Below are 60,948 nucleotides of genomic sequence, written 5' to 3'. Positions count from 1 at the left end.
CATATTTATTCCCATTTAACAGAACAGTATATAAGGCATATGAGGCATAAAGGATATAAGTAAGTTACCTGAGGTTACACAGCTAGAGTTGAGCTCTGAGCTCTTCAGTACCATACAATAGTGTAGAATAACTGTATCAAAGATGATCTAGAAGAGGTTACCTCTGCCCTTACCAACCCCAAAGCCTGTGTGATCTCTGGATTCTTTCTGATGTGCCCATATTCTGCCTTGGATAACCCTTTCCTCCTCTACCCTCAAACGCCACAGTATGACATTCTGGAGATAAATGAGCACAAGCTATAAAATGATAAATTGTTAAAGAATCAATCCTTTCTAGACCCTGCTCTTTTATTTTCATTCTGGGAAAGGGTGTCAACTCTGCTCTCTAGAACCTAAGTGCATCCCCTTTCTCTACCCTGGGAGGCTTCCTCTGTTCGTGCCAAATGTGGGCAGAGATGTCAAGCTGTGAAGGAAGGACTCCTTTGCACACTTTCTGGAGTGATGGGTGATGGCTCGGCAGTGAGAACACAGTAATGGCTTCTTTCAGTCAACGTGCTGTGCCTGGGAGAGGTGAGAAGTTGGAGACAACGGGTCTCAGAGAAACAACATGGATCAGGCTGCTCATTTCTCATTACAGGGATTGCATTTCAGTGGCTGCTAATCTGAGGACAGGGTCAGACAGAGATTAATGAGAAACCCTAACCCTCTCTGGAATGTGGGCAGATCCTGGGGCCTCAAGGCCTGGCCACAGAAGAAGCAGTTTCGGGAGCCAGGAGCCCAGATTGTCTAGAGTGGAACATTAGAATCTTGGCAAAGGACAGATGAGCTCTCATCACACAGTCCTTGGTCTGGGGTCTGGTGTGTGATACTCAAGTCAGGTTTAACCCATGGCGATGAGGACGGACGGTGAGGCCAGGAGACTAGGTGCACAAAGGGGCATATTTAAATTTTCGTTTCCGACAGAAATTATGATGGATTGCTTTTAATCTGGAGTGTGATGACCGTGATCTCTCCTACAGAGAAATATATAAAAGATAAGTTTTAATCTTTCGTGTTAACTCCAAATTCTTCCAATGAATAAGAAGGGCTTGGTTCATTTGTCCAACTCTTCACCCATTCGCCGAGCTGACAAGTATCTATTTGGCACCTAATACACTCCAAACACCGTGCCGGGCACTGGGGACACAATGGGGAGGGAAATAGACTTAAATAACTTTCAATTTGGTCAAGGGCAGATGTGAAATGAGCATGTACTCAAATAAACTGTAATCTTAATTGTAATAAAAGCCATGAAGCAAATATACAAGAAAGAGAATAATGGGGGTGGGATGTCTACTCTCTATTTGAGGATCTAGGAAGATTTTTCCTGGTTCATACATCCTGGATTCTTTGGGGTTTCACTCACCAGTGATTTAAGAAATGAGGGCTGTGACAAGATTCTCTCACTGGGGTCCCCATAAAAATCAGGAGATAAAGGTGGATTTCGTAGGGGAAGAAACTTCCATCTTTTCTGTACATTGTCCCACAGCATATGGAAGTCAGATCTGTGTGGTTCACAGCCTCATTTCCAGCACAATGACTAGCTTGTAATAGGTGTTCAACGAATGTCCATTGAGTAAGTGAATAACTGAAACGCTGACATTTCTCTGCTTCTCTCTTTCTCTTTGAGTGGATTAGCACCAAGCTGGAAGTAAGAGGCAGGCCAAACTTTGGGAGTTGGATTCAGCTTGTAAATCCCACACTGGGCCTTTATGCCTGAGAGAATATATGAACAACTGGTAGACAATACCAGAAAAAGGTCCTGAAAGCAGACGTCAAAGACCAGTAGGAAGGAAAGAGAACCATCATTTGAGGCCTAAAGTTTGGGACGAGGCAGTAGGTCTCTGCCAGTCCAGCCTTTTCTTTCAGCCTTAGTAACATTGGTCTAGGCCTTCTCAGGGGGCTGGGACCCGCTCTCCGCCTGCCATCTCTGCCTTTGAAAGTGAAGTGAGACCTGACCAGCTCTGGAGAGACAATGAGTCAGGTTCGGGTGGGTGGAGGGAGGAGGAGTAGAGGGAACACTGAATAAAATACTTTGTCCCTTTTGTGTCCTTTATTAAAGGGAACTTCCCCAATACTCCTCTTTCTACCCTTCCCTCCTCATTTTCTGAGTTTTTCTCCAAAACGTTATGAGTATCTGATGTAGTCAGCAACACATCATATCTATATCTATATCTATATCTATATCTATATCTATATCTATATCTTCTCTGGAATATAGGCTCTGGAAGGCATTGCCTTTACCTTTTTGTTATCATATTCCCAGCCTTCAGTTGAGTGCTATCACATGGTGGATGCTGGGTAAATATATACTGAATGAGTAATACAACACAAATACAACCATCAGGGTGGTTAAAAACATCCAAAACAAAAGAAAACAAAAGAAAAAACAGAAACCTTACCTGTGACCACAAAGATACTAGCATCGAGATTGAACCCATTTCCCATTTGTTTACTTGTATTTTATTTCCCAGTTATCAAGCCTCCTGGTAGATTCCTTTATTCTCACGGTTCTAAAGCTCCCCCAGCCTCTCTGTGTTTTCCACATACACTCCCAACCCCTGAAAGTCTTCCCTATTTTTACAAAGCCAGGAAGGACTGACATAACAATTACATCTGGTGACCCACTTACAATGGGCCACACTTAAAGCCATCCTCTTTAAAGGGGACTGTTTTAAATGGACCACCCTGAATGCTACGTTAGGTTGTGCCTTTGTGCCAATAAGCTCAGAAGTGTTTCATAAATAAAAAGATGATGTTAGGGAAAAGAGTTCTCTCTTTCTTTTTGTCTTCTAATTCACACGGAAAATTTTAGTGTAGAAATCTCCTGCTCAGCTGTGCAACGACAAAGCAATTCAGCCCAGAGAGATGATGCTTTGGGTTTGGAATCGATTATGATAGGTCGATACTGGAGAGCAGGCTTCCATTTGGGGGGAAACTGAAGAAGACTAGATTCTACAGGAAAGATCCTTCTAGATAACGGATCCTCTAAGCTTCACTTCCTGCTTCCTAAAGGGCTTCTGTTGGGTCCCCGAAAGGAGCCTCAAGGTCAAGAGGGAAAAGGGAAGGCAAGCTAATTTTATAGCTGCTCCAAGAATGCAGTTGCTGGATATATCCTGACAGGGGGTTCTGTTGTGCTTTGAAGAATTACGGGAAAATTCAAGCTCAGAATGAGCTTCTGTAATATGAAAATTAAAACTCCACCCCAAGCCTTCACCCGCATCTGAAGCCAAGTCCATTTAGATGTGCAGGAGGGATCTGTTTACTTTGTATGGAAAATCGCTTTCTTTTTATTAGCAAGCTCCAGGGTTTCCTGATGATCTGAAGGGCTGTTGCCTCTCAGAGGGCAGTCATGGGGCATTCTTGGCACCCGCAGGGGCCAGAAGGACTGGAAATCTTATTTTGCAACATTTTCTGCCTGTGTTTTAAAGTCAAGGAAGACAAATGGTTCTGATAAGTTCAGCGATACCTTTGGATTTGAATTGACTTTTTGTCCTGAGCTGACCTGGAGAGGTGGAAAACCAAACCAAATGGAAACAAACAAAAAATAAAAACAAACCCCAAACCAACATAACATGAGCAACTTTTCTCTTTCTCTGCAAGCCCATCGGTTCCAGGAGGAACAGCTCTCCTGTTCCTACTGTCATCAAGAAACCAAACACAAGACTTGGGGTGGGCGTAGGGGAGAGTGAGGGGGTAGGGGATGGTCTTTAGACACATTTTCAGTTCAGTCTTTTCCTTGCTGTTACCCTGCCCGCTCTTGTCTTCCTGATATTGTTCAGTTGTTCACCTCTAACCAGCTGGTCATCCAGATTTCTCCTCATCTCCCCACATCCTATCAAGAGACCTTCCTTAGCAGGTGTGCCTTAAACATTCCAGTTCACAGCGATCTCCCCGCCGCTCGACTGTGAAGATTTTCCAGGGTCCCAAATACTCTACCGCTAGAATTGGGGTTTTTTTTCCCCTTCTATCCCTTTACCCTACCATTAAGTCAAATGAATTCTTCCTTGCAACCTTCTGACTCTCCTAAGCTGAAAGGCTCCCTACCCAGGAGCCCAGATCCTTCAGTTTCAGTAGCCCGTAGGCTCCCTGGCTCAACCAAGGAACGACTCCCCCAGTGGCTCCTCTGCCAGCCCCCTCTGCCTTTTCATGCCATCTAACCCACGTGTCCTTATTCTCTTTCCTTTACCACCCATTCTCTGACACCAGATCCATTCTTCGTTCATGTTCCCTGGCCCCGAGCCCTCCCGGTGCCAATGTGGTCCATTTGTTGAGTGATCCCTGTCAGTCAACTCTGGCTCATTACAAACTGTGTAGGCCCTAACCTCACGCTTCCATATGGCCTCACGATATATTATTGTAATTATATTCTCTGCAGTGGGCAAAATGAAACACATGCTGTGGCAGTGGCTGTGTTTTAAGCTGATTGCCAAGGCAGACTAATAAAAAGTGAGCGAGGTCTCCTGTAGGACTGTTTCCACCTATTGGCTGCTTCTGGGAGTAGGATTTCCTGACAGTTACTACTTCGCAGTCAGATAACATCAAATGCCTGCTTCTGGACCTTGCTCTTAGGTCTTTAGACTGCATAGGTGATGATTTTAAGTGGGGACTGTAAGAAAACTTCAGCAGTGTGTACCAGGAAGTTGGAGGGAAATTGAGGATAAGGGCAGGGGGATAAGTGGAGATGGTTTCATGTAATAATTAGAGCTATCATTTATTGAGGAACTACGTTGGGCCAAGTACTAACTAGTTATTTTGTATATGTTCTCTTAAACATCGCTGGAGACTTTCAATTCAGAGATATTACTAGATCCTACCTTCCAGAGTTTATTTCCTAGTCTGTTGTTGCTCTGCATGTGATCTAGGAGCTGACAAATCTGGCTTCACGTCTTTCCTTTTTTTTTTTTACGTGGGCGCAAATCTTTTTAAGTTTTTTTTCAAGTTTATTTATATCAGAGAGAGACAGAGAGAAAGAGAGAGGGAGAGAATGAGTGGGGGAGGGGCAGAGAGAGAGGGAGACACAGAAGCGGAAGCAGGCTCCGGGCTCCGAGCTGTCAGCACAGCGCCTGACGCACGGACCGTGAGATCACGACCTGAGCCACGCTGGAGGCTTAACCGACTGAGCCACCCAGGCACGCCCCTGTGTGGGCACAAATCTTAATGCTTTAAAATGAGAGAATCAAGTTTTCAACTGTAAAATGTAGGAATGATAATACCTGGTTAATGGGATTGATGTGACAAGTTGCAGGAGTGCCGACAACACTGACTCCATCTTTGGCCCGCCATCTTTTCCATGTAGATCAATGGCCTCTTTGGGAACTATGTGTTCTGGGCCGCTTGGAGATTAACATACATGCCTTACGAATGCCTGCCAAAGCTTGGGGGGCCTCCCAAAGCTCGCTCTGGCCTCCCACGAATCTTTTAGAGATAACTTAGTCTTTCCCCTTTCGGTCGTATAGGTAGCACAAGACCTAATCAAAGCTAGCTGTCAACTAGGCACATGTGAGCCTTCTGATCTCACCACGGCGCCCCTCTGCGTGTCCCTTGGCTCTATAAAATCTGCGGACTGATGTCCAGACTTGGGGACAGTAACTGTGCAGCTGCCATGGACCCCTGCCCCACCCGTAAGCTAGCCCGGCTACAACTCTGTAAACCGTATGGAGTCACCTGCTTTGTTTCCCACTCTCAAGATGCCTTCTCAGTTTGGGGGCTACTTCACTGTCCCTCCTTCACCTTCTGAGGCAAGTAGAGTAGATGTTACGTTTTGGGTGGGATGATAGTGGCTATCCTACAGCAGGTGCTCAAGACACGAGAGCATTGGTTCTAATTTTACCTAAGTAACGTGTATAGCAAAAAAAACAACCCGTTACAAAATAGGCAAAGGAGAGGAGTAGGCGTTTCTCCAAAGAAGATATATGAAAGGCCAACAGGTACAGGAATAGCTGCTCAACATCACTGGGCGTTAGGGAAATGCAAATTGAAACCACAGTGAGACATCCCCTCTTGCCCGTTCGTTACCAGTCATCAAAAAACCAAAGCTAACAAACGCCGGCATGGACGTGGAGAAAAGGGAAACCCTGTGCACTGTTGGTGGGAATGTAAATCGGTTCCTGCACTGCTGTTGAGACTGCAAATTGGTGCAGCCCCTATGGAAGACAGTGTGGAGAATCCTCAAAAAAAAAAAATTAAAAACAGAACTACTCTACGACCCAGCCACTCCACTTCTGGGAATATATCCAAAGGAAATAAAAACACTGACTTGGAAACCCCGTGTCCATCGCATTATTCACAATAGCCAAGACAGGGAAATAATCTGTGTCCATCGATGAATAAATGGGTAAAGTAAAGGAGTTGTACTGTGTGTGTATATATATATATATATATATATATATACACACACGTATATATATATATATATATACACACACGTGTATATATATATTGTGTATAACACTGCTCTGCAATATGTAGGAAAGTTTAGACGGGATCCTAAGAGTTTTCATCACAAGGAGAATTTTTTTCCTTCTTTTCTTCTTTCTTTTCTTTTTATTGTGTCTATATGAGAAGACAGATGTCACCTGGGCCTCCTGTGGTAATCATTTCACAGTATCCATAAACCGAACCATCATGCCGTGCTCTTTAAGCTTTGCAGTGACGTACGTCAATTATTCCTCGATGAAGCTGGAAAACATAATAAAGTTCTTTATTTAAGGTTTTGCGAATGCAAAGTTATCACCTGGATTCATAAAGGTTCCGAGCCCTTTAAAGCAATGGAGCCGCGGGTGCTCACAGAGCTAGTGGGGAAAAATGGAAGGAAAAGTCGGTAACACACAGACACACAGCCGCGCGGACACACACACCCAATCAGGCCCACGGATGGGGTCTTTAGCAGTAAACCGAGGTTCCCTTACAGAACTCCCATAACAAATGAGCATATGGTGAGCATTTGAGAGAGAGAACACATCCTTCCTCGAAGGGAATTTAGGAAGAAAAGGGAAAGAATGTCTTAAAAAGGAGAAGAAATGAGAAAACTAGGGAAGCTCTCTGTGGTTTACCCTTTGTTAAACATTGCAACATAGGAGCTGATGTCTGCGTTTGGACCTCCGAGCTAAGATGCCCTCCTCCGCACGACAACTGGAGAACAACGGGTCTGCGTGCCCTTTAATCCATGACCCCTGGAGATCAAGTTACGTCTTTGAAAGCACTTTTCTTTCTCCGGGCAACTAAATGAATTGAAATTGATGTCCTTAATTGTTTTCTAAATTGCAATTTTTCTCCCCCAGATGTTTTTTATCAGTGTTGAGCCCAATGGGCTCTGTCAGTCACACGGGGAGATGAAGTCATGTGGTAATAAAAGACAAGGGGCTGGGGGAGGAAGGGACATGCCATGCAGTATATTGTCTAATTGAAAAATGCGCCACGTCAATGCCGAGCTTGAAATCTCGGCCTCCCTGAGGGCTACTCCCAACAAACAATGCACACATCTTCTGCACTGGAAAGATTAGGCTTCTCCCCTTTCTCCGTTATTAATTCAGGCCAATGCCAGAGTTTCCTTCCTTTGCCTTTCTCGGGTGACGTCACCCTACTGGAACTGTGGTCGGAGGTAACAAGTTCTCGAGTGAAAACTTCAGCGTGGGAGGGAAGGCATCAGGGCCAGAGGGCGGGGGTTAGGCTGACGGCCTTGAGGGACAGCACTGGACCAAGCTCCAACCTTGTAGCGGGGAGAAGAGAGCCGGGGCTTCTAGCCGTGGATGGTGGGAGAAATCGTTGCTGACGATAACACAACCTGAAACGGAGAGGGATCTTGTGGGAATGCAGCACTAGGGAAAGTCACAGGGTCTCGGGCTCAGAAAGCAGACCACTGAGAGCCGGAAGCACAGACAAAATGGGAAGGGTGCACGTGCTTCTCATCGCAGGAAGGACAGGGCTGTAGACACGGGGCCCATGGCAGCCCTTGAGGGAGACTGGAAGGCAAGGAGAGAGCTGATACAGACAAACCTAAGGAAGTGATGGGGAGACCCCTCCCCCAATTCTCCATTATGGAAAACAGAGAAGCACGGGCCGACCTACAGAAGTGTGGGTCTAGAAGGTCCTTAGAGATCTTTCCTAGTCTTTTACCTATCCTCATTCTGTGTTCCACTTGATCCCAGTGGCATGAAATCAGTCCAGTGTTTGTAGACTCTGTAGGAAATAACTTGTAACCAATGGGGCTTTTACCAGCCCTCACCATCAGGAAGACCCCCCCCCACCCTTGTATCAGAAAAAAAAAAAAAAAGCCTCTTTTCTCTTGTCCTGTCATCACGGAAGAAGGAGGACACCTGGTCATTACAGAAGAAGCCCAATGAATCGCTCATTTAAGTTTTTGCTGGTTTAATTGAGCCGTACCTCGCATTTGCTGGAAACAGACTCCAGGGACTTCTCCAAGTTCTTTGATTGCACTGGAATCTTGATGAATCAACCTCTTCTTTGAAATACGAGGACTATTGCCCAAGGTTTGTAATCCTTTGTAATTTTCTTTGTAGTGATGTTTGGAGTAACTAGATTCGAACTGCATGAGAGTCAGTCACACATAAATACCAAAGCTCTAGGGGGAAAAGTTGCACGGTAGGAAGGTGTAGACGGTCAGGGCTTTGTCTGGGTTCTAACATTTAACCTTAGCCTTAACCTGTTTCTCAGAGTTCTTCTCTGGGCTCAAACCAGCGCCATCATCAGCACCCTACCTCTCATCTTCTTGTCCTTCTTCCTCGTCTTTTCCTCCTATTCTCTTTTCCTTTCGTTCTGACTTCAACTTCCTTTTTCCCTTTTTCTTTTTCTTGCCTCTTTCCTCTCTTCCTCTTTTTTCCCTTTCTTCTGTTCGTCTTCCTCTTCCCTTCTTTTTCTTCTTCTCTGGATATCTTCCTTTTCCTCTTCATTTTCTTTTACGTTTCCTCCTTCACTTTCTTCTTCCCCATCCCTGATCCCTCTTTTTCTTTTTTTCTCCACATTTTGTTTTGACTTTTCAGTCTGTGCCAAGACTTAGGGAAGTGTTTTTCTTATGCCATCTCGTTTCACCTTGGTTTCAGCCCTAGATATTTGTTAAAAAAGTTTTTTTGAAACAGAGCACAGGCAGGGGAGAGGGGCATTGGCAGAGAGACACAGAGAGAGAGAGAGAGCGAGCAGGCTTCGTGCTCAGTTCAGAGCCTGACAAGGGGCTAGATCCCATGACTGTGAGATCATGACCTGAGCCCAAATCAAAAGGTGGACACTCAACCCACTGAGCCATCCATGTGCCCCCTCAATATTTTTAGGATGTTTAGTATCAGAAAAAATAAGTAATTTATCCATTCACATGGCTGGGTCTCTGATTCCAAATCCATGCTTTTAATAAAAGCCTCTCTAGGAAGACAATAATAAATATAGGGGTAGAAAGAGTCAAACAAAATTATAATCATTTAAATGCAGAGCCTGAGAGAAGGAAATGATTTTGTACTTGTGAAAATTTGGAATTAATTGGGGTGAGATAACTATAACATCATGTTATAAGCAATCATTTTTAACGGAAAAATCTATAAAGAAAAATAATAGAGGCAAGACAATAATTTGAAATATAGAAAGATCTTTGTGAGAATAAATACTTATTTATTAGATCTCCCTGAAGATCGTCAAGGAGGAATGAATGTGCTGTTGCAAAGGACTCAACATTCCTCGTGAAATGCATATTGGTATTAGTTAGGATCAGCTATCAAGTACCAGAGGACCAAATTACAGTTGCTTTACATTTTACTAAAAGAAGTCTGGAGGGGCGCCTCGGTGGCTCCGTCGGTTGGGCGTCCAGCTGCGACTCAGGTCAGGATCTCACAGTCCGTGAGTTCGAGCCCCGCGTTGGGCTCTGAGCTGACAGCTCAGAGCCTGGAGCCCGTTTCAGATTCTGTGTCTCCCTCTCTCTCTGCCCCTCCCCTGTTCATGCTCTGTCTCTCTCTGTCTCAAAAATAAATAAACGTTTAAAAAAAAAATAAGTAAACATTAAAATAATTAAAAAAGTTAAAAAGAAGTCTGGAGATCACAGTGGTTCATTTCATTCTCTTTTTTTACTCTACCATCGTCAGCATTTTGGCTTTTGTCCTTACACTTGTACCTCATTATGCTGAAATAGCTGCCGCAGCACCATCTTTTCACCTCGTTACATTTAGGGATGGAGGAAAACAACTTTTTCTGTGTGGGATGGTGTTTTCTTTTTTTAAAGCAATAACCTAGTTACCAGAAGCTTGTCCCACCCGGCTCCCCCAGCAGACTCTCTCTTCCGTTTTATTAGCCAGATCTGGGTCATATGCCAACGTCTGACTGCTGGCAAAGGGAAATGTAATGGCAGGTGGGGCCGGAGAAGGGGCTAAACTTCCCCAAAAGTAGGAAGCCTGGGCTTGCTACCGAAATACATTTGGAGGTTTATTAGTAAGTAAGAGGGGCAGATGGCTGTTGGGTAGATGGTGAACAATGTCTGCTACACCAGTTTATTCATTTCACAGGGGAAAATGCCTTCCTCAGTTTCCCTCAACGGAAGGCAGACACATCTAGGATATTTTGCTTTCAGGCAAAAAAGATGGCGAGGAAACCAGAATCCCATGAAATATTATCATCAGTTTGACTGCTCCTTTCAAACTTTTCGATATTCTGTTAGCATTCTAATCTAAATACTAGAACTTTGAGCAGGAAAGTGGAGGAGAATGGTTCAAAAATAAAGAGCAAGGCAAGCTTTGTTTTTTTGAGAGGGAATGGACAAGTGAGGGGTAGGTGTGTAAGCAAACACGTGTCACTTAAGATGGGTGAGGCTCTCCACGTGGCGCATGAAGAAACAGGGCGAACTCTAGTCATGACGAAGGGATGAAGTGGTCAGGGGCTCCGGAAAGGCCTGAAAGATTCAGAAATAGCATTCTTACTTTTTTGGGTGAGCCTGGCCCAGTGTGTCAAGGTCCGCAAAGACACTCTAATATCCTAGATAGCTAATAATAAGAATGATGATAATAATAATATAGGGGCACCTGGGTGGCTCGGTCGGTTAAGCATCAGACTTTGGCTCAGGTCACCATCTTGTGGCTCGTGGGTTCGAGCCCCGCGTCGGGCCCTGTGCCGACAGCTTGGAGCCTGGAGCCTGCTTCGGATTCTGTGTCTCCCTCTCTCTCTGCCCCTTCCCCACCCATGCTCTCTCTCTCTCGCTCTCTCTCTCTCTCAGAAATAAATAAACATTAAAAAAATTTTTTTGAAATATAGTTCCTATGGTCAGGCATCCTTCTTAGCAGTGTACCTATGTTAAGTCCTTTAGCTGTCACCTGCATTAGAGCAATGATTTATAAGTGGCAGAATGTTGTATGTGTCCCATGGCTCCTTAACTGCAGTATCTCAGGCTTTTTGACATTTAGGGCAGCTGCATGGAGAGCTAGATCCAATGGACGTTTGCCCATTGGCTCATTTCTTCTCTCTCATTTCTTCTTCTTCTTCTTCTTCTTTTTTTTAGTGTTTTTTTTTAAGTTTATTTATTTATTTTGAGAGAGAGAGGGAGAGTGTATGTGCACGTGCATGAGCCCGGGCGGGGGTGGGCAGAGAGAGACAGAGAGAGAGAGAATCCCAAGCAGTCTCCGAGCTGTCAGCACAGAGCCTGACATGGGGCTCGAACCCATAAACCATGAGATCATGACCTGAGCTGAAACCAAGAGTCAGAAGCTTAACAGACTGAACCACCCAGGTGCCCCTCTGTCTCTCATCTCTTGACATTCTTTTCCAGTTTATAGTTTACCAAGGCCGCTGTGATCTTTGGTTAGTGTGGCGCAATGCAGCCTCCTTGGGAGGAAGGTGCAGTTCCTCGGGAATGTCTGTGCTTTTGACTGGTATAGATTCTTCAACTATTTTCCTGTAACTTATTCAATGGCTAATGAACTTGGGTCATTTTCAGAACCACAGCCAAATATCTTAAAGCTGGCAGCCATAAGTTTGCCTCTTTCCTCCCCTGGAATCCATAATTTCATTACATTATTACCAGCTAGAGCATTCACCAGTCTAGCTCAAACATTTTTGGATGTCTTGTCACGAACTGTTCATTGTTAGATTTTTCTAAAGGACCAGCAGCCCTTTTTTGAGGGGCAGGGCCCAGTCCTCCATGACCAGCAGGTTCAAAGCCACTGATGGTCCATCTGGCTGCTGCCATCTTGTCAAGGCCAAGACTAGAATTTAAACCAGGCATTCTAGCTCCAGAGCTCACGTTCTTAACCCTTAGCCTCTGTTATCCCTTTAGAATCTGTGTTTCTCACCACTATATTAGAGTACAGAAGTTGTGGCAAGGTTATAAATTCAAGAGCACAACTAACGGGAAAGACCGATCAAGACTGTGTTATAGGGGTGAGGAGAATAGGTAGCACAGGGTAAGGATAAATTGGAATATTTGGGGAAAGAAATGAGGGATAGTTCTATTTGGAAAGGGAACAATGTGGGAGGAGGAGAAATTTGTTTTTTTTTTTTTTAATTTTTTAAATTTTTTTTCCAACGTTTATTTATTTTTGGGACAGAGAGAGACAGAGCATGAACGGGGGAGGGGCAGAGAGAGAGGGAGACACAGAATCGGAAACAGTCTCCAGGCTCCGAGCCATCAGCCCAGAGCCCGACGCGGGGCTCGAACTCACGGACCGCGAGATCGTGACCTGGCTGAAGTCGGACGCTTAACCGACTGCGCCACCCAGGCGCCCCGGGAGGAGGAGAAATTTGTAGAGAACGAATTAGATGCGTTTTAGATTGGCTGGTAACTGAGCTCCTTATTTTTTTGAATTTTTTAATTAAAATTTCTTTTTAATGTTTATTTATTTTTGAAAGAGAGGGAGAGATAGATCGTGAGCCGGGGAGGGGCAGACAGAGAGGGAGACAGAGAATCCGAAGCGGGCTCCAGGCTCTGAGCTGTCAGCTCAGGGCCCCACGCGGGGCTGGAACTCACGAACCGCGAGATCATGACCTGAGCCGAAGTCCGACGCCTGACCGACTGAACCACCCAGGTGTTGCCTTAACCGAGTTCTTTTAAGTTTCCCATCTGAGGTTAGAGCAGAGTAGGCCGCTGGGGGCTGCCATCCGAAGGGTTCTTTGACTCCTTTCTCACCGTCACTCGACCTCTCTGCCTCCTGGGGACCCTGACAGCGGTACCAGGCTGCTGTACCAGAGTTCCTTGTCCTGACATGGAGAAAGTACTTTCCAATATCCCAGACCAGCTGCAGTGGACGGAGATTGGGAAGAGGGGCCTTCATCTAGGGAGCAAGTCTTGTCTACCCAGGGATGTAGGCCTCAGTGGCCACTTGCGCTTATCAGATGATTGACGCGGCTGGCAGTGAGCCAGCCATCCAAAGTCTTGAGGCCTTACTTCACAATGTAGTAGTTTCTTCTGTCACGTGGAAGGGCGGAATGGACTTCCAGAACCTTGTTTTCCTGGTCTGGTGGTGGACACCATCTTTTTTTTTTTTTTTTTTTTTTTAGTTTTACTTATTTATTTTTGAGAGAGCGAGGTAAAGAGAGAGAGTGAACACAAGTGGGGGAGGGGCAGAGAGACAGGGAGAGGGAGAATCCCAGGCAGGCTCCACGCTGTCAGCACGGAGCCGGGTGCAGGGCTCGAACTCCCAAACCGTGAGATCGTGACCCAAGCCAAAACCAAGAGTCCAACGCTTAACCAACTGAGCCACTCAGGTGCCCCAGTGGACAGAATCTTTGGGACACCAATTCCATGATCTCTGGTTAGCAAAGAAGCACGTCAGAAGATACTTTCCTGCACGTATTCGTCTGAAGGTCAGATGGAGGCGTGGACCCCCGTGACAGGCTTGCCGTGTGTCCCAGCCACCAGCTTCCAGCAGCCTGACAACTGTGTTTTCAAGGAGTGAGGAACCTGTAGCACTTAGGGCATCTTAAGGTACTGCATCTCATGCAAATATTTCTCTTTAAATGTTTTTTAATGCTTATTTATTTTTGAGAGAGAGACAGACAGATGGAGACAGAGGGTGAGTGGGGGGAGGGGCAGAGACAGGGAGACACAGAATCCAGAGCAGCTCCAGGCTCTGAGATGTCAGCACCGAGTCCGATGCGGGGCTCGAACTCACGAACCAGAAGATCGTGACCTGAGCCGAAGTCGGCCGCTTAATCGAGTGAGCCACCCAGGGGCCTCTCAAACCTTTCTCTTCGCAGATAAGAAAACTGAAGCGCAGAGAGATGAGAAGATTTACCAAGCTACGCCCGAGACCTAGGATCCAAGGCTCTTTCCCATACACACTCCTGCCTCAGATCAATGACATTCTGGAAATGCAACGGATAACTATGACTGTGGCAAGTAGTATAGAGAAGGGACATTAGAAACTGTGACAAGGGCAAGCCAGTTTGACTCGGCACATTGCTTGAAACTGAGGCTTCCTGGATGCTAAATTGCAGGAGGTTACATGCATGGACTGAGCCCTGCTTTGGGGGATTAATCTCCTCGCCCACAAGAAAGTGAAGAACTCCGCCGCGCACATTTAAGTGCTACTATTCAGGGAACTTGGAGAGGTCATTTACCAAATAGCTCCTTTACCCTTCCCACCAAGAATTCACTGCTTTAATTGAGGGGAGTGGTTTTTTGGAGAATTGGCCGGCCCGACATAAAGTGGCATTGTAAACGTCAATCGTTTGCTTGCCGTTCTCTGGGGTTTTACTCGTTTTTCTTTTTTTAAATAAAAACTTGTTCTGTAAAGGTAATATGAGTTCCTGGTTAAAAAGTTTTTGTGAAATCCAAAAGAACATGTAAGCGAGAAGAGAATCTCCACCTGAATTCTGACTCTGAGGCTTCTAGATCTCTTTTCTTTTTCTTTTTTTTTTTTTAATTTTTTTTAATGTTTATTTATTTTTGAGACAGAGAGAGAGAGCATGAACGGGAGAGGGTCAGAGAGAGGGAGACACAGAATCTGAAACAGGCTCCAGGCTCTGAGCTGTCAGCACAGAGCCTGACGCGGGCTCAAACTCACTGACCGCAAGATCATGACCTGAGCCGAAGTCAGACGCTTAACTGACTGAGCCACCCAGGCGCCCCTCTAGATCTCTTTTCTAAAGACAAAACCCCCCAGAAGCTTCTTCTGTTTTCCAGTAAGTGTATATTAATAGAAAATGGGCTCTTTTTATACGCACGTTGGCATACCAATCTCACTGTATTGTACCTCTGCTTGTCTTGCTTCATGTTTTTCAAAGATTATTAGCGATCAGCATGTAGAGATTTATCTCATTCCCATCAATTGCTTTAAAAGGTCGATGAATTCTAGGCTACCCTATTACGGTTCCTGTTTTTCTAGAGCCTGCCACGTGGCCAAACCCTAAGAGGTGAGTTTAACCCAGCAGATCGCATGGATTGGTCCCAGAGGGCCTGATGCTTCTAGGCCCCAGAATCCAGGAGCCCCTCTCCACCACGTAAGCATCCGGGGCGACTGTCCCGTAATGGGATCATCTGTCCTGCTCTGATTCTCAGATGACCTTCCTGGTGCGGCTTGGAGAAGGGGGCTGGTGGGGTCTTGAGAAGCTGGCTTGTCTTGCATTTGTCTTCTTGCCTGCTCCGGCCGCGCGGGAGTATGGAAACCGTACTGGGAGATCTCTCCGAGGAGACATTGGGTTTTGCCGGCAGGCAGGCCTCCAGGCCGCTCAGCGGAATGTCTTTGTGTCTGTAGCTGCAGGAGGAGCCAGGAGGCTGTGCTTCCGGGCCAAGGGAAACACCACTCCAGACTCAAGACCACGACTTGGCAGAGACTCTGGGGCCGGCTGAATTTAGGAGAGGGCCCTCTCCTACCTCTTCCATGCCCAAACCACTCTTTCCCGCTAACCCTGAGAGGATGGGGTGACTCAAGCTATCTGGTCTATTCACTTGCCTGGGTGAGATGGATTCCCACCTCATTCTGGTACAGCAGGAAAGGCGAGTGCCTCTTTCCCTCGCTGGGAAGGAAGGAGAAGGCAGCCAGAGTCGAATCAGACCTCTCGAGAGTCAGCAAGAGGCTTGGTCTCTGCTTAGACAAATAATCTCGAGGAGATCTAAATCCCCTGTTCATTGTGAAAACAGACAGTGCCAGAGTAAAACAGAATTAAATTGTTTCTCTTTCATGGCAGCTGAAGTGTAAAAACCATTCTATTCTGACCTTGTGGCAGGAATATCCTGACACCTCATAAATTATCCTAAGGGCTCAGGGCCTGGGGGGTGGGGGTGGGGCTTGGGAAGGCTGCAGGTTCCCGCTGCTGTCAGCCCTGAGCACAGGCCTTCCTTCTTTCTGACAGGCAGGCACCCGTGTTAGGATGTGGAGGAAAGTAGTTTCCTCAAAGTCAGTTTCTTCTGAGTTAGGACAAGTATTTCCCCCTCCTTTTATGTATTTAGAGTTTGTATGGCCACAGGGCCTATTCCACGGGTAGTTTGTGAAGGAGGCAGGAAAAGCATGGTGATGTCTCCCGAGGCTGACAGAACCTCTGAAGTAGTTTTAGAAGCCTCCCATTTTCTAAGGAAGAAAGAGAAAGGGGAAGGAAGGAGAGGACAGAGTGAGAAGGACACAAAAGACGCAGAAATGAATTAAAGGGGAAGGAAAAGGAAGGAGGGAGAAGGAAGGGTGGGTGAGGGCAATGGTTTCCATTCAGATAGGGCCTCCCACCGCCACCCCCACACCCGGTTGGTTGTGGGAACCGAGGCCACCTCCTCACAGGATGGAAGTCACAGTCACTTCCTGGCCCCCTGGCGAGCCTTTTCTAGCTCCTACTTCCATCTGTGCCCTACACACAGTAGGTGCTCTGTAAATGTTTGTGGAGTGGAAAGATCCACAGATTGGTCTCCAGAGAGGGAAACGGATGTATTTTGGGAAACTCCAAGTATGTAGAACAAAGTCATTTGGAGCAAACAATATTCCTGTAGACTGAATCACCATAAGGTTTAAAGAATCTGGGTATTTGTGGGTGTGTCTGGACATATTGTGTGTGGGAGCGTGGGTGGGTGGTCTGGACGGGTGGGTAATAAGTGACAGGAGGGCCCTTGGAAATATAAAGGGCTCCATAACTACTGTAAAAATAAAACTGGGAACAGCATGCCCAGACCTCCAGCCATGCAGTGACCAAACTTGACCTTGGCAGAGATGAATAATATTGTGGAAATGGATTCAAGAATTATTAGTCAATGTTTTCAGTCCCTATGGGCTTTTTTTTTTTTTTCCCAGAGAACTGCTGGGTGGTTTTTGGCAAATGACTGCACAGCCTGTAGGATTCCAGAGCCTTTCGAAGCTCTTTCTAGACTCTGCTATACTGATGTTTTTTTTTCAAAAATTTCTGGTTCTTTTCTTTTCTAATGGGATGTCTTTTCTGGATCCCCCTTTGGGAAAGGAGTGTGATTTCTCATTTGCTTCTGCTTTTAATTCCTTCCTTGCTTTGAAATTATGTCTTAAGCATTGCTCATAAACAGAAAATAGATCCTCTTCCTGATTCCTCTGGCCTGGAGAAGAACAGCTCGTTAAAAACCTGTTTACACCGAGCTGCAAAATAGGTCATAATATATTCTCTTCTTCAACTGCCCCAGGGCACAGATACATACTCACTGGGATGCACAGTGTGTTGGTGAAGAGAAGCAGGGCCAAAGAAGTGTTTTGGGGGCTGCGATCACAGATAACCTGCCAAGAGAATATTCTACACCATCCACACCAGCACTGTGGGTGCCTGACCAGGTTGAGTTGCTGATACATATCTTCATACATATATCTGCGATCACCCTATAGCAAGCTCTCATATTTAATTTCGGTGTTGTTGTTAGAGGAATAGTAATTGGGAGGGTTGGTAACAGATCCTTAAACCCTGCAGGTATTTTGGGTATTGGGTAGTAAACAAGTCCTAGAAATAAAGTCTCTTAGATGCTGGGGATTCCATGCTACAGGTATAGAGTTAAGGAATACCATGTACCTTGATAACCACCTTGAATACTGCATCCCTAGTTTCTTTACATATATTTTTGAGGTTTACCTAATCATTCCCCAACTAATCAGCCTAATTCTTGATTCCACATGACCACCTCACTCTTAAAATTGCCGTGCACATCTGCCTGTATTTATGTTAATTTTATGTATTTTATTTCCCTCCCATTAGACCTTAATCTCCTTGAGGATAGGAATCAGCGCAATCTTTATTCCATATACACGAGTGCCTGGGATTGTTTCGTGAATCCTATGTGTCGTCAATCAATGCACTCTCTGAGGAACGTTTTAATGTGAGGTTGGCTTGTTTTCCTAACTTCTTCTTCCATCCCTTTACTAGTCAGCACATGCTCAAGACATGCCGATGTCAGCCACGGGATGGCATAATTATGAAAAAAAAATACAATTCTAAAATTATATAATACACTTCAAAGTCAAGAGTAAATTACCTATGGATGTTCCATGGCTTTGTAGGTAGCAAGATGGCATTTAAATTGTAGGTATACATTTCTGACCATAAGCAATCATCCATTTGTTAATATAAAGTATCTATTCAGTTACTAAATATTTGGATGCTTTCCTTGAGCTGTTCCCTTTTTTCTCCCTGGGGCATTCTATCGGATCCTTCACCATCAACACCTCCTGAATTTGGAGTCTGGTCCCAAAGTCGAGGGAACTGCACATAGACAATCAAATAAATTTGCTCTGTTTCTAAACAAGGTTCTACACCCCCTGGCACCATTTTCCCAAAAGTACTGACTCTTGAGGTCCCAGGGCTCAGATAATGCAAAATCATCGCTCTAGCTTGTTACTCCAATCTTCTCTCCAGACCTTCTTCCTAGATTGCAGACTTCAGGTCTTTTACTCCCATGGTAATATTGGGCTATGTTAATCCTGGACACATTCATGAAATGCATTTCTACAACCTTCCTCCTCTTCCCTCTGCCTCGTGGCCATGCTTTGAATCCTGGACACCCAGCATTCCTCTCCTGATGTACCGACAGCTGCCTCTCAATGTTCTTCTGCATTAATACCAACCCATCCTAAGATTATTTCCCTCAGAAGCTTCCCCTTATGCAGCTGTCTTCATGAAAAAGGCAAAAAACCTATTGAATAAATTCAGAGATTGATTGCAATGACATAATACTTTGGAAATATACACTCCTTATTTGACCTCTTAGAGTGTAAGATCTTCATTTTAGGGCTCCAAATGCATTCATCCATGCCTCAACCTAGGGAAAGATTATGATTTGTTGCACAAAGAATTCAATGAAGAAAGATAGGAAAGAGTCAGCTTCTAGGACACAAAACAGGTTTTGAACAACGGTCTGGAGAGCCAAGCAGGCATTAATAGGAAAGTTTTCCCGAACTCCCTCACTGCTGTCTTTAACGTTTGAACAACTCAGCCTGGCGGGCTTGTGCTCTGGGACTCCTCCAGGGTTGATAAGACAGCTCTTCTCCCTTGAGGTCTAGGCAGCTCCCAGGCAGCCGGGGGATAATGGATGGGTAGCTAAAAAAAAAAAAAGAAGCCAATCCTCTTTTCTTGGCTCCAGAGATTGGAGGAGGAGAGTAGGGGAGAGAGTAAAGCAGTGAAGGCATCAGACATTTCTCACCTCGTTTGCCCGTAGGGAAGTCAAAGAGAACTCCAAGAAACAGGTTGACACGGGCAGAGGCCAGCTTAGTGGCTGCCCTTAAACCAAGCTGGGTCATGGTCACACCGACCTGATCATGCAGAAAACTCAGGCAGAGAAAGGGTCTGCAGTTGACATTTTCATGAGCCATGGTTGCATAGACAGATTTCAGAAGGAGCTGAGAATCTCCCTATGGAACCTGGCAGAGGGGGTGTCACTGCCCTGGGGGAGGGGCTGAAGTGGTTCCACAGGGAGGATTGCAAGGCACACGTATGTCAAACCAGGGCCTAATGAATGGGACCTCAGTGGGGTCTCTGCCACCGACAGACGTGGAGGTGAGGCAACGTCAGCCAAAGGTTACTGCTGAGCGGAGACCAACGAGATGGCAGATGACCCTGACCACAGACCTTAGCTGTGGAATGCCAGGAAGGTACACAGCACCTTGTTGACAAGGACGGTATCCCAGAGCTGGAAGGAGGGGGCAATGCTTCCAAAGACCCTGCTTTTCCCTATGGCCCTCGAGGTCCCACAGTCACCTCCCTCCTCTTCAACCTCCTCCTTCATTTGTGCATCACTACCTTTAAGCAGGGGGGAGGAAGGCTTTCAAAGAGGTTTGAGATTAAAAAAAGGTTTTTTAAATTAATTTATTTTTATTTTTTGAGAGAGAGAGAGAGAGAGACAGAGAGAGAGAGGGAGCGAGCTGAGGAGAGGGGCAGAGGGAGAGAGAAAGAGTCCCAAGAAGGCTCCACACTCAGAATGGAGCCCAGCAGGGGACTCGATCCCATGACCCTGGGATCATGACCTGAGTCAAAATCAAGAGTTGGACGCTCAACTGGCTGAGCCACCCACGTGGTCTGAGATTGGGAGTTTTTAACAACAAAGACGTCACATACTTCTTAAATAGATGATTTAAGTTATAGGATCAAACTGAATTTTAAGTGTGACTGGATTATTAGTATCATTAGTTTCTCTCACCTACCCTTTGAGGTAGACTAGATGGTTTACCAATGAAGTGCTAAACCTTCTATGACTCTGCTTTTTCTTATTTGCAGTGTGCGAGATAAATATTATGATTCCCGTCACATAATGGCTGACAGTAACTGAATAATTTCCCTTTTCTGGGATATGAATATATTTTTAAAATCTATTTATTTATTTTGAGAGAGAGAAAAGAAAATGCAAGTGGGGGGAGGGGTAGAGAAAGAGGGAGAAAGAGAATCCCAAGCGTTGATAGTGAGAAACCTGGCATGGGGCTTGACCTCATGAACCATGAAATCATGACCTGAGCTGAAATCAAGAGTCGGACCCTTAACTGAGCTACCCGTGTCCCTGGGATATGAATATTTTTAGTGTTTATTTATTTTTGAGAAAGAGAGAGAGAGACAGAGCATGAATGGGGAAGGGGCAGAGAGAGAGGGAGACACAGAATCCAGAGCAGGCTCCAGGCTCTGAGCCATCAGCCCAGAGCCCGACGCGGGCCCGAACTCACAAACCACGAGATTATGACCTGAGCCAAAGCTGGACGCTTAACTGACTGAGCCACCCACGTGGCTGAATATTCAGGTGCCCCTGAATATTTTAATAGGTGAGTCTAAGAGGTCTAGCTTAGTAAATTGGAAGACTCATTTTGGTTTTTCTTTTACGTAGTCTTCGTGCCCAACATGGAGCCTGAACTCGTGACTCAGAGATCAAGACCCGAGCTGAGATCGGGAGTTAGCTACTTAACCATCTGAGCCACCCAGGCACCTCTTCAAAGACTTACGTTTAAAGTTTAGAACAAGAGTTGGCAAACTACAGGCTGAAGACCAAATCCGGCCCACTGTTTGTTTTCGTAAATAAAGTTTAATCAGAACGCAGCCATGTTCATTTGTGTATACATTGTGTCTGCGGCTGCTTTCATATTATGACCGGAGAGTTGAGGGGTTGCCACAGAGCCCACGTGGCCCGCAAAGCCAAACGTGTTTATTGTTTGGTGTTTTACAGAAAAGGGTTGCTGACCCCTGGTGTAGAATGATATGGTTTTGTTGAGCATCTTGTCCAGTCCCCTTTTCACACAGACGAACCCACTGAGATCCTGAGAGGTTAACTGACGTGTCCCACATGAGGCAACAAGTAAGGGGAGGGGTCAAAGTAACAGACCGGGGCATTTTAAACACGGTGAAAGGAGAGTGGGGACACCTCTGCAGGGCCGGGCTCCTTTGAATATTTTGGTCTTAAAAACACCCCCGAGATGACATGATCATTATGAACGAAACTTACTTAATAAACCCTAGAGGAAAATAAAAATGCTCAGCGAAAAGTCCTTTAAGCCTGTGAAATTACCTGGGCTTTGTGACAACAGACAGACTCCGTTCAGGCAGCGTGCCCTTTGGCACACCGAAAGGCCCCGCATTCGGAGACGGTCACACATTCTCATTATATTTTAGGCGACTGGGTCTCAAAGGAGCGTCCAGTGTCTCATGTTGCACGGCTGAGGGATTTGGAAAATGACCCTAAAAACTGAGGGCTGGAATCCCACGTGAAACTGCAGCTGGGAAGGTGTCTGCAGCCCCGATCTGTTCTAAGAGGCTGACAGGGAGGCAAGGGCCGTGTCGCTCCGTGTCTCTCTTCCCAGGCTCTTGAAGACACCAGGCGACCGAGAAGCAGAACGTAGGATGGCTGTTAACTTGCTGTCTTTGCTCTCCTTCCTCAGAAGCCTCTCCACCTGTTCTCTCCTTTCATTTCCTAACTTCGCAGTCACTTTCCACCTCCTGCTGTTAGGAGCTGGCCCTGTCACTCCATGGACGTAGGAAGGGTTTCTCAGCCCTCACCTCATTTGACCCCCTCTGAGACATCTGACATTTTTGCCCACGCCCTTTTCAGCAATGCTCCCTCCTCCCTTGGCTTATGCCCTGCGCATGTGATTTCCCCTGACTCGTTGCCTCTCCCCACGCCCGTTCTTCGTCTGTCCACCGCCCTCAAATGTGGACCGTAGGGTCCCAGTCTCTGTCCTCTGCCTCTTTGTATATATTCACCGGCAAGATGTCATTTACTCTCCTGGTTTCAATTGCCAGAGAACTGGGGGGCGGTGGGGGCGGGGAGGGTGTCATGTCTCAAATCTGTTTCCTGCCCGTATCTCTCTTCTAAACTGTCCCCTTCGTGTCCATCTGTCCACAGAACACAGCCGCCGAATGTCGCTCACGTTGACTTTCTCGATCCCAGAAAGTCCAAAGCTGACACCATGATCGTTCCCCTAAACCTAACACTTTCTCTGATATTCTAAACTTATCACCCATCTGCTCCAAACCCTGCAGTGGCTTCCTGGAGCTACACAGAATAAGGTTACTTAATTCCATGAAGCCCTGCGTGACCTGGCTTCTGGCAGCCTCCTCTTGTACTTGACCTCTACTCTCCCCGTTCTTGCTAGTCCTTTGCTCGTCCCTTCTGGGTGATTTCTCTCTTTCTTTGCTCTAGTTGAAATCCCTTTTCCTTTGTCAAGTCGATGAGCATCGACTGAACTTCCAAGATTCAGTTCAAGTACTGCCTTCTCTATAACCCTCCCACAAGGCAGTGGACACTAGGAAAGGAAGGCCCTGGAATGTGTCATGCAGACATAGCAACTCTGTGATGGCAACCTGCTCCTTGCTGGGCAAGACTTTAGCTGGCTGTAGTCCGTTGTGGAATTTTCCAGTTCCCCCACCCATCTGGGATTATCTTAGCAGCCTCCCTGAAATAGCTGTGGGGCCAAGTGGTAATTCTCGGAGTAATTTAGTCAGATGACTGTCAGTGAAAATACCTCTCGAGAAAACAATGCAATAACTAGAATGAGGATAATCTTAATAGGGGTAGAATATAGCCCTTCACTCAGCATTTAGACTGTTACAGAGATGCAGCACCATGGGATTCAGGAGCAGGGACCCTGGAGTCGAGGTGCCAAAGTTTGAATTCCGGCTCAGCTATTTACTAGTTTTGTGACTCTGGGCAAGTTTCTTAGATTCTGAGTGCCTCAGTTTCCTCACCTGTAAAATGGAGGTGGCGTTGACAGGATCTTCGAGACAGGATTGTGGTGAGAGGCGAATTTATACCGATACGTATGCATGCGTACCTATGCATGCGTACGTGTGCATATTTATTCACACACACGTTACTTAGAACAGTGCTTTGAAGTTAATAAGTGTGCCTATTCCTCTTTTTAGCTTACTAGATGACTAAGGGAGAAACCAAGGTTCAGGAGTCCTGAGGAAGATCCAGCTGGGCAGCTCCCTCTTTCACACCAGTAAATTCAACCAACGAGCTCCCAGATCTTCAATTAAACCACACGCTGAACGACACTCGTGTATGTCTTGTGTTTGCGTAGACCGTTATACTAGGCAAATAACTTTCACTTACTGTTATATTAGGTCGCAGTAAAAACCAGAAAAGAATGAACAGGCTTTTGAACATGCAACCCTTTATGTGCAAATACTTTGATGAATGCCTCCTTCCAGAGTCTGAGCGAGCAATTACGGAAACTTCAAACACCAGGGAACCCCATTAACACGAACCACTGTGTGCCCCGGTACATGCGATTTCCATGGCATTTGACTCCCACAACATCCAGAGCATAAGGAGTAGGAGGTATAGGTACTATTGTCCCCATTTTATGTATCAGAAAACAATCAAACAGAGATAAGAGTCTTCTGTTTTCTGATTCCTGTCCTATGCTCATTCTCGGTGTCTGTTTTTAAAAACATTTTTCAATCGCTTCTGGGCCTTTTGGCTAAGATCAAATATAGTATCTGTTCTTATCAGTTTAAAAACATTTTTCACGCCTGGAATTTAAAACAAAACAACAACAAAAAAAGGCCAGGCTGTGCTGAACCAATTTGCACCCTAGGGACTCTGTCCTGAGGTTCCGTAAAGCCCTTTTGATAGGTCTGTCCAAATTCAAGCAATTCCTTCTGATGATTCTTATACCTCCGCTGTTACTGATGCTGATCAAGGAGCCTAGTGGTACAAAAGGAGAGGCAGGGGATAACAGGAAGTAGAAAATCGTTAAGCAAAGACAATAGGCTTATTACATATTTGCCTGTTGTTCCCTAGCCACTGCTTTGTCGCCTGGTGCTGTCGCGTCTGTCTCCTGCTCCCTGTTTCTAGCACCACCAATGACTCCATTCCATGCTACCGTGATTTCTGGCCTAGAACACCCTCCTCAAAGATATGATCTCCCTACAGCCGTTCTGACAGCCTTCCGATCTGTTCTCCACTTTGTCGCCAGAGTCATCTCTTGGAAATACGTATCTGATCACCGCGCTCCTTTTTGCTTAAATCCCCTCGATGGATTTGCATCGGCCTTGAGACAAAACTAAAATTCCACATCATCTGGCTCTACCTGCTTCTGGCAGACACCGCAGGCCATTAATAACACCCATTCCCCTTCCTCCTGTGACGTAGATGATTTATATATCCCAGCATCCCTTACTCCCTTACTGTTAGGCGTGAGCACGTGACCCAGTTTCGCCAATGGAATGTGAGCAAAAGTGGTAATTGTGCTTTTCGGGCCCAGGCTCCAAGAAGCTCTGGGAGGCATCTTCATGACCCTAACCAGGTGGCTGGGATGGCGATACTCTTGTTGACTTTGAAAGATGACAGAGCCTCTGCCAGTGGATTCCCTAAGATCTCTCATCACAACCTTTAACCTGGAATTGCCTTGGAATGTTATAGGAGAGAGAAATAAACACTGTCTTGAGTCATGGTGGGGTTAGGTCTAGTTGTTGCCGTGGACTGGTCTCCTGTAACCAGTACGTTACATTTCCTGCCCCATCTACCCCCAATATTGCCCACGCCCCACGTTTCCACACCAGCTGAAGAGATATTCTGTCATTTCCTCATATTTTCCATGCTCCCTTCTTCTGTGGCACTTTGAATATGCTATTAATCGTTCCATTGACCCTGTTTGGTCAAATCTTGTTCATTCTTCAGATCTTAGCTCAGGTAATCAGGGCATCTTCTTACTTCATGGAAAACTTTTCTGGACTCCAGCGCCCCTCTTCTAGGCTCATCTCTCCATGTACTCGTCTTTCATAGATCTTGTGATGACTGCAACTCTGCATTTGTTTTTGTGCTTACTTAATTACTTAACGTCTCTTCACTAAAGTGTATATTTCGTGAAGCCCGGGACAGTGTCTGTTTTTTTTTTTTCCTTCAGCATCTGCACGGTAACTTGACATAAAGACCATAATTTTTATTGAATGAGTGAATCAGATTATGAATCCATACTATTAAAGGAAAAAAAAAGCCATGTTAGGTGTAGTATGTAGTTGCAAATTATGATGCAAAACATATTTTTTCTCAATATAAAATGTTATTTTGCCACTTTGTTTTTAAGTGCTTTCAGCAACCGCGGATGTGCTTTGAGATCATCGTCTCGAGGACACGGGGCTTGACGCACCAGCTTTATACTCTGTACCTGCCTCAGCTTCTTCGTCTTGAACATTTCACTTTTCCTCGTAGTCGGTAAGCACACGCAATTCCTGGATTGTTTTTTTAATCTAAGAACCCTCTGGTTGGGGGAAAATGCTAGAGAATAAAATATACACGGCATAAGTGACATTCTAGATAGAACCTTTTGTGTGACGGGAAACAAAAAGGTACGAGCTTGATAAAATCGATCTGGGGGCCTGATTTCTAGTTAGGGTGGCCACACCTACGCGCCATGTCTCATGCGGTATTTGGGACACACTCATTCTAAAAAATTACTTCCTGTTTATCTGAAATCAAATTTAGCTGAGTATCCTATAGTTGTATTTACTATTTATAGTTGTATGTACTCTATCCTATAGTTGTATAGCTCTATTTTCAGTTCTGTCGCTTAACAGAAACTTCACCTAAAATAAGAACTTTACCTGGAGACGACTATGTGAAGCACCATATTTGAAATGCTTAGCATGGCGTCGGGCACTATGTGTTGCCGCTTAGTGGTCAAGAACTATTTATTGTTGTCATTAATGTATGTAATAATAAAAGCTTCTGTTTATTGCAATACGATTCTGTTACATCTAATCATATGAGCTACCATTTATTGTGTGCCCCACTCTAGACAAGGTGTCGTTCTAAGCCCGTCACGTGAAGCGTTCTATTCATTTCTTCCAACGATCCCGTAAAACAGGCATCACGTGATCTCTACCATACAGCTGAGACACAAAGAATATGGATCTCTGCTCCCGGGTGATACCGGGTAATAGCGGTGGAGGCAGCCTCAGAGGCAGCTGACTCCAGGACCTGCTTTCTTAACCTCCACGCCACAATTTCTGCAAGCCGCAAATGAGGCTGGGTCCATTTATGAATGAGCGTTCTTTCATATTTAATAGGACTGCCTTCTCTCAGCCCCTATGGAACCCTGGGGAATTGACTCAGCTGCCCACCTGGTAAATCAAGCAGCCATTTTGCATCCAGGCCTGATTTCATAGAAATCTAAATACAGTTTACTAGGTTTACATGTTAGCACTAAAAGGAAAAAGTTCTCTGCTTACCTTTTAGTTGGGGCAACCCTTTGGTTTTATAGGCTTGTTTGAGCAAGTAATTATTCTGGTAATGCCAAGGCCTCCTTTATTGAGTCATAAATGCATCCTGGACAACTCAGAATAACTAGCAATCCCTTTCCTTCGAGCCTAGCAGGCAAACACGGGTTGGCTAGATGTGAGTTGGCTGGCCTGCCCTGGCAGGTTTCTCTTCTTCTCTGGAAACCTCCTACGAAACCATGTGAAAGGGGGAAAGAGGATCAGATAATTGGGATCTTTAAGATGGTTATTATGAAAAATGTTCTGGAACCAATTCAAATACCAATCAGAAACCACATTGTTCAACTAAATCACTTTCAGATGCCACATGAGATACGAAATACAATGATTTCCAGTTTAAAAATATAATGTTCCTCTAAAAAAACACAGCATTTTATTTTATTATTTAGAAAAAAACCCTGCCTTGGCTGGAATTCAGGCCTGTCACAGATGATGTACAGACAGGCTTTGTGCAGTTCCCTTCGGATCCGGGGCCTATGGACCTCACTGTAATGTATTTAAAAGTTCCTTAAAATGGATGTGACGGCTGTTTTCTTTGTGTATTACAGAAATATACAGAGTTCAGAGGCTCCGTGGCTACACTTCAGGCATGTATGTCATTGAAGGAATGAAAAAAATATGATGGCCAAATGCTGTGTTAAAATCCCATTAGAAACGCTGGGAAGAATTATGGCTCCAGTCTCTTTTATCTGACAGGCGTCAGTTTGGTGACACAACGTTCCTTCTTGCCATTTTCTCCCTCCTTTCTTCCTTCTCGTTCTTTCTTCCTTCCCTTTCTCTCTTTTTCTTTCTCTCTTTCTTTCTTTTCCTTCCTTCCTTCCTTCCTTCCTTCCTTCCTTCCCTCTTCTTTTCCTCCCTCCCCTCCAGGACCCTCCCCTCCCCTTCTCTCCCTTTTCTTTCCTTGCCTTCCCTGTCCTCCCTTCCCCCCTGTATCCTCCCCTTCCCCACTTCCCTCCCCTCCCTTCCTTGTTTACTTCTCCCCTTTTCCTACTTGGTCACGGGATATCTGTGTGTCATCTTTGCCACTGGGAAAGCAAATATCGTCAGGTTTCTGTCACTGTTTGATCTTCTGTACTGTGTCCTGCATCAGGCAGCCTTGGGGGAGACCACTCACCCTTGTCCCGGATAAACTTGTCTATCTGAGGATTCATTAAATCCAGGATTGTTTATCTGAGCCGTCATCACTGTGTCGGGGAGCACGGGGGTTAACGCGCCGTGTGACCTCAGGAGTGATTTCTGTTATGGCAGCTCCCATATGATCTATCAGGCTCTAAGCATGAATTTTAATGGGCTTAGAACCACTTCTCCAGCCTGCAGGCCAGAGGTCGCCGGCGTTCACAGCGAATCTTCCACGAACTGACATGGAATCCGAAGAATTTGTTTGCTCCATCCGGAGAGGTGTGACTTTTTGCCCCTGTTCAGATCCGCAGGCCTTGCTGTGGAACTGGAGGGAAATACCAACCCGTTATGTCACCGAGGGTGGGGTTATTTACGGATTCACGGGGAAAATTCAGCCCCGAAAGAGCTGCTACGAGGCTCGACAGCAGGAGCAGCGGGCACGGGGAGGTCTGCTTCTGGCCCAGCCTCGCCCCCTATACACCTCGCGGCCACGGGCCACTTGCTTTCCGTCTCTCGGTTCCGGTCACTTATCGGTGAAAGGAGAGTTGGCTCTGAAATCCCCTGATTTTGTGAAAGCAGCCCAGTCGGCGACAGAGGGAAAGACAATTCCTGCTCGGCGATACCGTCACCACAGATGCACAACAGCCTTTTCTCCCCCAGAGACTTTGAGGGAAAGTTAAATAATTCCACACGTCAGGGAACTCAGAGTCACTGATAACATATTAGTTCACCATCTAATGTCTTGTTCATCTCCGCATAGGAGCCCAAAAGCCTCTTGAGGACAAAGACGGTGCCGTTCATCTCTCTAGCTCCCCTTCTGTGCCTGTTTGTTGAGTGTGGGAATGAAGGTTCAAAAGTTAGGGAATGCTCGTGAGGATGGATAGCTCACTGGAAGAGAGGTAGCAAACTGAGAGCACGCCGACAGGCAAATCAAAGAGCAAGGCACCGCCAGTGTTCAGTGTCACAAGTAGGCAAAGAGGCTGAACCAAGAGCCCTTCTCTGGGAGCCATCGATGGTCAGTCACTTTTACGTAACAAAGTCACAGTTCTTTACTTGCCTGTGATGTCTAGAGAAGAGGACACTGCACTATCACAGAAGACTGAATCCACTGAATTTTGAAGAAGTCTGTCTTTTCCTAAATGCTACACAATAGTAGACAGGTGTCAGATCTATACTTTGCCCTTTTAGTTCCCATGCCCTCGGGTCCATATTGTACATGTTGACTCCTACTAATACGGGACAGAGCAGTCTAGGAGCCGGCAGAGCGTAGTTTGGGGACTGATGTACGTGCCTCCACAGGCGTACTTCTCGTCACATCCTTAAATCAAATGAAAGGAAGAAATTGAACTGCTTAGTAGTAAAGAATTACTTGCAAAACCAGCGGAAGATTAGAATCAGCAGTAGGTGACAAATGGAAACTGTAGACATTTGATGGTCATTATGTTCCAATGACTGTCTCAGCGGAGCATTCTTTTCTAAAGAATTTTTTAATGCTTAATTTTTGAGAGAGCAGGGGAGGGGCAGAGAGAGAGGAAGCTGAGCTGTCAACACAGAGCCCGACGCGGGGCTGGAACTCACGAACTGTGAGATCACGACCTGAGCCGAAGTTGGACGCTTAACCAACTGAGCCACCCAGGCGCCCCTCAGTAGAGCATTCTATATCTAGAAGAAGGACTGTCTCTATTCGGTAGGACTTAATACTAACCTCAGTTACATATCCAGCTCCAAAACAGAGAAAGAAAGTGCCGGTAGTCAGGACCATTTAGATCATTTAATGTCAGTTTCAAAGACTCACAAATTACATTCTGAGAAGAGAGATTGGAAAAGAGTAAGGAAATCATGAGCCATAAAGAGTATGGATTTCTGTAGGAAAAATTGTACCAAGAAGATTAGATTACTTTTTTGGGAGAATAAATTTATATTAGCGAGAAAAACGAAAAGTACATGTTATTCATTAGAGTTTTTATAGAATGTTTGGTTCAGAAATTGCAAAATTATACTTTTAATTTATTTTGATAGTTTCAATTGGCATAGATTATGTTCCAAAGGCAGCTTGTAGAAGAATCAAGAAAGAAAAACGTCAAGGTGTCGGAGCTTGGGAAGCAATATGGTTTACATCTCTTTCATATAAATATTTTTATTGCTTCTCTGGAAGAAAAAGAAAATAGAACATTAATGAAATTGGCACTTAAATCCTTGGTTTTAGAGTGTGAGTGAGCAGTAAAAAAAAATGGCAGAATTAAGAGACAAATTATTTCTTTCCCTTCTCTGGGTCCACAAAAGGTCAGAGGAGGAAATGTATTCATTCATTGATTCATTCAAACATTTATTTCTCTGTGATCACATTGACACAGGAATAAATAAATGTAGCAGGATATGGATAAAATAGCTATTTTTAAATTATTATTTAGGCTTTCTGACTTTTAATTTCTTTATCTGTAGACTGAAGATTAAAACAGCTAATTCTGAGAGTTATTATTTATGAGCATTAAATATGATGATTTATTTAAACAGCGCTCAACATATGGAAACGATATTAATAACAAACATTATCGAGGACTTCCTCAGTGCCACGTACTCTGTTAGGTTTTTTGTATATGTTAATGTATTTGAGAGTCACAACTGCCTTATGATAGATGCAGACATCATAGTCCCATTTTATGGATGAAAAGACTGTATAGTTTTAAGAGTGTGAGTAATTTGCTTGAGCTTGTAAGTCGCATAGCTGAGACCTCAAATCCAGACAGCCTGACTCCATTGCTGGTACCTGGCAGCTATTATGGTTATTGCTACAACTATGAGACTCAGCCGAAATTACAGAAATAAGACCTTAAATTTAGACGTGAAGCTCTGGACTAGAGGGATTATTAAAAGAAGTGGAATGAAACATTTTAAAGCATAAAAATCCTTGGAGAAGTTTAGGGGTATTCGGACCGTCAGCTGAGGTTCTACTCTCCCTTGCAGACTTAGAACAACTTGGCTTAAGATTCCAACTTGATGCCTGTGCAGGTTTGGAACTATGCCTGTAATTTCTGTCAATTCCTGATGGTTTCCTTCTTCTTAGTTTTCTCTTCCTTGTTTTGCATTCATCCTGTGTTATCCAAACATAAAGCCTGCTTTTCCTAAACCTGTTATTAGTTTAGCAGTTTTACTGAAGACCTTTGCGGTTATGGGGGAAGTCACATCACATATAACATCACTGACTTCCTGACTTCAGCTCCAGTCCTCCTCATTTTACACAACAGCAAACATGCCTGGCAAACACACCGTTTCCAACCATTTAGTAAATGGTAGAGCCGAGACTCCAGGCAAGATCCTGTTGGCAGATGGTCTGATCAAGCCAGTGCAAGTGAGGAAAGAAACGTATTCATCCATCGACCCATTCCTCTTAAGCTCTGCATCTTCTCTCCACTATAAAAGAAAAATAAGACAGGAATCTTCTAAGCTGATGTAAACTAATCCTGCAAATGCGTTTCTCTTAAAAATGCAAAAGACCAAATTAAAAATAATCAGATTACAATTAAAAATAATCAGATTACACTAACAGTTAGAAGTGTTTCTTTTCTTTTTTGGGGGGGGGGTTATTTATTTATTTTGAGAGAGAGAAAGAGAATGAAAAAGCATGAGCAGGAGAGGGACAGACAGAGAGGAAGAGAGAATCCCAAGCAGGCTCCATGGTGTCAGTGCAGAGCCCAACTCAGGGCTTGATCCCATGAACTGTGAGATCATGATCTGAGCTGAAATCAAGAGTCGCTCAACCAACTGAGCCACCCGGGTGCCCCAGGAATGTTTCTAAAGCATCGATTTATGTTGATTATTTCAAAAGGATTCCCTCCTCTCTGGCTTCTGGTTGGGTTGGCCCAGCAGGAGCCCTGGTAGAAGATTGGAAAGAGGGAGGAGAATGAAGTCAGGACATCAATCCCTCGGCTCCCTCTCTCATGGATCATCCAAAGTGGGCTCTGTTGCTCAACCAAAGTTCACTGCTTTTCCTGAGGCAGCTTCTATACACAACTTTCTCCTCCCTCTTCTAGTATCTGTGTCCTTCCTTTACCCTTTGAGGCCCAGAGGCAGAAACAGTCCTGTCTTAACTACATTGCACGCTGCAATTCTCCCACATCCCATCTATACTGTGTGTTGTGAGTTGAATCATGTCCTCCCCCAAAGAGGATTCAGTCTCCACCTTCAGTGCTTCCAACCATGACCTTATTTGAAAACATGACCTTTATAGATGATCAAGTTACCATAAAGTTGTTAGGGGGGGCCCTAATCCAACATGACTGTGTTTTTAGAAAAAAAAGGAGAGGAGTGTCTGGGTGGCTCAGTCATTTAAATGGCCGACTCTTGGCTTTGGTTCAAGTCATGATCTCATGGTTCCACTGGTGTGTGCAAGCCCGGAGCCGGGTTCTGCGTTGACAGAGCAGAGCCTGCTTGGGATTCTCCCTCTCCCTCTCTTTGCCCCTCCCCTGTGCACGTTCTCTCTCTCTCTCTCTCTCAAAATAAAAATAAATAACTTAAAAAAAAAGAAAAAAGGGGGAATTTGGACACACACACCCACACATGTAAAAGTGAAGGTAGAGATTGGGGGCAAAGCATCTACAAGTCAAGGGATGTCAAAGATTGCCAGGAAACCACCAGAAGCTAAGAGAGAAGGCAGGAACAGATTCTCCTTCACAGGCCTCAAAAAGAAGCAACCCCACTGGCATCTTGATCTTAGACTTTTGGCCTCTGGAACTGTGAGGCAATACATTTCTTCTGTTTAAGCCCTGCTAATTTGTTGTGCAGTGGCCCTAGGAAATTAATACACCATGGAAATAGTCCCTCACTTAACATTCCTAGAGTTTTCTTAGCTTGAGTCCCATCAGCTGATGCCTATCGGGAACGTGAGTGGTCTAAATGCCTCTATAAAAGGAAATAAATTATTGAGATAGTGTCCAGCTAACAGAAGAGTTTGACAAGGTGTAACCAGCTAAAATCTGCTGGAGCTTCAGATTAGAAGCTGGCATTTGTGTGACACATTTGTAGAGCAAAGTTACTTTCCGTGTTCCTTTTCAGCTATGCAACGATTAAGTTCCATCTCCCAATGCTTATTAGCTCTTAAGGACTTTTAGAGAGAACTGAAAAGCTGTGACACGCTCAGAAGAAAAATAAAGCAAGCTAACGCGACAAAGAATTACGGGGTAGGGGCTCTCAGAGAAGGTGACATTTGAACAGATATCTAAATACAGTAAAGGAGGGAGCCCTGTAGAATCTAGTAGAGAGTAGAATCTAGGCAGAGGGAAGAGTTAATTCAAAGGCTTTGAGACTGGAGTGTGCGAAGCGTATTTCAAAAACAGAGCAACAGCCAGGATGACTGGAAGTGACTGAGGCAGACGTAGGTAAAAGATGACATCAGAGAAGTAAACTTTTCTATCCCGTTAGGACATTTTTACTTTCTCTACTGGACTGTTGTGGGCACTTAAAGTTTGGGGTGAGTGTTTGCAAAGTGACTAATAGGATGTTTCTCACATAAAGACGTATTGAAGGGACCAATGTGGGCGGAGAGTCACAAACTATTTCCACATTTTCTCCAGAATCCCCTTCCAAAGTGCCATAGCCCTAGAAAAAATTCATATTATTCAAAAAGACTAAGAAATATTTTATGTTTAAATTACAACCTGATTTCTAATCGAGTGACTTTTCTTGGCTCTGTTTGAGGTGATTTTTTTTTTTTTTTTAGCTCCAAATTACTTTCCAGCCTCTCTTGTTTATTCCGTTTTGATTTGTGTGGCCATGCATCCTCTCCCTAACCTTCCATTATTTCTCTGGATCCATGTTTTGGTTTGAGTAGTCCTAACCACTCTAACATAAAGAACTCTTATAGATTTTTAAGGAAGTTTTTCACTTATAAAAAGTAATAAAAGTATTAATTTCCTTTTCAGATTATTTAAATGGATCATAAAACAGCCTCATTTACTGCGTTTAACTTTCCTTGTGTCCTGAATAATCAAGAGAGGGTGTATGGTCTGGGGCACTAAAGCATTTATGCACACTGGTGGTCTGAAAGCTTTAATGTCTCTTCCTGGAGTGATTAATTTAAAGCAGGGCAAGACTGGCCCAACATTATTATTTCATTTTAAGTGCATCTGGAAATCCAGAGAGTAAGCCCTTGTTTCACTCTGTTGAAGAAAAAGAAATGCATGTTAATAACTCCTACCTATTCTTAGGGCGATTGTACGATCGCTCCTCAAGCGCAGGAGGCGAAGCTTATGATGTCATTTGGAACAGAGACAAGAGGAGGCACATTCACTTACCTCTATCCATGAGGCATGGATTCAGGAGCAGAGCAAATGGGGTTTCGTGAAGCCTGAAGATTCTGCAATTTAAGGACGTAGGCAGAAACAAGAATTTAGGAAGAGAAAAGAGATTCCCAAAAAGAACTTGAAAAAATTTAAAGGGGCGCCTGGGTGGCTCCGTCGTTAAGCCATGAACTCATGGTTTGCCAGTTCGAATCCTACATCAGGTGAGCTGGAGACCCGCTTCCCGTGAACCCTGCTTCTCTCTCTTTTGCTCTCTCTCTCTCTCTCTCTGTGCCCCTCCCTCACTTGCACCCTCTCTTTCTCTCTCTCAAAAAATTTTTTTTGACCCATACTGCGAACATCACAAAACCAAGAAAATAACATAATATTTTTACTAATTGACCGCCTGACCTATTGCGATGTTGTCTTCCTACATTTTTTGACTGCGTATTTTGATTGCCTTTTCACATTAAAACATTTTTGTAATATTTTCTACAGAGAGACTACAAAGATAGCCGAGTCTCTCCTTTAGCATAGTCGATTGAAATTTGTTGTTTTACTCCTTTGGGGTTAGATGAATACAATTGTGGCTTCAAACGCAGCCACGCTCACTGTACCACTGCTCCCAGTGTGTGCTCTACAAACATAGGCACTCTGGTAATTCTAACATTCTATTTCTCACAACTCCCATCACAATGGAAAAGGTAATGTGCGACGTGTTATAACTCTACATGCTGCATTATACCCCTGTCAGGGAAGAAGGTCTGTCTTGATCTATGAAAAGCACATCATTGGTGACACATCTGAAGGTTTACACCACTGACGACTGGAGGAATATTCTTCAGACTGGCTTCTGGCTTCTTAAGTCACAAGCTTCCTTCTCTCCCAACTGCCTATGTACTCCCAACACCGGGACCAAGGACATGTTCCCATTTCAGTATGCCCTCTGGCCCCACACCTTTGTGTAGAGACAATGGTCAGAAAGCACAGGTGGCCACAGAAGTTGGCCTGGATGCCATTTCTACACCAGCCCGGCCAGTCATCACTGCGTACACACGGAAATGACCGCAAACCCCGTAATTATGGAATGTATGGAAATGCGTGGACAGGAAAGTGAGAATGTAAAGAGACGGCGGTCTTAACTGATTGTGGCTCAAATATCTTACTTCTGAAAATTTACAAAAACAGATGTGGCCTCTCAGGGCCTTGGATAGAGTCCATGTAGCTGAAGACCTAGAAGCTTAAGTGTCATTAACTTCACTGTAAATCTTCCTCTGGGGTGAAACCTAAGAATAGGGTTTTACTCTCTCCCTTTATCTTTACAAGAGCACTAGAAAGAGCTAACTCTACTCAAAATTAGTTCTCCACTGAAAGTTAGTTCACAACCCTTCCAATTAGCTAATGCAATCAGACATCGTCCAAAACTCCATCCCGGCTGTTTCTTCAGAAAACTCAATAGGTGGCTTTTCCAATGTGATATTTAGGGAGCATTGAATGACTGCATTAAAATAATGCCAAGAAGGGTAAAATTAATTTGCTTTGTATCCAACTAAGGATAGAATTCCTTTCCAATGAGACTGGATAATATGCTCTCATGGTTTTAGTTTTGATTTTTCCCACTTTTCCCCAGGTTTCATCTTTTTTTCTTTGCATCCTTTTCCTTTAAGATTTTTTCTCTTATCTTCATTTCTCCCTGTTCTCTTCTCAGGCATTAGGTGTTCTTAGCAATGGCTTTGGTGCAGAAACACACTCTGAATTAGCTCTTGGCTTTCTATCCCTGAGAGATAGAGAAAAGCGTGTGGTAGGGAAGAACAAGTCAGGCAGACTTTGGGCACGCTTCACTGCAGAGGTCAAGGTCTTCGCTGGTCCCAGCTGCTGTAACAAAGCATCACAGGCTGGGGGCCTGCAACAATAATAACCTGTTTCTCATGGTTCTGGAGGCTGGAAGTTCACGATAGGCGTGACAACATGGCTGGGTTCCGGTGAGCGCTCTCTTCTGGGCTTGCAAATGGTTAGTTGCCTTCTTGCTGTATCCTCACCTGGGAGAGACAGAGGGGGAGAGAGAGAAAGAGAGAGACAGACCATCCCTCGTGTTTGTCTTCTTATAAGGGCACTGATCCAATGGTGAGGGCTCCATCTACCTGACTTAATTAACTCCCAAATGCCCCATCTCCAAATAAAAGCACACTGGGGATTAAGGCTTCATCATTTGAATTCTGGGGGACTCAGCCATTCAGTCCACTGCAAATAGGTAGCAGCACAGGGAAAAATTGCTCCCAACACGCACACACACACACACACACACATCTCTAGGTAACATACACATCCAATCAGTTCCCAGATCTTTATACTGTCATAGCAGGATCATAGTCTCTTTCTTCCATGGTTCCCTTTTGAATACTTTATGTGTTTTTCTTTCTCATTCAAATCTCTCTGTGATGTACTTTTTACTTGATTTCATTTATTTTTTTTAATATAATTTATTGTCAAATTGGCTTACATACAACACCCAGTGCCTGTCACCCATTTTCCCTCTCCCCCACTCCCCCTCCCGTCCACCCTCAGTTTGTACCCTGTATTTAAGAGTTTCTTGTGGTTTGCCTCTCTCCCTCTCTGTTTGTAATTGTTTTTTTTCTCCTTCCCCCATGGTCTTCTGTTAAGTCTCTCAAGATCCACATGTGAGTGAAAACATATGATATCTGTCCTTCTCTGACTGACTTATTTCACTCAGCATAAAACCTTCCAGTTCCATCCACATTCTTGCAAATGGCCAGATTTCATTCCTTCTCATTGCCAGGTAGTATTCCATTGTATATATAAACCACATCTTCTTTATCCATTCGTCAGTTGATGGACATTTATAAAACCTGATTTCATTTAGATAAAATATTAGTATGTTTTTGCTAGGCATTGTATTTTGTTGGCTAATGGCATGTGGTTGGACATAGGAGAAGCACAAGGTTAGTCTAGTCACTTGGAAATACTGGAAGCCCTTGACATAGAGGAACCTATGGGATCCATTTGTATTTTCTTGCCATTTAATACATTAAACTCCATTTAGATTAGAAGGGAAATAGTCTCGGGGCGCCTGGGTGGCTCAGTCGGTTAAGCATCCGAGTTCGGCTCGGGTCATGGTCTCACAGTTTGTGAGTTCGAGCCCCGCATCGGGCTCTGTGCTGACCGCTCGGAGATTGGAGCCTACTTCAGATTCTGTGTCTCCCTCTCTCTCTGTCCCTCCCCCACTCGTTCTCTCTCTCTCTCTCTCTCTCTCTCAAAATGAATGAACATTATTTTTTTTTTTAAAGAAGGGAAATAGTCTACCTTGAGTTGTTTTTTTTTTTTTCTTTTTTCTTTTCTTTTTTCTTAGCTTGGTGGGTGCCTCCAGGTGGGAGGAGAAAGGACAGGATGTATTTCCTGAAAGAACACAAAATGCCACCTGGCGCTTACCCTCCCTGCCTGTCTGGCTTCTTTCAGCTGGGAATGTAAGCTTCACGAGGCTGAGCCCATTCTCTTTATAAGGGACCTTCTTTGTTTCTCTCATGTATCTTAAGATAATTTTGACAGATTATAGTTTCCCTTTGCACATTTTATTTATTTATTTTTTAATTTTTTTTTTAACGTTTATTTATTTTTGGGACAGAGAGAGACAGAGCATGAACGGGGGAGGGGCAGAGAGAGAGGGAGACACAGAATCGGAAACAGGCTCCAGGCTCTGAGCCATCAGCCCAGAGCCCGACGCGGGGCTCGAACTCACGGACCGCGAGATCGTGACCTGGCTGAAGTCGGACACTCAACCGACTGCGCCACCCAGGCGCCCCTCCCTTTGCACATTTTAAAGTTCAAAACTAAAATGCTCAATCATAAATTTATATAGTTTCAAAAGATACAGTTGCTGGCACATTCAAATTGAGTTTTAAAGTAAAACCGTTACTCTTCTTTTTAAATATATCTACGGCAATATTATGTACGCCATCATCTATTTTTATTTATTTATTTGTTTAAAGTTTGTTTATTTATTTTGAGAGGGAGAGAGAGCCAGCAGGGGAGGGGCAGAGGGAGAGGGAGAGACAATCCCAAGCAGGCTCCCCACCACAAGCAGAGAGCCCGATGAGGGGCTCAAACCCACGAACCACAAGATCATGACCCAAGCTGAACTGACACCTGACCGACTGACTGACTGAGCCACTCAGGTGCCCCAACCATCATCTATTTTTTTTAAATTTTAAAAATTTTTATTTCAATGCTTATTCACTTTTGGCAGAGAGAGACACAGAGCATGAGCAGGGGAGGGGCAGAGAGAGAGGGAGACACAGAATCCGAAGCAGGCTCCAGGCTCCGAGCTGTCAGCACAGAGCCCCATGCGGGGCTAGAACTCACAGACCGCGAGACCATGACCTGAGCCAAAGTCGGACCCTCAACTGACTGAGCCACCCAGGCGCCCCAACCATCATCTAATTTTAAAGGCATACAAATCTCTTTAATAGTTAGATATTTTTCATCAGTCTCTTTTCTCCTTAAAATTGTATTTCCATGCTACCTCTTCCTCAGGATTTTATACCAATGTAACATAATTTTATATTTAAATATCTTTTATTGATTACCCTTTCCTATGTCTGTGCAACAAACATTAAAATTTTTTCCATTTTTTATCATCTCCGTTGTCAAGAATTTCATGTCTAAATTTAAATTCCCTTTGCTATCTTAGCCCAGCAAAAGAAAAGATAAGATTTCTGTAACCCTACAGTTCTAAGAGCCCAAATTTTCTTCTGTATTATCACTACAGCTATTTTTCATATGCAAATGATCAGGTCGATCTCCATAAATTATAATTTTTTATAATTAGTGTATATAAAAATAAAATTGTGCTGGGAAAAAGAAATACTGCATTTCTTAGTGTGATAGGTGGTGACAGTTTACGGTGTTTTGGTCAAATGAAGTGACACAAACATTTAAAATTGTTGCTTTATTTGGGACCCCCGAGATTATTCTACCTGAGAACGATGCATGGCACCGACAGGAATGGGGGACAGCTGTACCTTTCTTTTGCCCAGTGGGTGACAGGCTACGGACAAAGGGAAGTGGGAAAGAGAAGGCCAACGAAGATCTCACTGAAGACACCTATGTAGGCAGAGTGCTTTTAGGGAAGAGTGATATAGAAATCGAATGTCTGGAATTGGTTTCCTTAAAACTGTGTCTGCAAAGAGTAAGTATAATTATTTGAACAGGCTGATGTATATGGTTCTTAACCTAGTCCATGGAACCTTCTCCCAGAGTCGAAAGAGGGGAGTGCAGCAGGAGGTGACAGAACAATTATAGACACCTCTTTAAAACCTTTGGTGTGGGGATGAGCTCATTGGGAGAGTTCTTTTTAGATATGTTTTAATCTTCAGGAATTCTGATCCAATTATATGTATATATATAGCTTCTCATTTATGCTCATACAGGAGGTCCTACTAATTATGAAATGTCAAAGACTATCACTTACAAATGACAGAATATATTGGGGCGCCTGGGTGGCTCAGACGGTTGAGTGTCTTACTTCGGCTCAGGTCATGATCTCATGGTCCGTGAGTTCAAGCCCTGCGTCGGGCTCTGTGCTGACAGCTCAGAGCCTGGAGCCTGCTACGGATTCTGTGTCTCCCTCTCTCTGCCCCTCCCCCACTCACGCTCTATCTCTCAAAAAATGAATAAACGTTAAAAAAAAATTAAAAAAAAAGAGAGAACATATAAGAACCTCCCAAACAAGAGGCGCTAAGTTAATTTATATTGATAAACATCAGTCACTTAAGATTGCTCCTTGAAATCAGTTTATGATTTATTTCGAAAGCTTTTAATAGATGAAAAGTCTCAATAATACCATTTATCTCAATTTGCATATTTGAATCTATTTTTTCAATTCCTAAATTTATAATTGCTTACCTATGTTTCTTATTGATTTTATATTTAATAAACACAAATGTATATTATTTTATATTTATTATTATTATGGTAATTATTAAAATTTATTTATAATTGTTATTTATGGTTTTATTGGGATTTATGATTTTTTCTTCTAAAATGGCTTCTTGCATATGGAAATCAATGGATAATCTTTTACAAAAAAGGCTAGAATAAAGATCTCACGTTTGTAGTCACATATAAGACATTTTACAGCAATGACAAGGGTGGAGAAAATATAAGGAACATGCAATTAGGACTGATCTAAATAAGACACTATAAAATCGAAAGGAAACAGTGCAAAAATTCTGCAAAAAGTCAGTTTTAAACACTTCTTAATTGTACATAAAACTGGCAAGCTATAAGCTTATGTACTGATATAAAAAACACACAGAATAGCATGCATAGTGCCTTTTATTATTAAATCAAGAGGGAGTCTACACCAAAGTAAATTATAAATGTATAATAAAGTTAAATGTATAATTTGTTACACATTTAAAAAATTTTTTTATCCAATCTATTTTCCATTTATATGTATTCCAATTTAGCAAACAAACCCTGCTTTCAACACAAAGGAATCAGACTTTTGACCTCACACTTCAGAAAAGTGAAAACTAGCACGGTCCGACAGTATACCAACTGTTTATTTTCAGTTATTTGGCATGGCACTTTACATAATGTTGGCCCCGTTTTTAACTCCTTGGGGAGGCAAAAGTTCAGAAACATTGTGAAAAAAAAAAATGTCCTTGGAGCAGTTGGCCACCAAGAACTTCACCTCCAGGTGTCATACATGGTGTCCCATCTGGGTTTTCGTTGATGGTGGAAACATCTTTCATCCCCACGTCAAGGGGCAGACCCGCCGAAGCAAAGCAGGTGATGTCAGAGCCTGGTCCAAGGCCTGGAGGTGTTGTGTGGGGAGGAAACAAAGGATAGAAGAGAATAGGGGACTGGAGAAAGAAGGGTAGGAGGAGAAAATAAAAACAAGAGGTGGCAAGGCAAAGCAAAAAGCGAGCTGTGTGCTGGGGAGGGCAGGGCAGCCCCACTCCCCGGTCTCCGTGCTGGTGCTATTGTTACCTATGTCTGTTTAGGGAACTTTCCAAAATGCAGAGAAGCTCTGTGGGTCTGGCTCTCAAACTTATGCAACCAATTGTTTGGGGAACAGCCTGGAAATTTCACAAGAAAGCTGAGTTCTCAAGAGATTGACAGTTTGACCAGGGGATCAAAGGTTTGGTGCAGTGGGGCTAATTTTCAGAAAGCCTTCCCAATTGGGAAGATTTTCCTTCTCGTTATGGCAGTTAAGACATGTGAAAATAGTAATTCGAGGCACTTATAAGCAGCTTTCTTCTTTGTTCCCAATGTTCCACGAATGTCGGTCCTCTCCAAACCCGTGAAAACAAAGTAGGCGGCCAGGATGATTACCACCCACCCCCGCCCCCGGCCCGATCACTGATAAAAGGAGAGGGAAGTACAGAAATAGGCAGTGATTTGTTTGGCTTGCCAAGAAGAGAAAGTCACATGGTTAGATCACAAGTGTTATTGCCTTCAGATCGACAAAGCACATAAGCAGCGTGGCTGTGTGTGGGTGGGGAGGAAGGAGAGGTTGCAGGATGAAGGATGAGATGAATAATAGATGGGTGGGGAATGAGATCCTAACAGTTGTTTGAGATTCTGAGCTCTCCAAATATATTTATCAAACCAGTAAGACCTAAAACAGCAACTAATATAGTCCGTTGCCATTGAAAATGCATAGGGGGCACCTGGGTGGCTCAGTTGGTTGAGCGTCCGACTTCTCCTCGGGTCATGATCCCACGGTTTGCGAGTTCGAGCCCCACAGAGGGCTCCCCGCTGTCCAGGCAGAGCCCGCTTCGGATCCCCTGTCCCCTTCTCTCTGCCCCTCCCCCACTTGCGCTCTCTTAAAAATAAATAAGCAAATAAACGAAAGCGAAAATGCGTGGGATAACCAACCGCAGCTGCCTTAATCTTGTGTCTGTTTAATTAACAGGAGGTGATGTAGATAAACCAAGTACTGGTCAGCAATCCCTAATTGCCAGGATTTATTCGGAATCTAGAGAATGGAATAAAAAACCCATTTCCCCCAACGTTTTATAAATCACTGTTTTGGCCGCTGAGACTAACTCACAATCGGGGACCTACAGAAACCCTGCAATTGCACCAAGGCTTCCTGGTTCATTGTTCCTATAGTTTGGACCAGGCTTTACAACCATACCCGAGGCGTATTAGGCCAGGAAGTCGAGGGGTTGGTGTGTGTTTTTATCTGGGCTTAAAAGGCACTAAATATTGTGTGGTTTCTTTTCTTTCCTTCAAATGTTCACGAATGCTTGAATGGGATGTCGTGACTGAAAACCTTCGCTCTCCGCACTGGTCACCTGGGGGTCTGTTTTCAACCCTCTGAAGATTCCCGAAAGCAGACCTTCCCCTTAAAAGCAGGATCCTTAAAGCAGGATCGTTCAGACCGTAAGGATCCATGAGCCCAAGATTTCCTGCTTGGAGTCCTGGCCTCAGTCGCCTGGTTTAGCTTCGCCCATCGTTCAAGTCTCTATCTAACGGCCAGACCCCAGTTTTGTCTTGTGACCGGTGGATAAAGTCAACTTCACCCAAATCAATGACAGCGAAAATTTAAATTATTTACGAAGAATTCATTCTGCTGCTCCGTATCTCCCTTCCACCAGAATTTGAGAAGCTTAAACTTGATACACAAAGCACATCCTGAGGATGGCTGGCAAGTCTTTGTTGAAGGCCTTAGATACCGAAAGAACAGAACGGGACAGGTGGGGTCATAGGCATTTAGATTTCTCTCGAAGGAACACTAGCACTAATATCAGTTCCCACTGCAACTAAATTAAGATGGTTTTTCCAGAAGGAGTTAGCATTCAACCGTAGTACATTTACAGTGGAGGCTTCCAAAAGGGACGTGTGTTTCTCCTCGCTTTCTCCACTCATAATTTCAATTAGGAACACACTGACAACCCCCAGAACACAGTTTCTGGGAGAATCTTACTTCTATTATGCTAATTTCATGAACCCAGAGAAAAAGGCGGGGGGGGGGGGGGGTGGAGCTTGTAATTTATCATGGCAAATGATACCAAGCTAAACCTCTGACAGGCTGTATCTATAAAAAGATATGCGACTGACCGTTAATTCTTTCTTTTCTGGAAGGGTCGGGGAGCTCTGGATGCGGAGGCCAAATGAACTGATGATTCAGGACTGCCTTGTAGATACAGTCCGTTCACGTAGGAGGAGATGCTGAATATCAGGGCGAATTTTGCCAGCATGTTAAGGCACGTATTTTAAAAGCATTTAAGGAGAAAATAGTGGCCACAGTTCATCGGAGCTCAAACACGAGAAGGTGACAAAACGCAGTGGTACTGCAAAACCTAGTAAAATAGACTGAATGAGCAAACAAATTTTGCCACTTCCTTGATGCACTTCGTCAAGCTACCTTCTCACAGCTACCGTGGTGACGAAAACAAATTTAGGTCTTGTTAGCCCTGCTTATTTCAAACTCGGCAAAATTCCCATTGCACTTTGAATAAAATACAGATCCTCTCAAATCCGATTTCTTACCATGTCTTTCTCCAATCATTATTCCACAAGTTGCGGTACCGTGGAACTTTCCTACCTCAGGGCCTTTGCACATCGTAAGCCAGCTGCCCAGAGTTCTCTTTTCCCCCAATTTGACCAGACTATCTCTTTCTAGCAATCGGGGCTCCATTCTAGCCATCACATCAAACGTAGCCCACAGATACATCGACTACCACATTTATCTTGTTTCATTTTCTCTGTAAGACTCTAGCTGGAGTTACCTTGGTTTAGATGTCAAATGCCTTTCTTCCCTACAAAATGGAAATTCAAAGATCGGGAACCTGTGTGTTCTGTTCGCTGTTATATTTCCAACATTTTGACCTAGTTAAAGACAAAATGCCATCTTCTAAATCAAGATTGAGATGACTTAGAAGGGGGTAGTTTTGTGATCAGGACAGCATGAAGTCAAGGGTATGTGTTGTAGCCAGATGGAATTAGGGATGGCCAGGGAACAAAGTGTAAAGTCATGGGCGGTGTGACACTATAGAAAGAATATGAACTTGGAATCAGACCTGAGCTCAAATTCCAGCCTGCCACTTACTAGTTGTTCGACCTTGGGCAAGGTACTTACAACTTTAGTGAGGCTCGTTTTCCTTCTTTAAAGGAACAGAGAAGAGCCAGCATTTACAAATGACTATTTTGCAGTGTTTTTGAAAATTACAGGACATTATGCATGTCAAGCGGCTAGGCCTGTGCCTATAAGTTGTCAGTAAGTGGTAAATTATTGTGACAGACATTATCTGTTACCCTCCCAATAGCTTTATTTTCTTTTTCCTTGATAACACAGCCCTAATTTTTTTTTGACAGTGGTATTTATTCTACTTTTATTTCAAAGCCATGTAACTGTCTCATGTGACTATCATTATTGATTGTACATATAACTGTCAGTAACTGCACCTTTTAAAATTTTCCTGAGACAACTTGGGCATTTTTGGACTCAAAGCCAGTATTCTTACCCTTCTTATTTTTCTGATCAATTTTTCCAACATTTAAATTTTTTCTGGACATAGTCCTGACTTCATTCAGGGTGGCAACACCTAGGCCCAGGTGATGAATCATGTTTGATCTAAGACGCTTGTAAGTAATGTGCTCCTCGTTTTCCCCGACTCCTTTGCAATTACAGGTGGTCATATGACCCAATTCTGGATAATCCATCTAGAACTAAGGGGCAGTTGACTCTGCGTGTGTGTGTGTGTGTGTGTGTGTGTGTGTGTAGGCTGGTAGATCGTTTAAAGGTGATGGCAGGACAATATATGTTACTTGTACCCCAAGTTAGCTGGTTCAATGTCACTTGGATATTTACAAAGTAAAAATCAGGGATGAATTATCAATTTCTTTAAAGTCACATGTTAAACATCAGAGAGGTTAGGAATCTGGATTTTAAATTTCATTAATTAAATCTGGTCGTGTTCAGGATAGCAGTATTTTATTGTATTTTATTGTAGAAATCACTGGCTGTATTTTATTGTAGACACTGGCTGTATTTTATTGTAGAAAACAATAGCTTGTGTATTTATCAAAAGCCAGGTTTAAAAAAAAATCTGCTTTTCATTTTCAATGTTAACCTCATTTTATTTCCTTTGATAAAAACAAAATATATTCTGTTTATGTTGCTGGACATTCGAGTAAAGAACAAACATCATTCACAAAAAGCTGCATTTTAAAAAACCCTATTTTAGATTGAAAAAATTTAAAGTGTTTATAAGAAAAATGGCTTAAGATAAAACTGACAGAAATTAAAAAATGTTCTATTATACTATGTGCTATATAAAATATACCATGTTTGGGGAGCTTGGGTGGCTCAGTCGGTTAAGCGTCCGACTTCGGCTCGGGTCACAATCTCACAGTTCATGGGATCGAGCCCCGCGTCGGGCTCTGTGCTGACAGCTCAGAGCCTGGAGCCTGCTTCGGATTCTGTGTCTCCCTCTCTCTCTCTCTGCTCCTCCCCCGCTCATGCTCTGTCTCTCTCTCTCTCCTTCAAAAATAAAAACATTAAAAAAAATTTAAAATACACCATGCTATATTGTAGGAGGCTAGAATGTTTAAATAACACTAAAATAGTTTTAGGTACCTAGTTAACTGTTAATTTGCTTACTAGGAAGTAACATTTATGTAGTGTCACTCTGTGCAGGTATCTTTAAGTATATTAATTCACTTAGTCTTCGCATTAACTCTGTGGATTTGGTGCCACGGTCACGCCCAGACGTTGACTACTTGGCTCCAGCAGAGCAAATCTGAACCAGAGTCTGGCTCTGGATTGTACCTTCTTGCCCACCACACTCTGCTGCCTCCCGAGTAATATTAATCATTAGATTTCATATGAGAATACTTGTATTACTTCTTTGGGCCACACTTCTTAACTCGTTTCCTTTTCAGTGCCTTAGCTGGGCATTTAAAGATGATGTCCCAGGGGCGCCTGGGTGGCGCAGTCGGTTAAGCGTCCGACTTCAGCCAGGTCACGATCTCGCGGTCCGTGAGTTCGAGCCCCGCGTCGGGCTCTGGGCGGATGGCTCAGAGCCTGGAGCCTGTTTCCGATTCTGTGTCTCCCTCTCTCTCTGCCCCTCCCCCGTTCATGCTCTGTCTCTCTCTGTCCCCCAAAAAATAAGTAAACGTTAAAAAAAAATTAAAAAAAAATAAAGATGACGTCCCATTTATTATTCCACACACTTGGGGAGAAATGGATTTACCACCCTCTCCTACCCTATTCTCCCAGGAAGCTAACAAATTAGGAGGTGGATCACTAGTACCAAGGTGCACTCCACCAGTTAGAACACAACTCCCTCGGGAGAGAATCCAAATTCTCACCCACTGTGAGAAGAAACGATCGGTTTCGGAAGCGCTGCCCTAGCCATATTCAGCTTGGAAAACCCTAGCTCCAATTCTGCCATTTCTAACCATTTCACGGCCTGGATTTCAGGGCTGTGGGTGTATCTGACTCCACCTTCTGGGGGAGCCACACAGGTGTTGTTCTCTTTTTCTGCCTGCCGTGGAGACTCGGGAAATGTGGACGACGATGAGGACTACTGGCCTGGGTGTTATGGGTGGAACCGAAGTTTCAGGAAGGGAGTGGGACAGTTTGTCCCGGCGGTTGTCTGGGTGTGACGAGGCCGACTATGGGTGGAGAAAAGAGCTAAGAGAAAAGCAAGAGCTAGAAGTAGGTAGTGGAAGAGAGCAGAGGCTATGAGAAGAGTGAGAAAGCAGGGGGTCTGGGTGTGGGGGGTGAAATGAGCACTTGAAAGTGTTGGGGAGGAGTCTGTTCTCCCAGACTCTCGCTCCTAGAGGCTGTTTAAAGAAGTTTAAAGGAAGCTGCCCAGAACCGCCTCTCTGCCTGGATGCTCCTTAGGCATCAAGGAAATATCACTCATTTGCTCTTTGTAGGGTCCCGCCTCTGCGTCTGCTGCTCTCACCCCGCCTTCCCTCCGCTTCCCGTCACCGGCTGCTGGGTGCTCGCCCTGAAACAGCCATCCTGGAGCAGATCGTGCTGGAAAGCTGCTTTTCCACTTATGGGGAAACCACAAGGACGGTTCTAAAATGGCAGTCCCAGCTTGCTCCCCACAGTTATGGTCTTTTTCTCTCCCTCTCGCCTTCAAGTATTCTTTTTAGTTCTGAGTATGGAACTTAGCTACTAGCTAAGAAGAAGAAGAACTCTAGCTACTAGCTAGAGCTAGCTCTGGGGCAAAGTTCGAAAGGAGTTTCTATGGAATTCTGCTGCCCCGGGATGCAGACCGGCAGCTGCCACCTTATCTTTCTTTTGGTCCTTAGCATCCCGCCCATGAGCTCCTGCCCACCTCTCTTAAGTCTGGTCCCACAAAAGTCTCTAATCACCTCTCAGTTCGTGATTCAAATGCAGAGCGTTCAGGCCTTTTGTTGGCTGAATTCTTTTGGATCACATTTGTTTCATCCCCAAATCTTGGTCCCAAGTCTTCCTTCTCATTCCCCCCCCCCCCCCCACTGGTTCCTCCTTCTCGGTCTCCTCCTCACATTGCGACATCCCTGGGCTTGTGGTTCTGTCATCCTCGCCTTTTTCCCTATTACGCGTCAAATTGCGTCCCCCTCCGAAAAGATATGCTAAAATCTTGACTCCTCCCAGTATCTCAGAATGTGACCTTATTTGGAAAGAGGGTCACTGTGCAGAAACAATTAGCTACGTTAACAGAAGGTTGTACTAAGGTAGGGTTGGTTCTGAGTCCAAAATGACAGGTGTCCACATAAGTAAAAGGACATGTAGACACAGCGTATTCACTGCGAAGGCAGCCACGTGAAGACAGAGGCAAGGATCGGAGCGATGCTCCCACAAGCCAAGGAATACCTGGACCACCAGAGAGTGTGAGAGGCAAGAGAAGTCCCCTCCGTGAGAAGCTTCAGAGGCGTCATGGCCCTGCCACCACCCTGGTTCCAGACGCAGGCTCCAGAACTGTGACACAATACGTTTCGTTGTCTTTAGCCCAGTCTGTGGGTACGTTGTTCCTGCAGTCCCGTGAAAGTAACAGCCCTCCCCTCCCCGCCCCCCCCCCCCCTCTCGGCCCCCCCCCCGTTCTCTTCCCTTCTTCTCTCTTTTCTTCCCTTTCCCTGGATAACCATCACAGCTGCTCCCATGACTTCCATTACCGCATACATCCTGACAAATCCTGAACTCCCAAACCAAATTTGTTATTTCCCATTTATCTTCTTCATCCATGTGTCCTGCAGGCTTTTGGAACCCTACACATTTAAACCGGGGCTCGAATGTGCTGTCCTTTCTACATTTTTGTGGCAGGTTGTATTTTCATGGGAGGACCGCCACGACAGATCTCACTGTGATCTTGTTTGTCAGTCCTCCCATCCAGAGCTGTTCCCTCCCTGAACCAGGGTGGACGTCTGTGACCACTTTGATCGGTGAAGTGACTGGTGGGAGAAGAGACCTTATGTAACTTCCACAGCCAAGTCATAATGACTCCATTCACTCCAACCTGGTTCTCTTGGAATACTTGCTATTGGAACCCACCCACCATACTGTGAGAAAGCCTAGACCATGGAGATGCTCTGGTCAATAACTCCAAGCAAAGTTCCAGTTGACAGTCAAGGTGAGCCTCCAGGCATGACTGAGGAAGCCTTTGATATGACTCTAGCCACAGACACCATCTGACTGCAACACATGAAAGACCTTGAGCAAGAACCCTATAGCTAAGCCCAGGGAGCTTCTACACTGATAGGAGCCGATAATAAAATGATTGTGTTATTTTAAGCCACTAGGCTCTGGGGTAAATCATTATGCAACAATAGAGAACTTGAGCAGCTCTCTAGTTTGGTTGAGGAAACAACATTTCCTAAGTCACATATGCTTGTATTCTCAGTCATCTGTGATTCTTCCTTCTCGTTCCACCAACTTAATCAATATTCTAGTACCTTGTACATTTTTGTTGAGTATCCTTCTATTTAGAATCCCTGTTTCCTTGTCTTGTGGATACCATTGCCTTAATGTGTATGAAAGAGGGTGAGGACTGAATCTGACTGATATTCTCAGCCCCAGCCTCTTCCTGATTGAACCCATCCTCAGGCTGATGGTAGAATGGTCTTTTTAAAATGCACATCTGACCATGTCACTTCCTTGCCTTCTGCATTAAAAGTAATGTCCTCTTGGCGTGCCTGGGTGGCTCAGTAGGTTAAGTGTCTGACTCTCGGTTTCCACTCAGGTCATGATTCCGTGGGTTTGAGCCCCCATAGGGCTCTGCACTGATGGTGTGGAGCCTGCTTAGGATTCTCTATCTCCCTCTCTCTCTCTGCCTCTCTTAAAATAATAAATAAACTTTAAAAAAAAGTAATGTCTTCATAGGCAAAGATACTCCTTATGTAAGGTCTTCCTTAGATGGTTCTGAAAACTTCCTTCTACTCTCATCGCTTGGCTTAGTACCCCGTGTCACCTGCATCCGAGCCACTTTAGAGAATTCATTTTGTCCCAAAGACGCATCTTCTCTGCTTCTCTACCTTTGCCCATGATCTCTTTTCTTCCTGGAGTGGCTTTATTAGTTTTTGCTGTCCAACAAACTCTCATTTATCCTTCAAGACCTAGATTACATATCACTGCTTAGAAGAACTTTCTTGGAACATCCCCTTGTCTCTCAGTAGAGTTACTCTTCCTCTCCTCCTGCAATACATCTCTTCATTGGAATGTTTTTTTTTCTCGGTGTCTCTCTCATTAAACTGAGAAGCCCCTAGCACTAGGACGATGTGCTAGATTCAGCATGGGATACTGGTGATTCTAAGGATGACAGGTATAATGCGATTATGCTATTCACTCAATCATCCATCTATTCAATCATTTGTTTATTCCTTTATCAAATATTGCTTACCCATGGCTCTCTATTCTTTTTTAAGTTTTTTTTTTTGTAATGTTTATTTATTTTTGAGAGACAGAGAGAAACAGCACGAGCGCGAGAGGGGCAGAAAGCGAGGGAGACACAGAATCCGAAGCAGGCTCCGGGGTCTGAGTTGTCAGCACAGAGCCTGACGCAGGGCTCGAACCCATGAACCGTGAGATGGTGACCCGAGCCGAAATGGGCGCTTAACCAACTGAGCCACCCAGGCGTCCCCCAGTGGCTCTCTATTCTTGAGGAAAGAGTGAACATGTGACCTTTTTAACTTGGCTTAGTCTGAAAATCAAAGCCATTGCCTTTTGCCTGGGGAGCTCATAGGATACTTTGGGAACAACTTCAATAACAAAATAAAACACATGTTTACGAAGCCAAACACTGTAATAGTCACTTCACATATATCATTACACTTAATCCTCACAAGAATATTGCAGTGTAGACTTTATTGTTGAGTAAACTGATACTCAGACATTAAATAACTTGCCCAAGGTTACAGTCAGTAAATGACATTGCCAGGCTTGGATCTAAGTCTGTTTAGTTCCAAAAGCTCATTTACTTTCCATAGTAGGTCACATTTTTCTTCTTCATTTAGCTTCAGTGGTCACCCCCTTAGTAATTACCGCGTTGTTACCATTTCCCCGACCACCCAGGTGTCCATCCGGTGAAGTAGCCAGCGGGGGTGGGGCCGTACAAGCCCTGACGGCCTTCCCACCCGGCTCCTCAAATCCCCATTCCCCCCAGGTGTCCGGTGAGCTGTACTTGACTTCCCTTCCCTCCTCGGTTGTCTGGAGCAATCCAGAAGGCGAGCGTTCACGGAGGGCGCAGACAGAAGTTCCATTAGTCCAGCGGAGACGGACTCGGGCAATCCTAATTGGAGACAGTCTTGCATTCAAATAGGGCACGTGGGAGGAGAGTCCCAGCTGAGTGAGTAAGGGCTGTGGGTGCGGTGGTGGCATCTGTGTGTGGGTCTTCGTGTCTGCGTGGGAGTGAGGCTGCAAGCACACGTGTTGTCTGCTGCCCGAGGCATCTGTGGCTGCTGTGGTTCTGGCTACCACTGGGCGTTTTCGTTGTCTGCCCGGCCACGTGCTCCTGGGCGCACATGTGGCCTCCGCGGGGTGCGCCGCTTGCGTCTGCGGAGGGGTGTCTGGGCACGTATGTGGGAGTGCTAAAGGAAGAGCTAACTTCTCAGCAGAGCTGGAAATCTCATCCAGGGCCCGAGCGTCCAAATGAAAACGATGGCAGAAGCATAAGTGACATTTGCTACTGATACCTGAACCAGGAGGCCAGAGAGGGGCATTGACGATGCATTATGGCCCTTTTCTTCTTCTCTCTCCAGCCTTCAAAGAAGCTGCTCCCCGTCCGTTCCCCATCCGCACCTCATCCCTTCTCTGTCCTGGTGAATTATTGGCCACTCCGCCCGGGCGTCATCAAACTGAATGATCGTTCCGGGTGTCTCCTCAAACAGGAGGGGAAGGCTGTGAGGTCTGGAGGAGGCTGGCGGGAGAAACGTCTAGACGGGAGGGCACAGGAAGCCAGTGCCTGGGCCGTCACGTCGAATCAGCACATTGCTTGCCAGGCACTGTGTTATGATACAGTCACACCACTTCCTCAATGTCCCCGAGTGGCAGGCCGACACCCTAGAGGAGATCTAAGGTAAAATAGTAATTGGAATTATGATAGAACGTGAAAGAAATCAATCAATGCAAGTTCTGTTTGTGCCGTATCAAAGTGCAATTTGCAGAAGTTTTGGCTTTGATGAACAATTTACGAAAAAATGAAGAGAAAAAAGTCTATGAAAACCATCTAACGCAAAGCTCCTACTAATACTCGAATCAGACTTTACCCACCTCCAAATATTTTATTTATAATCTCTGCTTCGGCTGGTGACTCTTATACTTAGAAATGAAAAATTCTTATTTTTACACTTCTTGATTTGTGGACAGCTAGAGGAAGTACATTTGAGAGAGCGAGAGAGAGTGAGAGCAAGAGAAGACAGAAGAAAACAAAAGGCAGAAGAGAGGGAGGGAGTTAACAGGCCTGGCAGATATTGAGAGATTTTTATTTTTCCGTTGAATAACAGCAGTACAATCAAGACAGCAATGAGATGCTTCCTCCTAAATTGGAAATAGGGGAAATAAGTTTTGCCATCTGTGGGAGTAAGTCTGGAGACTGTCTGCAAATATGTTCCTGAAGTGTTTGGGAACACACAAAGCTCCAGTTAAGGTCACCTGGGTGTAATTTCAAGCAGGCAGTTCTAGAATGTGATTTTAATTTAGTAATTGGAACCCAATTGTGTTGTACTTTCTACGGAGAAAGAGTTGAGTACAGAGAAGACAGTTCTGCCTGGACCAATGGGAAAGGGCGCTACAACTGGGCAGTCTGGACACAGGGACCTGGGAGACGCAGAGGCTCGGTCAGCGTAGGTGCTGTGGGGCAAAGCTTCTTGACCCTCAGCCCCATCTCTAGCACGCAGGTGGAGCTTTGCTTAAGGTCATACGTATTTCCAATTGCTTCTATTCTCTGCTTCGCTAACTTGCGTTTTTATTATGGACTGCTCTGCTCACGAGAAGGTGGTATGATGGGTGGGGAAGGATCATGATTCCAAACCCTGGAAGGAGGGTTCATTCCAAAATAAGTGGAGGAAGAGGCAGTCAATTGGGTCGGTCAACATCAATCTACCAGGAGTTCGATTAGTTTGAGACAGGCTTCCCAGGACTGAGGACAATGGAAAGACACCGACAAGGTAAGGGCCAGATCCAGAACTGTGTCCCCTGCGCAGACTGTTAGCGGCCAGGAAGCTGGCTTTCTTCTGGAAAGCACTTTGCTACTGACTACGTTGACATCTTAATACTGCTGGGTCATCCTTTAGCAACAGTACCTATAGAATGGGATAAAGCTTGTCGGTAAATGCAAACCTCCAATCTTCTTCCCTGACGCTGAGAAGTACTCTAGCGTGGCCTACTTCGGGCTTTTTCTTTTCCCCACTGGGCAGCCGCAGTCCTGATTTGCTTGAATCTTTTTTGTTTTTGTTTTTTAAGAGTTTGTGATGAAGGATTGAGAGGAAAATGGTGGGGGTAGAAAGGTAAGAAGACCAGTGCGTCAAGGAGACTCACGGTGGTCTGTGCGAGAAGTGGACTGAAGAGAGAAAGAAGTGGTCTTAAAGGACTGTGTGTCAACTTCCTGGAGTTGGAGGAGACAAAAGTCAAATTCTTGTTATTCTGAAATTATTTTTGGGGAGTGAAATGGAATGACTTCTTTTCTTTCTTTTTTTCTTTTCTTTTTTTGTGAGCTTTACACCCACTGTGGGGCTCAAATGCATAACCCCAAGACCAAGAGTCATATGTTCTACTGACTGAGCCAGCCAGATGCCCTAGAACACATTCCTTTTTTTTTTTTTTTTTTTTTTTTTTTTTTTTTTTTTGGTTTTAGAGAGACAGAGCATGAACGGGGGAGGGGCAGAGAGAGAGGGAGACACAGAATCGGAAACAGGCTCCAGGCTCCGAGCCATCAGCCCAGAGCCTGACGCGGGGCTCGAACTCACGGACCGCGAGATCGTGACCTGGCTGAAGTCGGACGCTCAACCGACTGCGCCACTCAGGCGCCCCTCCTTTTTTCTTAAAACAAAAATTTTTAATGTTTGTTTTTGAGAGAGAGACACACAGAGAGAGAGAGAGAGCAGGGGAGGGGCAGAGTGAGAGGGAGACACAGAATCTGAATCAGGCTCCAGGCTCTGAGCTGTCAGTACAAAGCCTGACATGGGGCTCGAACCCACAGACCATGAGATCGTGACCTGAAATGAAGTCGGACACTTAACCGACTTAAGCCACCCAGGTAGAACGCATTCCTTTAAGTTCAATACCTGTATGGATCAAAACAAGTAAGCTGTAGTTTTAGGAAGATTCCACATAAATTCTGGGCTGCTTATTTTTCGAGAAGTTTGCTCATTGATATTTTGATTTTCAAGCCCAGGGAAGCCACCCTCTGCTATTGCTTAAGATGCCACGTGTTAAACCACTGATGCTCTGATGCTCCAGGCTTTATATCCAGCTACCTATTGGCCATTTTCATTGGGATCTCCCGTCAGCAGCATTTCGAAGCCTTCTCCTGGCGTGATTCTTCTCTCAGTGAATGGTACGATTTTGTGCCCAGATTTCTAAACCAAACCTCAGGAGTCTATCTTAGCCTTTCCCTCTCTGATATCAACCTCCAGTTTGTCTATTTTAATTCCTAAATATTTCTAAAATTTGCCCACTCATCTCCATTCCGCTGCCATGACTTTGGATCTGACCAACATTATCTCTCGCCTGAAGAGCTGAAATAGGTTCCCAACTGGTTTTCCGGTCTCCAGCCCTTCTCTGACCCAGAACTCCAGATGGAAATCATGCTATTATTTAGTTATGTTCCTGTTTGGACTCTGCCTTTCCTATAGGGTTCTCTTTAAATATCAATCCCGAGTTTCCTTCTTTCTTTTGTGTATATGTGTTTTATATTGACCATATTCTTGAGTTTTTCCAATTACTGCATCTTAAAGTCTATCCTATTTAATTTTTACCACCTTTTTATTTTTATTTTATTTTATTTTTTTAAATTTTTTTTTCAATGTTTTTTTTATTTATTTTTGGTACAGAGAGAGACAGAGCATGAACGGGGGAGGGGCAGAGAGAGAGGGAGACACAGAATCGGAAACAGGCTCCAGGCTCTGAGCCATCAGCCCAGAGCCCGACGCGGGGCTCGAACTCACAGACCGCGAGATCGTGACCTGGCTGAAGTCGGACGCCTAACCGACTGCACCACCCAGGCGCCCCTACCACCTTTTTAAAAAAGGCAGCAAATCAACACCATTCACTCTTTTTTTTTTTTTTTACCCCCACAGAGACCTCCTTCAGGTAATTTTTGTCTAGCTGTCTGGACTGGTTAGACCTATCACCTGGGGCTTTTTAAAATTTATTTGTTTGCTTTTTTGTTTATTTTTAATTTAAGTTTTTATTTATTTATTTTGAGAGAGACAGTATGCACATGAGTGGGGGAGAGGCAGGGAAAGAGAGAGGGAGTGAGAGAATCCTAAGCAGGCTCTGTGCTGTCAGTACAGAGCCTGATGTAGGGCTCAATCTCAAGTACCATGAGATCATGACCTGAGTGGAAATCAAGAGGGGGACGCTCAACCAACCGAGCCACCCAGGTGCCCCTGAGGCTTTTTTTTTTTTTGTCTTCCCACAAAATGTGGGTAAATGTGAGTAAATTTTGTAGTCTTTTCCTATCTTAAAATAGGTTTATTCTGTTCATATATTGATTGATAGTTTGGTTATAAAATTCTAGGCTGGGGGCACCTGGGTGGCTCACTTGGTTAAGTAACTGACTCTCGATTTTGGCTCAGGTCATGATTTCACGGTTCTTGAGGTCAAGCCCCACATTGGGCTCTGCTCTGACAGTATGGAGTCTGCTGAGGATTCTCTCTCTCCCTCTCTCTCTGCCCCTACCCCACTCACTTACACGCGGGTGCGTGCTCTCTCTCTCAAAAATAATAAACAAACACTTAAAAAACATTCTAGGCTGAATTACTCACTATAGCCAAGGCTTGGAGACAATCTAAAGTGTTTGTCAATGGATGAATGGATAAAGAAAACGTGCACATACACACAATGGAAAATTATCCATCCATGAAAAAAAAAAGGAAATTCTGCCTTTTGTGACAACATGGGTGGGCCTGAGGGATTTTGCTAAATGAATAAGTCAGACGGGGAAAGACAACTACTTCATGTCCTTCCTTACATTTGGAAGTTAAAAAAAGCTGAACTCATAGAAACAGAATAGTGGCTTCCAGGAACCAAAAGTGGGAGAAATAGAGAAATGTTGATCAAAAGGTAACAAACTTCCAGCTCTAATATTAATAAGTTCTGGGGGTCTAAAGTACAGCATGGGGACTTTGATTAACAGTACTGTATTATATGCTTGAAAGTTAAGAGAGTAGATCTTAAATGTTATCACCACACGCACACAAAAGGAGGCTATGTGAAGGGATGGAGGTGTTAATTAACCTTTACTCTGGTAATCGTTTTGCAATATATCTGTATCAAGTCATGAAAAACATAAATAAAATAAATAAAATTCTAGGCTGAACGAAAAGTTCTAGGCCTTGAACTTGAAGATATTGTTCTCTCTCATATGGTTTTACTGACAAGGAGTCTGCTCTTCTCCCTGGAGACTTCCCCCTCCTACCCACCCCCCCCCCCCACCGCCCCACAGCTTTATTGAGATATAATTAACATACAACACTGTATAAGTTGAAGGTATACACAGTGTTGATTTGACACACATATATATTGCAAAATGATTGCCTGGAGGCATTTATGGTCTGCTTTTTTTTCATTTTTTACTGTTTTCAAGGATTTTCCTAAATGTGCTTCTTTTCTCATCTACATTACTTGGCATTGGGTGGAACCATCCATTTTGAATTTCCCTTCCAGTTTGAAAAATAAGTTTTATTTCTCTGATTATTTCTTCTTTCCCTCTATTTATTCTCTCATATCAAAACTCTTATTACTTGATGTTCGATCTTCGGGATTCGTCTCTTAGGTCTCTTATCTTTTCCCATGTTTTCCATTTCTTTTCCTTTTTACTCCAGGAGTAAAGTAAGATCCAGGCAACAAACCAGCCTGTGTCTTTCTATTCTTCTAGTGAAGTTTTATTCTGGAAATTTGATTTCTAACTCAACTTGATACACTCTTACATCATATGTCAATGAAACTAGAGGCCCTGTTACAACCCTGGATTCTTCCAAAATGCTCCCACTGTGCCTTTTCTACTTGGCTCTCTCGGGCTCTCTTGGCTTTCTCTCCAACTCACAGTCCTGTTTTTCACCTTTGCTTTTGGCACGGGGTGTTCCAGAACAGTATTTTGTAAGCTGCTATGAGACATCTCTTTAGACCTCAAAGGGGCTTTAGACCTCATGGGGACTTCCATAAGCACTGCTACTCTCAGGCTCAGCTTATTGTCAGCTGACCACAGCCTGGAAGAATCCCCTGTATTATCACTGCTACCGTTGTGTGTGTGTATGTGTGTGTGTTAAAGGGACTCCTCTTATAGACTGAAGAACCCTCTTGTAATCAAATCACCTCTCCTCACTTTTCTTTTCGCCATAGATAACAAAATGTCTCAAATCGGGCTCGGTCAAAACGATGGGGTACTTCTATTATGTAAGGTGCGAACGGTAAGAAAAAGTAACAGAAAATTTCATGGCCACTTTCTTTCTGACCCCAGTTAACAATGGATGGTTAACAGAAGAGGCAGTTGTTCATGATGCCAAAACCCTGCCGGAGCAGGATACTGTCTCTGAGCACAAGGTTGGGTGGCTTGTTTTTTAATTCCAGGCTGGGTTAAAGCAATTAGAATGAAACTGATGATATTGGCTGCACTGAGAGAAAAGGGCTGCCTTTTGTGTTGTAGACATACCTTGTGGAAGTGAAAACAGATTCAGGGAAGTCTAGCCAGAGGTTGGACTGTCCTAGTTTTGCGTGGTCCCGCCTCTCTACCTCTCCATATCCTCCTATACTGTAGGCTGCCCAAATTAACCTCCCTTCTCTTTGCCATTTCAAAGCATTAGCATTAGAGCATGGTGGTTAAGAGCCTGAGCTCCAAAGCCAAGCAACTGTGGATTTGAATCCTCGCTCCATCGCTTCGTGACCTTGATTCCACTTAGCGGCCTGCTCTGTCACTGTGACATTCGAAAGGTGGCTGTGCCCATCATGGTCCATTCTCCACCCTCCCCACCTGTTCTCTTCCCTAGTAGTCTGCCCTCTGTGGATTTATCCACAGGATCCCTCGATCCGGGGCTTCCGGCTGGTTTTCACTACATGGAAGCCTGAGGGGATATCTATGCCCCGTTTCCCTGGATTTTCCTCAGGCCAGCTGCTTCCCTCTACAAAGGGGTGTCCTGTCAGGTGGTCCTCCCCACTTAGCTCTCTTTCTGGCTTCTGGTAATCACTGCCTCCTGCCCCAGGTTTGGGGGTGGCAAGGGCCCCAACACGACTTGCATCAGGGCGCTATGTTATCCCTTACGAATGCCTTCTACCCTGCCTATACTTTGGCAGACAGTGTTTTTATTAAAACCTCCTCCAATGAACCTATTTTTGAGGGCTCCATCTGTTTGCTGCCGAAGCCACAAACATATCTGAGACTTAGTTTATTTGTATGTAAAATCAGTATAGGAATCTTTTTTGCTTCATGGATTTGCTGTGAGGATTGAATGAGGCACTAGACCTTAAGTCAGGCGTCACGCGTCATACACAGAAAGCTTTTGATAAGTTTTAGCGATTACTATTAGTTGTAGCGATATCATTCATCTGAAAATAAGATAGGGGCACTTGGGTGGCTCGTTGGTTGGGCATCTGACTCTTGATTTCGGCTCAGGTCATGATCCCAGGGTGGTGGGATAGAGCCCTGTGCTGAGCACGGAGCCTGTTTGGGACTCTTTCTCCCTCTCTCTCCGCCCTCCCCTGTTCTCTCTCAATCTCTCTCTTTCTCTCTCTCAAGTTTAGATAAATAAATAAATAAACACTTCCAAGTTCTGTCTTTCTAATACTTATGGATATTGGCTTTTTCCTACATTATCCTGTTGTAAGAAATGTGTATTTCCCACTTTCCTTTCTCTTCTCTCTCATGTTTTGTCCCTTTAACCAACTAATTAGTTTCTTAAGAGATAACTAGTAGGCAATGCGAAAGGGTCATTTATTAAATAAACAGGCCGAAAGAGATTATGGTTATCAACAGAGGCACAAGTTCCTATTGCTAAGCGACAGCTATGGACAAACAAGTAAAAACAAAAATGAGTTCCTACTGAGGGCAGGTACCCTGAAACCTGCTTGCAGGTTTCAGCTCATAGCTTAGTGAGTGAGTTAATCTATTCTCCATACATGGAGTTAAGAACAGAAAATCTCTCTACAAATAGAAGAAATCCAACCCTGCTTAGAATGGTGAAGCTCTGGCAAAAGTTAGCAGGACGAACTGGTTGACCTTCGCTTTCCTAATCTTCAGTTCTGTGATTGATCTTGACAGAAAGAGAGAGCAACAGAGAAGCTTCCCAGGAGCAGGCTTGGTCACTCGTACCTAATACCATCAAGTTTTAGTCTTTGTTCATCCAAATGCAGAGCATTGCTTTGTACAAGGAAGAGTTGAAAAACATCTCGGGAACAGATGTAAGAAAGCACTCTTTTCTTTTTAGCAAAAATGTGGTTGCTGTAGGCCACCATTGTCAGAACAGAGGACACCATGCTGACTAACAGAAACCAGATGCTCTGGTAAAGGAAGCCATGGATAAATATGAATTATTTTCAGCTGAATGACCTTCAATTATCTCCCTGAATGTGGAGCCCTGGTTTTCTGCCATAATCTTCCTTTGGGTACCTGGAGAAGAGAACAACAAAAGAGCTCCTTTATAGAGTGATTTACGGAGGACATGTACAAGGGTCACCTACGGCGTATGAGGAAGGCAAGGAGAAAGAACCAGAAAGCGAGAGTAAGAGCGTGTGCGAGAGCCTGAGAATTAACTCAAGGTCAAAAATGAAAGCACAAGAAATATAGTTTTGTGGGTAGAGTCCTGGCTAGGAACCAGGAGTCCCGGGTTCCAGTCCTCATTTTGGTACTGACTCATTGAAACATATGGGACCCATTCAAAATATATTTACAGTGAATGAAATCTCTTAGCCTCATTATGCTAAGATTCTTCCACCACTGCAAAATAGGGTTAGTCTCTGTAGATGTCCTAATCTGGGGATGCTATGAGATGGGATAGTAAGATGATCCCCTTTCCTCTATAAACATAGTGTTCTTTCCTTTATCTCCTGTACTGTCCTAGGCCCGTTGTTAAACATCTCGAAGATGCCAAGACTGAATAGTCATTCTCCTTCCCACTAACTGCAACTTGTTCTGCACTGGCTTCCCTTTACCAAACCGTTTTTTCATCTCATTATTATTTTTATAACTATTACACCTTTTTAAAAAAAATTTTTTTTTCAACGTTTATTTATTTTTGCGACAGAGAGAGACAGAGCATGAACAGGGGAGGGGCAGAGAGAGAGGGAGACACAGAATCGGAAACAGGCTCCAGGCTCTGAGCCATCAGCCCAGAGCCTGACGCGGGGCTCGAACTCACGGACCGCGAGATCGTGACCTGGCTGAAGTCGGACGCTTAACCGACTGCGCCACCCAGGCGCCCCTATTACACCTTTTTAAAGAAGGGGAGGGGTGGTGTGGTGGCAGGGGTTTTTTTCATAGTAAGAAAAGTGTTCATTGAAAATAAAACCTTTGAGGGAAGATTCACTTGTAAGACTCCATCTCTTTCATTGGATTTCGCTAAATTGTTCTCGACGGTTGCAACACCCACGAGAACATCGCTACCTACATAGCTTATGGAGCTCCAAGTTCTCACTGACAAAGTTAAATTCATCCTATTTTTTTTTCTTGGCTCTCCTCAGTTCTGTCTCTCTGTCTCTTTCCTGCCACTTAAAGACAATTTCTCT

At 44.4% G+C, this 60,948-nt stretch overlaps 2 long non-coding RNA genes and 1 pseudogene across 2 annotated transcripts; 2 read left to right on the top strand and 1 right to left on the bottom strand.

The window, feature by feature from the left end:
• Window positions 1–327: 327 nt before the first annotated feature.
• Window positions 328–2,815, bottom strand: LOC121014973 (uncharacterized). The gene is made up of 2 exons (XR_005783541.1): window positions 2,442–2,815; window positions 328–1,013 (listed from the first exon to the last, which is right to left on the bottom strand). It is a non-coding gene; the product is annotated as an uncharacterized LOC121014973 (long non-coding RNA).
• A 4,903-nt stretch (window positions 2,816–7,718) lies between these two features.
• Window positions 7,719–14,690, top strand: LOC121014976 (uncharacterized). Its single transcript, XR_005783544.1, has 2 exons — window positions 7,719–8,531; window positions 14,221–14,690. It is a non-coding gene; the product is annotated as an uncharacterized LOC121014976 (long non-coding RNA).
• A 9,640-nt stretch (window positions 14,691–24,330) lies between these two features.
• On the top strand, window positions 24,331–24,456 carry LOC121015213 (uncharacterized; annotated as a pseudogene).
• The last annotated feature ends 36,492 nt before the right edge of the window (window positions 24,457–60,948 follow it).

Source organism: Herpailurus yagouaroundi, unplaced genomic scaffold (assembly GCF_014898765.1).
Source record: "Herpailurus yagouaroundi ecotype Mexico unplaced genomic scaffold, PumYag 205, whole genome shotgun sequence".
Taxonomy (NCBI): Eukaryota; Metazoa; Chordata; class Mammalia; order Carnivora; family Felidae; genus Herpailurus; species Herpailurus yagouaroundi.
This window is presented reverse-complemented; position numbering and strand designations above follow the sequence as displayed.